This window comes from Chenopodium album, chromosome 17 (genome assembly GCF_948465745.1).
Source record: "Chenopodium album chromosome 17, dcCheAlbu1.1, whole genome shotgun sequence".
Lineage (NCBI taxonomy): Eukaryota > Viridiplantae > Streptophyta > Magnoliopsida > Caryophyllales > Amaranthaceae > Chenopodium > Chenopodium album.
In genome coordinates, this window is record NC_137850.1 from 10,588,883 (window position 1) to 10,660,971 (window position 72,089).

Here is a 72,089-nt window from a genome sequence, read left to right on the forward strand (position 1 = left end):
TAACACCCCAATAATTCTCTCTTTAAACCTGTAAATACCCTGAACAAAATCCAAGAGAATAACAGACGTGCTACCGCCATGTGTTCAAACGTTAAGGCTAATTCAGAATTTAGCAGCGGAAAACTAGTTCAATTAAATTAAAGTTTCAAACCAACAATTAAAAACCAAATTAAATCTTACAACTTGGAACCATTAAGGCCCTTATTCATAACCTAACAAAAGTAGTAAATAAATAAAAACAGAGTTTAAATAAATTCAAACTTCTGTGTTTTGTATTGCTGTAAATTGCTTGCTTCTCAACATGTATACTCAACAAACAGAACTTATACTCGATAATTTCGTATTTGGCCAAAAGTTTACATACTTTAATAGCATGCAAACACAACAATATTGTTCAATAATAAGCAAAGTCATGCAATTTAAGCAATAAGAAATAACATAAATGAGGTAAAAAGCGCAAAGTTACGTCACATTCTACCCATCTTAAAAGAAAAGAGTTACGCCCCCGTAACTCACCTCAATAAATAACATCACCAAGCATTTCATTATAATTTCGTAAAATAGTTCTCATCTCAATCATCTCCCTATCTTCTATGAAACACTCGTAGTCTGATTCACATAGTCACACTTTAATACTTATTAACTAGCGCACCAAGTTCTCTTATAATTTCCCTACAAAGCTTACTCAATTCCTTCATAAGCTTATTCTAAAAATTCCCAAGTAAAACTTTTCACTAAACACTTATTCTAAGTAATAACCTTTCGAAAAACAAGAGTGTCATAACTCAATTCTAAATTCAATATTTCATCATCACCACATTTTCATAGATTCTCCAAGTAAAATAAACTCTCATTCGGTGAAAGGTTTGGAGGAAAGTCAATTAAAATAAAGAAATATCCCCCCTAAAAAGCCAAGCATTGAATAATTAACATCATTCAATAAACACATATTAATAGTCACATAAATATAAGCTTCACATAATGATCACGCAAACCTAACACATTACACAATTTATCATTACATATTATCCTAGATTACATGCTTTATTTCTTAAACATGATACTAAATGGTAACTACAACCAAATGTACACATTTGATAACACATACATAATTTAAATCCCTTGCATAAACAATTCATTCAAAAATAAACAACACAAAAAGAATTAAATACAATGCACATAGAAAGAAATTAGTTATCTTATATGCCCAAATACTCGAGGTGAATAATAAAATAAATACGCAAATTTATTTTATTTCAAAAACAATTAATAACACAATAATTTATATAAATACATATATTTATTTTAATATTGCCAAATCAATTTATTTAAAATAAAATAATTTTCTAAAACTGAAGTTTGATTTTAAATCAAGTAATTAAATCCAAAATCACAACACCTAAAGGCACCTAAAAAAACATTAAATTGTCTTTAGTGATAATTAAAATAGACCTAAGCTCTGAGCTACCACTTTGAAACACCCCAATAATTCTCTCTTTAAACCTGTAAATACCTTTAATAAAATGCAAGAGAATTACTAACGTGCTACCGCCACGTGTTCAAACGTTAAGGCTAATTCAGAATTTAGCAGCGGAAAAACTAACTCAATTATAAATAAGTTTCAAAACCAACGAATAAAACCAAATTAAGTGTTACAAGTTGGAACCATTAAAGGCCCTTATTCAAAACCCAACAAAAGTATAGATAAATAAAACCAGAGTTTAAATAAATTCAAACTTTTGTGTTTTGTATTACTGTAAATTGCTTGCTTCTCAACATGTATACTCAACAAACTGAACTTATACTCGATAATTTCGTATTTGGCCGAAAGTTTACATACTATAATAGCATGAAAACACAACAATATTGTTCAATAATAAGCAAAGTCATGCAATTTAAGCAATAATAAATAACATAAATGAGGTAAAAAGCGCAAAATTACGTTACATTCAATTCAGTTTGTTGAGTATACATGTTGAGAAGCAAGCAATTTACAGCAATACAAAACACAAAAGTTTGAATTTATTTAAACTCTAGTTTTATTTATTTACTACTTTTGTTGGGTTTTGAATAAGGGCCTTAATGGTTCCAAGTTGTAAGATTTAATTTGGTTTTTAATTGTTGGTTTGAAACTTTAATTTAATTAAACTAGTTTTCCGCTGCTAAATTCTGAATTAGTCTTAACGTTTGAACACGTGGCGGTAGCACGTCATTAATTCTCTTGGATTTTGTTCAGGGTAGTTACAGGTTCAAAGAGAGAATTATTGGGGTGTTACATCATGTTCAATCAATGTTCCTCGTTTAGGGAGGATGACGATATCCCACGCACGCAGACATATTAGTTGCTCATGATAAGTGAGAAGACCAATGCTCAAGAGTTGTAAAAGACATCTAAAGTTGACGAGGTTGTCGATATATCAAATTCATTTACTGTATTAACTCGTTTTCTTTCTAGGCAATGTATATAGAACTTGAATCACCTTGGTAATAATAGCCCTATTATTGTTTTTTTTTTAAAGTGATAGTTATCTTATTTTTCTTGGCAAAAGATATGAAAAACATCAAATTTAGTTTGATTCGATTACTTTACTAAAATGGTGTCATCAAGCCAATGGCTATCTGTAGGGAATATTTCAAGTATCCCACACTTGAGCCCCACTGTGATTATACACTTAAGTATGGTGGCGTCCAAAAGGAAGGAAGCTAGAGTAAAAGAGTCGCCAACAAGTTTTAGGAACTTGTAAACCGTTCACAGGGTGAAGGTTACAGCCCTTCACGATCCATGAGAACGCTAACTCCATAGTGGTCCGGAACCATGACCGGATATTTGGGGATGAAGGTACAAATTCAACCTAAAAGAGATTGAACCTGCCCTAATAATAGGCCTCTACTTTATTTTTCTCATATTCATGTACGCTTTCTAACTAACATACAATCAATATATTAATCCTAAACCTGTTCATCTATGTTGGTTGAATACTAATGCACAAACAAATCTATTATTGGCGATCAATTGAATTATAATCATATTAGCCTAAACAAGATTATTAATTATCTTATTAAGCGTGATTACAAGTACAAATTCCCTTTAATCCTGAAGAAAGGGCGTGATCAAGCAACAACAACGATAATATATATCAAGCAACAATAAATATTGATACAACAAATCGTCATCATAATAATATTCTCAATCTCATCAAAGCATAATAATATTAGCAAGATCCTAGGCATGATACTAGCAAGATTAATAACAAATCCTAGCATGTCACTAAACATAAAGATCAAAGCTTTATCCCTAACATGATATAAGAAAGAAATAGGAAGCAACCTAAACATGATATTAGAAAGCAATAAAAACATTAAAAGCATCCTAGCATGATACTAGGAATTAAAATAATTAAAGCATGATTTCTATAGCAAAAGAATAACAAAGTAATTAAATTACTTTCTTCGATGCCTCGTATCTCTTTCTAATAACAAAATACACGCGTTAGTAACTTCAAGGAAAATAATAAATCAAACAATTAAATCAAATAATTGAAATAGAGATTTGGGACCAAACCCTCAGAAATTATCAACCTTTCACGTCTAGGGCGAAAGCAACTTCGAATTTGGCTAGGTGTGTCTAGAACTCGTGAATGGAGAATTTTGTAAAAAGTAAAGGTTTAGAAAAAGGGAGAAAGAACAAGCTTCTAGCTTTTAGAGAGAGAGAATAGAACTAGATGATTGTTGATAATTATGAATGATTGTTGATGATTGAAAACGGGGAAATACGAACCTATTTATAGAGAAAATAGTCCGAAAATGATAGAAAATAGTTAGAATTCGAATCGGAATAGAATTGGCTCCTGTCACAGAGCTGTCGCGCGCGACGGAGTCTGTTGCGAAACGACAGGGATTACGCATGGCGACAGGCTCTGTCGTTTGGTGACAAAGCTGTCGTTTGTCATTGGGACAATTTTTTGCGGATTTTGTTTTTATCATATCTTTTGATCAAGAAGTTCAAATAAGGCATATAATATGTCGTTGGAAAGATCTTGAAGTCTACTTTCCAACCCAATTTGAATTAGATTAAAATCCTTTGTATAATAAAATATATGGCCGAAAGAATGGGACGGTGTCAGTTTTGGATAGAGTTTCGTATTTCTTTCATATCTTTTTCGTTATAGCTCGGAATTAATATTATAATATATCATTGGAAAGATAATTTCAAGGTCTATCTAACCATATAATATTTGGATAAAGATTATGAGGCACGAAAATAATATCTGAACATCTTTGATTTCGCACATAACAAGGACTCTCAAAAAGAGAAGTTTTATTCAATTTCAAATTCTTTGATCTTATCTTTTCAAAAAAGGATAATTAAGATCTTTTAGAAACTTATAGAAGCTTATAATAAATCCTAATTAGTTTAGGAATGGGATTAAACCTTTGGACCCTCCTCATGATCATTGGGCCGTAGGTAAAATCCGGTTTGGGCCCAGTTTAGTATTTTTGCCATAACTTCCTCATTATTCATGGGAATTGGGCTTATAATATATCGTTGGAAAGCTCTTTTCAAGCCCCATCCAACTACACCATTATTGGACCCTATCATGGACCAAACTAAACTGGACCGGACGTTTTTCATAAATAGGGTACGAAAAGCAATATTTTCGAAAACAGAAAGAAGTATTTTTTATTAAAACAACCACATCACAAGACTTTTCACACTTTCACTTCGTTCGATAATCAATGACGTGAAAGATATTCATCACTGGGTTTGGTTTTGGGGAGACACATTTGGGTGTCTACACTATCAAATCATCCAAATCATTTGATTGTTTTTTATATGATTTTGTAATCATTTACTCAACACTTCATGCATTTTATTTATGGGTATAACTACTCAATAGTAGGTCCATTTGTGCACAAGCCTAAGTTGGGCCATATTTTCCTAGAATGATGATTTTGGTGGTCTATGATTATGGTCTACCTCAAGGAGGGCCTTTTTAGGGTTGTAACGTGGCTAGGCTCAAGGTTATGAAAAATGGACAGGCTCAAGTATACTCCCTTAATCCCTTACTTTTGGTGCTTCTCAAATTAAATCCTTTTACTTTGTACAACAACTCCTAAATTGGGTGTCTTTTCCTTTGTCTTCTCTTCTTTTTTTTTTCTTCTTTTTTTTTTCCTTACAAGTTTGGATTTGAGTTTAAAACGATTTTTTCTTTTGCATTGGATTTTCCTTTCTTGGGTTTAGACTAACTTTGTGTCCCCCTCTTATGTTTCGTTCCCCCAATTTTTCATTCGTATCTATTTGTACCATTCCCATCCCAAGGTTTGGAGTAATGTAGGTTGAATAAGGCTCAATTGACGAAGCTCAAAAGGGCTAACAAAAAGATGGATTATTCTAAGGTTATTAACATGGGATATCTACGTGGAGTTTCAAGTTGCCTCTTGTGTTGGTGTAATCATCATATCTCTTTTTAGTGGGCCAAAACATGGGCTTCTTTTCATTCGATACATCTTCTAAGCCAAAGCTCATCAAGATTCTTAAAGTGTTGAGTATGTATTGCTTTTTTGATATTGCCTGTTTGCATGTATATGTTTCATTTAATTCGAGCTAATAACAACAAAGAGATTGAAAAGAGAATAAGACAGACGTACTTGAAAATATAATTTTTATTCATTAATTAATGAGAGTACATAATAAGTAGATTTGACAACATGAATCTCCTATTCCATCATAAAGAAAACAAAAGAAAAAGAAACAAAACAAGACCTAGGGTGCTACATCTTGAATTTTTGACAACTTCTTGAGATTGCATCTTCGAACTTTGTCCATTTCCAACATAGGTAAAACCTTCTCTTAAAATGTAGTACATCTATATGATTCATGGTTTCATTTATCAAGTCCCTTTCAATTAATGTTCCCACAGTATAGATTTTTTGAAATGTGTCTAAACCAAGGTATTGTAAATGGCACTTGTATGGTGGAGACATATTGTCTATGAACTTTGGGACAAGTTCATGATCCGGAGATCTTTGTGAAAGAAGAGCAACATTTGATCGCCACCTGGAAAAGAAGTCAATAAAGTCTTCTTCTTCCCCTTGCTTAAGCGATTCAAGATCACGCAAGATAGTTGTGAGCTCGATGTTGTCTTTTTTTTTTTGGTAAGTAAGCAATTGTATTACTATCAAAAAACTGTACAATGTACAAAAACAAGCCTGAAAACAAAACAGGCTGCCCCACACTACACAAGACCTCACAGACCAACCCACCCACCAAGTTCCTTATTCCCTAAAATGCCACCTTCTAGGAAGGGTTCATTTAGGGAACAGGAACTGCCCTATCAGATGCCTGTGCAACATTCCAGGAAGGATACAGGAAAACAAACCAAACAACCCCAGACTATTTAGGGATATTACTATAAAGGCTATACAACCATTTACACTATTGTCTATTCCACTTACTACCTATAAGCTGTCTAACTCTATCCAAGCTATCCATACCAATCACTGCACACAATTTCCTTGGAAGAATTACAACCTTCTGCCAAAATGCATGGTTTCTAGCACACCAAATATAGTAAACCATTGTTGTTAACACAGCTAGTATAATATGCTTCTTGATGGTGTCCTTTTCTTTCCTTTGCCAATGCTTCCAAGTGTTGTCAATATGTCAATATGAAACTGTTGTTCTGAAATCTGCAGCCACTTACTAATTTTCTACAAGCAATTCCTACTGTAATTACACTTAAAAAACAAGTGCTCCCTGTTTTCCACCTCATCCCCACACAGCAAGCGACTATCATCCTCACAAACTTCAAATTTAGCTAGCTTAATAGCCAGCCAGCAAATAAAAGAATGTTTAGGCACATTGAATTTATTCCATACCCAAGCATACCAGTCAACCTTAGGATTATCACCTTGCAGCCATTTATAGCAGTCAGAGATCCTGAACCTACTATCCATCCACTTATTATGCACAAAACCCAGCTTCAGATCCTCCTTACAAGCACACAGCTTCCTCCAGGCCCAGCCAGCTGATTTCTTTGGCATATAATCCCACCAGTCAACATCTTTAATGTATACTGCATGAACCCACTTAACCCACAAGGAGTCTTCCTTTGCAGCTATTTTCCAGATATATTTGCCCAGAGCAGCTTTGTTCCAAAGACCACAATCTCTAATCCCCAAGCCACCAGCTTTCTTTGCCTTACATACCCAATCCCAAGCCATAGGAGGAGTCTTAGAAAGAACAACATCCCCACACCACAAGAAAGCCCTACACAGCTGAGTAATTCTTTGAATAACAGTCTTTGGCAATAATACACATTGAGCCCAATATGTGTGCAGACTCATCAGAACTGAGTTGACCAGCACAACCCTTGCAGCATATGACAAATTTCTACTAGACCAGCATGTGATCCTGGCAAGCATTTTTCAATTATAGCATCAAAAGCAGTCACCTTCAAGTACTTAGCATTTAAGGGGATGCAAGATACTTAAAAGGGGTAGCACCCAAGATAAAACTAGAATCACTCATAATCTCCTGCTGCACTTTTGATCTCACACTTCCAAAGTAAATAGTAGTTTTATCTGCATTAGCTTGCAGGCTAGAGCAACCAGCAAAAGTCTTGAGAGCCTTAACCAATAAAGCCACAGATCCCTATTTGCATAAGAAAACAACATCAAGTCATTAGCAAATACCAAGTGATCCAACCCAATACTTCCACACCTTTGATGAAACTTGAAGCTTCTTTTCTTCCCTATCTTCTTTAGCAGCCTGGTAAGATATTCCATCACTATCACAAAGATGAGAGGTGACATTGGATCACCCTGTCTAATTCCTCTTTTGCCCTGGAAAAAACCATTCAAACCCCCATTCAGCATGACTGAAAAAGAAGGAGACGTGACACGTTGCATCACCTATTTGATAAACACAGCAGGAAACTCCAAAGCACCAAGCATATCCTGAATGAAAGACCAATGGATAGAATCATAGGCTTTCCTCAAGTCAACCTTAACTGTGTACCTTGGGGCTTTCCTCTTATTATTATACTCCTTTAACATATATCATGGCACACCAAAATGTTATCCAAAATGGATCTCCCTACTACAAATGCTCCTTGGTTCTCACTAATCAAACCAGGCAATACTTCCTTAAACCTTTCACACAACATCTTAGAAATCACTTTGTAGAGCATATTACATCAGGCAATGGGCCTAAATTGAGTCACCTTTGTTGCATTCTCAACTTTAGGCACCATAGTCAAAGTTATAGCATTCACCTGTTTCTTTACAGTATCCCATGAATTCTTAAAAAACTTACTTGAAAAACCATCAGGCCCTAGAGCTTTATCCTCTTCACTGCTCCAAACATCTTTCTTCACATCTTCCTCAGTAAAGCTTCTGCATATCCTATCCCTCTGCTCAGAATTCAACACAGACCCCTCATTGATTACATACTGATGAATGTGTCTAGTTGGATTCTGGTGAGTGCTCAGCATGTCTTTATAAAAGCTCACAAAAGCCTCAGCTATCTTCAGAGGATCCTAGATCACCTCCCTAGATTCTTGAACAATGTTATACACATTATTATGCATCCTTCTCTTCCTAATACAAGCATGAAAGTAGGCAGAATTGAAGTCTCCATCCTTCATTCAGTGCAATTTTACTTTTTGCTTTAGAAACTGTATCTTAGCTTTATGAGCTACAACATACCTATCCCTCACCTCTCTCTCTTTATGCATCAAGTCTTCATCTTGAGGATCAACATTTAAACTGTTCTGAACATCTGCTAACTCCCTTGCAGCAACAATATCAGCACTCTCAACAGCAAAATATTAGTTAGATTTATAGTTTTAAGAGCTTTCTTAACTTCCTGTGGTTTTTTCACCACCACAAACATATCAGTGCCCTGAAACACACTCTCCCAAGCAGTTTTAACAGCATCCTGGTAACCTGGAGCCTCATTCCACATATTAAAAAACCTGAAAGGTTTCTTAGTATTCCTAAAATCCCCAAACATTCTCATAATACATGGACAGTGATCCATAACACCCTCAGGAAGAAAATCAGCCTTGAACTCCTTACACCTATCCAGCTAATCCTCATTCAAAATAACCCTATCTATCTTTGTACACACCCTACTACCTCCATCTTGCTTATTATTCCATGTGTAGAACAGGCCACCCACCTTGAAATCAACTAACAAATTCTGCCTTACACACTGCCTAAAATTTTCAATCTCACCAAAAGTAACAGGAGAACCAACTCTATCTTCTAGATTAAGGACATTATTAAAATCTCCACTTATCATCCAAGGACCAAAAACATTTTGTCTTAATTTACCAATTTGTCTCCAAAGCACCTCCCTACCACCAGCATCATTCACCCCATACACCATAGTATACTAGAACTCAAACTTAGAAGCTCTATGTCTTACTTTCATATGAATAAACTGAACTTCTACCCTCACAACTTCAATTTGAAAAATATCAGGAAGCCAAATTTCCCAATCCTACCACCAAGATGTTTAGCATAGTTAGCAGTAATTGACCAATTCCCACCAAAACCAGTGAACACTACTCCAAATCTAGCAGCCTTCATCTTAGTTTCCAGAAGCCCAAATAAGCTTATCCCTTGATTCTTGATGAACCAAAGCACATTACAAAGTTTATCAAGCTTATTTAGGCCCCTAACATTCCAAAAACCCCAACTATCCACGGAGAGAATATAAGCACTCCCCCCCTCCCATCTGCCATACATCACTCTTTCATCAGCAAATCTTGTCCTACTCTCACTTTCCAAAGCAGAAACTCCTGCATGACCCTCATTCATCTACTGTTCTTCAAATCCTTTCCCCATTTCAAATCTGTTCCTATCAACTCTGATGCCTTGAACTTGCTGCCGAGGCTGCTACAACCCCTGCTGCTGAGCTTGCTCCTTGCCCTGCTGCTAACCATGCTGGCCTAGGAGTTGCCTTCTTGACAGACCTAGACTTCTTCTGAATATTCCGATTCCTCAAATTCCTTACTCTATGATTAGGACAGTCAGCACCCTCATGCCCCATTCCACCACACACCTTACATGTAACTGGCTTCCATTCATAGACCACTTTATGCACAACATCACTCCCTTTATCATCTTGGAATTCAATGATGAACTTAGGGAACTCGCCATTAACCTTCACTTTAACCAAGATTCTTGCATATTCCAACAACTCCTTCATTGCAGTAGCCTTATCAGTTTTGATTGGATCACCAATAAGTCCTGCAAGCTTCATCAAGGATAACTGACTCCAAAACCTCATATCTAACCCAGGCAGTCTGATCCGGGTAGGAACCTTAAACACCCCCTCATCCTTCAGATTCAATCCTGGCTCCCATCTCTTCATAATCACAGGCTTCTTATCAAGCAAAACTGGCCCCCCATTTATAACCTTCTCCCTCCCCTTAACAGTTTTAAATCGCACCAAAAACACCCCATTATTCATTGAGGATACCTTATCAACTCCAAATTTCCCCCACATTCGTCGAATAAAGCCATTCATAGCATAAATCGAGGGCTTAGCACACAACACATAGCAAACAATTGTTGAACTACAAAAAGACACTTTAGATTGCACATCATCTGCAATTAGTTTAACCTTCCCCTTACTACCCATATCCTATACTTCAGCATCATTCCTACCCTTCCTAGACAAATTCAAACCCTCATCTAAAGTATTCAAGAACATATTCTTCCAGCTAATGCTACCCGAATTATTAGGGATTGCAGAAACAAAGGAAGCAAAATCTGGGTTTCGGCATTGGGGGTTTGACAACAAATTATCAGAATTAACATTCAAGTCATTCATATGAATACTAGGACCTTCAATCATCAACAATGGCGTCGGGTTGATCGACCCAGTACTCAACTCAGCAGATTGATCAAGTATTGTTCCATTAAAAATTGCAGAGTTAGGGGTACAAATTACCTTCAACCAGCTATTAAATTCCTCCCTATGAAGTACCTTCTCTTCCTCTGTCACCATTTCCACCAGAATCTCCTCAACCAGCTCCTCATCCAACCAACTCTCCACTGAGATATCATCAATGGCAACCCTCTGTTTTTGCTCCTCAAGATTCCTGGTTCTTCCCCTTCCCTTTCCTCTTCTTTGCCATTAAAATCGAGCTGAAATAACAAAATGAAATGGGTGGGTTAACTTTCTCTCTCTAAATTTCTCTCTCTACTTTCATGTATTTTCATTTGATTCAATTAGCTTTTACAATGTGACTCCAAGTGGAAGTTTGTTTTGCAGCGAGATTATAAAACCATGATCTAGCAGTTGGGTCCAATGAAAGAGGAAAAGTACATGCATATAAGCTATGCTTAACCCCTTCAATGCCATAATTCCAATAAAGCTCATCAAATGAGTCCTAGGATTGTTTGTAACCTTAAAGGTTGGTAAATCCGTAGTCAAGAACTTTTCTTGGAGAGTCTTGTCACTAGGTTGTGGTGCAAGCTCATAATTGAAGAACTTAGTCCCTGAGATAGCTCGAAGGACAAGTTTCTCCAAGGCCTCTACTCTTTCGGCTCTTGTTTTTTCTTGCAGAATATTTTCTTTTTCTTTCTCTGCTTTTATTTTAGCCTTTTTCTACTTTTTATGAGCCTTTATTTGGGCTTCTTCTTCTCGTAGGGCCTTTAGGTTTTGGAGTTCCTCTCTAAGTTTCTCCAATGCTGCTTTGTCACCCATGATTGGACTAGTATGCGAATGTGGAAGATGATCTAGTAATGTGTATCACAAGAAATTGAGCGTGTTCACTTAAACCTTTTCTGCCAAGCATCCAAACAACGATCAAAATTCAAAATGATTATTTTTTTTAGTCATTGTAATACGAATTCACTATAAGCAAGTTCATTGATAAAAATGTCAAAAAATTCACAAACAATCATTAATGGAATGTCATGATTTGTGTTGACTTCAACAAGGTAATCATCTAAGGCTTTTACTTGAAGTGAATTGTTTTCAAAATAAAAGGAGAAGGGAAAGAAAAGGAAAGTTGGATTGACATGCTCATCAAATTTTTAGAAATATTAGTCAACCTTAGTACACTCCTTAAAATGATCAATATACTATGGTACTTGTTGATCATTTAGATTATAATATAGATCTTTATCTGTTATATATATATATATATATATATATATATATATATATATATATATATATATATACGTATATATATATATATATATATACGTATATATATATATATATATATACGTATATATATATATATATATGTATATATATATATATATGTATATATATATATATATATGTATATATATATATATATATGTATATATATATATATATATGTATATATATATATATATATGTATATATATATGTATATATATATATATATATATATATATATATATATCTATATATATATATGTATATATATATGTATATGTATATATATGTATATATATATATATGTATATATATATGTATATATATATGTATATGTATATATATATATATATAATTATGATTCACATATTGCTCATCTTTAAAGGATAATTACTATTTGCTTATAAAGAATGATTGCCTCCAAACGTAAAATCCAAGAAATAAATAAATTATTTTCTCAGTCTTATCATTCATAATTTTCTCTCTCTTTTTTTTCGAATAATAATCTTTTTGTATCACACTCTTTTTTTTTTAAAGAACAATTTCTTGATTTTTTTTTCTATTTCTCTTTATTTTTGTGTGTGAGGCAATCATCCCAAGTAAGGTTCTCGGGATGTTCTTTTTAAACCATAGAAGAGGTAAATTATGCTCTTAAGTCAAGGTTGACTAATTACAACAAAAAGATGACGACCATGAAAATAGGCACGTTTAGAAATGGGAATATTAATGACGTCCTACCAAGGGATGTGAACCTCTAATGACGAACTTTATGAGAACTAATATCATTAGTATGATTATAAAGTACGTAAACGAATCATCATAATTGAAAACAATATCGCGCGCAATTTTCCGTATTGCGCTAAGGTGGGAAGTGTAATTTCGAGAATAGCGCTTGACACACGCGGTTTTTTTAATATGTTTTTTGAAAATAAACGCAAAAAGAACGATAAAAGATTTTCTAAAAAAGAAAGAAAGAAAAGAACGATTAAAAGACATGTTTTTTGGATTATTTTTTTTAACAAAGAACTATTAAAGATTTTTTTTTTTAAAAAAAGAAAGAAAAGAAGAATAATTAAAAAAAAAAAAACATTGTTACCCAAAGAGATATTATTAGCACCTACTTAACGATTAACCTTGAAGCGGTAAAATCGTTTTCTCCGTATAACATTGCTCGTAACAAGTCAAAGTCAACGTTGAACAGTGGGCACTCGCAACTTCTGGACTTGCGCTTGGAGGGTGCGTGCAACTTTAATAGTTGCGCGCGTCACCTAGTAGGTTCGACATTTTGTTTTTTTTTCTTTTTTTTATATATAAATCGAAATGCAGTTTTTTATTTTTTATTTTTTTTATTTTTGGTTGAACTACAATGTTTTTATGATTATATATATATATATATATATATATATATATATATATATATATATATATATATATATATATATATATATATATATATATATACACGTAACAAGTTAGAATTAATAAGATTAGACACGAAGCATATAATTAAACACATATCCATGTAGTCACATAAACACATAAAAGGAACTGTCAAAGCATATAATGACCTTCTATGGTCGAGGCTTAGGTGTCCAAAGATACCACATCTTAAGAAACGATGCACAAATCAATCACTCAACGTGTTGACCCATGACATAGTTTTCCCAACATTTTGTTGGCGATATGGGTGGGATGATTGTTATTGATTTCGGGATAGAAGACTAGTGTTGGTGACCCCTAGTCAATGAGCCAATCCCCAATGGTCTAAAGTGTGCTGTGACTACGCATGATGCAATGTTTCTTGTTTGGTTTTTAGTTTTGTGACAAAGGAAGATATTATGCGTTTAAGTCTCGCTCTCTAACTAGAGATTATCCAAGTTAGTTCTCGTTACAACCCGTAGACAACCTAGTGTTGGAAACCTTGGACCATAACTAAAAACTAATCTTTTAACCTCTAAGTCCCCAGTGGAGTCGCCACTGTAAGGAGGGTGTGCCCATCATAGGGGATCCTTCTCCTTTATGCCCATGGCCCTTTAAAAGCCTAGGACTTTACACTTTTTAGGGTGTTTTAGGATTTGAATTCCTGACTGTTTGGGAGACCTTTAAATTAGAGTTGATCCTATCATCATGCTTTTTTGTAAGAAACTAGTAAGGAGTCGCCAATGAGTTTTAGAAAAACTCATAAACCTTGCTCATGCCTTTCTCCCAAGTGATATTTAGCATGAATCATAAGTTTACCCCATGCTCAAATTTGTCTACTTATACTAGAAATGAATTTGGGAGCGAGGGTACTAAAATAACGTTCCTTTAAGGGAGGAATCGCTATTCTAGCCCTAGTGTGGCCTCTACTAGCTATTCCTTTTACACAATTTCATCACCAAACAATATATGCAATGTGATACCTAAAACTAAGTTAGTTGATTTTTTTACAAGCATTAATCACGTAGGAATTACATTGCAAAAGTCGTTATTCTTTTGTTATTTAAATTCCTGAAAAGAACAAGAAATAAACAGTATTCGCCTTGACTTATGTGATAAAACAATCAATTACTTATTCAATTCTAGTCTTTAATAAAAGCAAGATTCTACGTGAAATTAATTAATTAAAGGTTTTTTTAAAGTGATCAAACAACTAATTAATCAATTAAAGTTATTTAAACAATAAAAGAAAAGTGATTTATCTAAGTGCTCAGGAAACTAACCGTTCTTCTTTTATGCTAAATCTCCGTTTAATGCGTTTATGGACTTTCTTTCTTCGTTGTACCTACAAGGAATTCAATGGATTCAATTAGAGTTGGAAAGTATTTGGGAAGAGAGAAGAAAAGTAGTATGATAATAAGAGAAATTGAAAGATTAGGGATTCAAGAATACTAAGGTTTAGAATTCTGACTTTCTGTCCTCTTTAGGGTTGAACGAAGACCCCTTTTTATAGGCGTAGGAATCTAGGCTTAGGGTTTTAGAGTCGCGGCGTCAGGTGGCTCACGCAACTCTTGGAGTCGCGCTGGGTGCCGCGCACATCTCAATGACTTGCGCGAGCCTGGCGCGCGCAACTCACAGTTTTGCGCTCGGTGTGGTTTGCCTTATATGAAAATGCATTTTTAAAACTTCCATAACTTTTTATTAAGAAGTCAGATTAAGGCGTCTGAGATGTCATTGGAAATATCTGATTGTCTACTTTCCATTCCATTAAAATTAGGTTAAAATCTGTTATGTATCAAAAGATATGGCCGTTGGGGTGCAAGGGTGTCGGTTTTAGGACCGGTTTAGTGTTTTGATCTTAACTTCTTCGTTTTAACTAGGAATTGGGCTTATAATATACCGTTGGAAAGCTCCTTGAAAGGACTATTTATTTGTATAAGATTTACATGAAAATTTGATGGTTATTTTATCTTATTGGATCGTTTTTTAACAATATAAGATCCATTGGATCTGTAGACACCTAAAAATGTCTCCCCAAGACCGAACCCGATGATGAACAAATTTTCACCGCCATTATTGGTCAGGTTGAGTATTTAATATTTGAAGTCCTAAATCCATATTTCCATTCAATACATTTCATAAAACAACCCAATTTTTAGCCCATTTCCCCAAACCATAACTCACTTTCCACTTTTTGTGTACACATCACAAAACCGAGCTGAACTGATTTTTTAGCCCTATAATTTTGATCCAATTATTATTTGGTTGTATAGGCCTTTCAATAATGTTTGCAACGATATTTCATAAGCCCAATTCCGATTTAAAACAAAGAAGATATGAGCAAAATACTAAACTCGGCCCAAAACCAACACCCTTTCACTAAAACGGCCATATCATAAAACCTAGAAATTTTTTTGACCTGATTCTAATTGGGTTGGAAAGTAGACTTGATAATGTTTCCAATGATAAATTATGCCTTATTCTAACTTATGGATCAAAAGTTATTATAGTTTTAAAAACGTGTAAAAAACTGGAATTATTGCGCAACGGCTAAAATGCCGCGTCGCGGCAAAAGCTGACGTGTCGCGGTGCCTTGTACCGTGACACGGTATTCTGCACCATGTTGCGGTACACATACCGTGACACAGTGCTTTCCTGTGTATATTCCGCGCTTTTTCTCACGCGCTTATTAATCTGGACGCATTTTTAGACAAATTATATACCACGACACGGTGTGCTTCACCATGCAATGGTGAACTATACCGTGTCACGGAGCCCAATTAGGGTTTTTTCTGCGGCTCTTATCTCTTCTAGGGTTCCGTGCATCCTCCTGTTCGTCTCCTATATAAATACAAACCTGATTTCTGCAGTTTCGAGGCACCAAATCATTCTCTCTTCCTCTCTTCTACACCAAAAATCATTCTCTTCTCTCGTTCTCATACTCTTAGCCTTAAACCTATATTCCTAATTACATCATTCGTTCCTTAAGCACTCCAAAGAGTGCATACAACACCCAAGGTTCCGTCCTTAAACCAAGGCGTGAAAGGTAGAATTAACTGAGGGTTTGGACCAAATCAACTCTACTTTTTAAAAACAACTCTACTTTTTAATTTAATTGTTTCAATTTGATTTATATTTTTATTAAAGTTACTAACAATTTTTTCATGATGTACCAATTTAAAGGAGCGCACGAAATGTGAGTAATTAATTAATTAATTTAATTACTTATTTTATTTAAATATTGCTAGTATCATGATTAGGTTTATAATTATTTGATTTGACTAACGATATTATGATTAAATTGCTTCCAATATTAATGTTGATTTTATTATATTTTTTATGATCACTATATTGCATGGTTTAAAGGGAATATGTAATTGATAATCACGATTATAAGATAATTTGGACAACCGGTTTAGGTTCCTTTTTAATCTTGTTATTTAATTAAGTGATCACAAATATTTTAGAATTATGTGTGTTCATTAATATTCAACCAATTTAGCATAATTATAGTTTGAGCAAATTGATACTTTGTTTGCATGCCTTTGAGATCGCAGGAATACTTTTCGCTATAAGAATCGAGTAGAGGCCAATATGGGTAAATGTGACTCCATGACTCACTTTGTACCATCATCCCTTATCCTCCTTTCGTGGTTCCGAACTATATGGAGTTAGTAATCTCATGGATTATGAATGGGGTGTAACCTTCACGGGTGAATCGTTGTTGCCTTTCGTTGTCCCTTATCGTGGTTGCCTTAAATGATTCTTGAACGGTTTACAAATTCCTTAAAAACTTGTTGGCGGTTCCCTACTTTCCTTGTCCCTAATCGTTGTCCCTAACCGTATATGTCAATTCCCACTTCCTAAGAGTGCCAAGCATATTCACAACATGCTTAACATAGGTGCACTTCAAACGACGCCTACAAGATCCAATCATTGCATTTGACGCACTCGGGTCCATTATTAATCAAGTTTAAACATGTATGAGCACGTTTTAGGCCTAATTAGTAATCGGACAAGGCTCTATGATAACTTGGTCTCAAATATAGGTTTTAACTTACTTCATAGTGCATTTTGTAGTCCATAAATACTTCAACTTTAATCTAGCATGAAGAATGGGTTTTTGTAGCATCATCGCACTTCTTGTCAGGACAGGAGGCCAAAAGTAGGTGTCTACACCTACCGCAATAGAAACACCGGCTTCCTTCTTTCTTAAAATACTCCTCTGTGTAATTGATCAATAAATCGACAAGCGTGACTGTAGAGCCTTCATCATTATGAATTAGCTTGACGAGATAAAATCCAGCATGGAGTGAAAATAGAATTGTGTCGTGAGCAGACACATCATCAAACGGTCTCCCTAAGATATACATCCAATTGAGTAATTCATTCAGTTCCTTGACATAGGTCTTAACTGACTGACCAAGTATGAGTTTTTTTAGCCGTTATCTTACAATGAATATTATAAGTCTCAAACCTTACACTGTCAGTCCAGGAATAATATACCTTGGGAATCGAATCAACAATTTCCTGGAAATTCTTATAAATGATGCCTCTACTTCCTAATGCCCCTATGCCCCTTCTACAGACAGCATGTAAGCATTCTCGCAGTAATGTTGGCTTATAATCCTTAACCCTTCTTTTCCAACAAGTTGGAATAGAGGCTGACATGAGATTCCTGACTTTCTATGCTGAAACATCTTTCGCATGCTTTTCAGGATTAAAACCTGTTGTGCTTCTGCTTTCAATGGGAATATATAGGTGAGCTTCGAGCCCATGGCTCTTTAGAACACTTCTTAGATCCCTTTCCCAATCCCTAAAGTTAATGAGATTTAGCCCTGTTTTCAATTTGGTTGGCAAGTTAGTGTTGTCGTTAAAGTTATTTATCTACAAACAAAAAAGGGAAAAGTTTAATAATTATGTTTAATAAAATTTAAAGCATCATAAGCGAATTAAATAGGTTACTCTAAAACACTTTATTCAATATTAAATTATCCTAGTTTGAATTAAGTGATTCCGAGATCCTTTATTTGTGCAATAATTGATTGGACTTTGGCCCTACCATCAACCATTACATTTTCAAGGTGAGTAAACTCTTTACTATATACAAACCTTGTAACTCTTGGTTGAATGATTAACCATATCATGTTTAATTTTTACCTTTTGCTTCAAGGTTGTAAACTCTTTAGGTAACCTTGTTGAGCACGACCAATTAAAATTGTAAAACTTGATTTACCCCAAGTCACCTAAGATATAAAAATGACACCTAACTTTGGCACGACCTATCATTAATTATCGAAGGGTTGTTAGGTTTTTAATTGGAAAATTAATCTTAATATTATCGGGACCTAGATTCATTATGTGGTGATTAATTTAGTGAACTCTAGTGCATCATCATCAACATAAATAAAACCTAGCATGCATAATCTACAAATGCATAAATAAAACATGACATAGTATGACCCCTTAATCCTCAAAAACTAATAAAGCAAAAGCTCCCACTTGAACCTTCATGGATCTCATCCATCTTGCTCCTTTAGGCCTTCACTCCATTGGCTTCTTGATTAACTACAACCTGTAATACTATTCTATTCTATTTACTACTCAAATAAAATAAAATAAATTACAAAAAAACTTAACGGTATGCAGACCGTATTTAGATCACAAAAATATATCAAGATACGCAGATTGTATTTAGATTCTATGGGTCATACTAATCTATATATAGCGAAATAATATCATATATTATAAAAATTGTCACATAATAAATCACTCAACATGTTTGCCTAAACTACAACATCGAATATACATAATTAAGGAAACATGGTACCTAAATATCTCATATTTTTAATTGTAATTAGATAATATCATATATTATTCATGACCAATTATAAAATATCATATATTTTAATTAAGGTATGAGATAGAATCAAATCTTGTTTTAATCTTGAAAGAATAAATCATATTTATTCTCCAAGATTATCCTAACTAATTTAGGAAATTCTATCCTAATTACTTAGTCAATCACATAATTTTAAATCAATTATATCCTAAAATAATTATGGGATAATCTCATTATTAAATCAATTATTATCCATAAGAATCTTTGGCTCAAAATATCCTAACAAACTTATCGAAATTAACAACTTAATTTTGAAAACGTATCTTTTAAAAATAAAATCAGACTTTTAAATTTTGAAAAAAACAATAAATTTTTTACAATGAAAAACCGCGCCAGCCACCGTGGTGTGGCCAACCGAAGCCAGCCACGTTAGCCACAAACCGTCAAATGTATGGTGCCCAGCAACGACGCGCAACAACAATAACAGTAGTGTCGTGCAACTGTTGTACAGTTCTTATGTTGCTTTTTTGTTTTCCTGGACTTGTTGCCCCGCCCCTACCCTCCCTCTTAGACCACCACCGTGGCTGTCGCCCCAAAATAATCCCCAAAACAGTTTTTTTTTTATTTTCTTTTTTTTTGGAAAAATTGATGGAAATAATCTCAACCTTTAGCGTTCCGCTCAAAATAATCCGTACTTTGGATTAACTAGATATAATCCCAACTTGCACAATATGCTCAAATTAGTCCTTAACCTTTTAGCAATGGATGGTAACCTGTATGATGGGTTAATTAGATACATGTTCAATTATGATTGATTCTAATTTCAATAATCAAAGTTTTAATATATTTTTATTAGTATAGTATATGATTTTTGGATTTTAGCTTCTAGATTTGGCTTCACCACTACAGACCATGACCACACACCACCAACCCCACCATAAAACCACCACAACCCTACTGCCTCCTCCATAACCAATCGGTCCAACCCACACCACCTCACCACTTTAAATGGGTTGCGCATCAAATTCCTTCTCCACACCCTCCGTCACACCTATATGTTCCTTAGCCTCCTCCTAACCCGAACTCTCGTTGTTTCTCGGAATCACCAACCACAACCCAGCCAAAACTACAACATGAACCATTAAACCCCAACCACGTACAACCAATCAACTCAAGAAAATTTTATTTAAAAAAGAGAATTAAGGAAGAGAAACGGTTATGGTGACGCAGGTGGCGACGAACGTGAAATAGCAACGGCGGTGGCGAGAATTGGATGAGAGTTGGTGATGATGATGAGTGTGATGATAATTGATGATGATAACTGATGAGTGTGAAAATTAGGATAAAAAGGGGGGGGGGGAATTTTAAGATTTCTAACCTATTTGGCCGGTAATTTGTAAATGGGAGTATTTTGAGGATTTTTGGTGAAAGTTGGGATTATACCCGGTTAATTAAAGTAGGGATTATTTTGAGCAGAACGCTCAAAGTTGGGATTATTCCCATTAATATTTCCTTCCTTTTTTTTAAGCTTTTATTTAATTAAACATTACTTGTTAAAATTAAATGAAATTGGTCCAAGTAATTTTAAATTAAATCACATTCAAATTCAAAATTAGGGTTCTTCATGAAAATAATTCCCAATCAATTTAACACTTAAATTAAATTATACATCATGCAAAATTCACAATTTATACATGAAATAGATTAAATTAAATACATGAAATTAGGAACTATCGAAATTATTCAAGAACCCAAACAAAAAATCACAATTTAGGGTTTCGAAATTTTTGAATAAGGTTTGGGGGGTTGAATTTTTGGAACCAAAAGGGGACAAAATTCGGTCCAAATTTTAGGAAATATTGAGCAAATTAAACAATTTTAATGATTCCATATATTAAATCACCATTTAAAATAATAATTGACCCATAACTAAATTATTCTCCCTCTTAATTGAATTTAAAATTTGTCGACATCAAAGAATTATGATCAATATGTGTACATGCATTAGGCTAACTGATACCACTGTAAGACTTTAGATATAAGCGGAATTGTATGAATCATATTCATAAGCATCTAATAAATAAGCACTTTGCATAACACATAAAGAACACATAATTATACCTTTTAATCGTTATTCCATGAGTGATCGAGCAAGAGAAATAAGGAGAACAAGAACCCAAACGTGATTCCTCTACTTGCTCCACGGGCAAGGATTGAACCTCTCTAATGCTAGTTAGTTGTGATTGAACTCTTCAATCAACCTTCTACTTTGAGGAGACAAATGAGCCACAAACCACCACTACCACCATGCGCCGGTGTACCGTGTCTGTATCGTACAGACAGAGAGGGAGGAGGAGAGAGGCGTGCGTGAGAGAAAGGGAGAGGGAGTTTTTGGTTGGTTGCTTCACAATTCACCGCTTGGGTTAATTGTGACTTGTATACATAACCTAGGCAAGCCCTCTATTTATATATCACATATATAATTAGTGTCCATGTGAAGCCCAAACTCCAAAATCAATCCAAACTACTCTAGTCATATTTCTTATGTGGCTTGTCATTACCTCACGAAGCCCATTAACGGGCTTCATACTTTGTTCAATCCATTACTCTTGTGTGTGACCTCATAGGATCCATTCTATTGGGCTTTGGAATATTTAACTAGCTCAAAGATCATTTATCATATCTAGCAACAGACAATGACGACCCAAAAGAATGAATTAATTATCTCCATAATACACTACTAAAATTCGGTTAAATTGCGATCATTTGAAAAACGAGCGCAAAATATAAAAATTACGATCGTTTTTTTTTGCGGTCGCAATATTACGACTGTTTTGATAATGGTCGCAAATTTGCGACCGTTTTGCAATTGTTTTTAGCCTTTTAAACGGTCGCTAGGATGTTTGAATAATAATAAATAATGCTAAATTAAAATAAGTCGTTTGCGACCGTCAAAAACGGTTGTAAATGTCGTAATTTGCGACCGCTTGTGATGGTCGCAAAAGGGATTTTTTTTAATATTAAAAAATAATACGGTATATATAAAAGGAGCCCATTCTCTAAACCCTAAACTTCTCCTCACACACGCCGCTCTCCTCCTCTTTCTTTTCTCTCTCCTCCTCCTCTTTCTTCTTTTTGCTTTCTCACGCTCCTCCATCTCCTTCTCTTCCTGCTTCTCTTTCCTTTCTCCTTCTTCTCCATTTTCGTTCTTCATTTTCACATCTCTTATTTAGTTCCAATTTTCGCATCTCACTCCCCTCCATTTCCGTTCTCTTTTTCTTCTTCATTTACATCTTCCATTTGCATTTCAAAACGAGTCCAATTGTTGTCCTCTTCTCTGGCAGCGTCGGTGGTGTTGCTGGGTTCGGAAACTTCACCTTCACGATCCATATTTGTGTTGGTTCGATGCTTAGCTGATGGTGTTAACTATTTTATGGTTTTTAAGGTCAAATTCAACCATGAAAACTCTAGATCTAGACTTTTCATGTTTGAATTTGGCCTTATTAAACCAAATTCGAGGTGAACTTCAAAGTCAATTCGGGGTTTGAGGTATGTTTTCGTGTTTTTGGTTGATTTTTGGTTTCATTTTTGGTTAATTATCGTTTATTTTGGTTAATTTTTGTTGTTTGTTTTTTTTTTTTTTTTTTTTTTTTTTTGGTTTGATTGGATCTGTTTTTTGGGTTTATTTGATTTGATTTTTGCTGGTTCAATTTTGGTTGTTTTTTATTTGACTTTTGTGGTTCGTTGAATTTCAATGTTGAATTTCATTTTTGTTTGAATTTTTCTTTGATTTTGATCGAATTTTGTTCGAATATTTGTCAATCTTTTTTCCAAATTTTGTTCGATTTGTGTTTAAACAAAGTTTTTTGAATTTTTGGTCGTATGTTAAATTACATGGTTTGTTTTGTATAGGTATTTTTATGAATTTTTGGTAATTTTGTGGATTATTTTTTTGGGTTTAATTTTATTGATAGATTAATGTTTTTTTGGGTTATGGGTAGTTTAGGGTGGGCGGTGGTGGTGGGTAGAGGTGGTTCTTGGTGGGCGGTGGTGGTAGGCTGAATTGGTTTCTAGTGGGATGTGGCGTTGGGGTTGTGTAGGCTGGTTTCATTTTTTTTTTAAAATAATTTTAGCGACCGCTAAAAATCGCCGCTAAACTTAATATTTGCAACCGGTTATTTTTTGGTCGCAATTATTACAAATTACGATCGTTTTTTTGCTGGTCGTTGAAAATCAGGGAAACGGTCACAAAAAAAATTGCGACCGACAAATGGTCGTAATTTTGTCTTTTTGCGACCATGTAAATTACGATTATCAGGTTACGACCGTTGACGGTCGCAATATTTTCAGCGACCGTTTTTCCTATTTTTAGCGACCGTTTGAGATGGTCGCAAAAACCTTCATTTTTAGTAGTGATAATGATCCTTGATATATCTAGTAATTGCACTTGACGAAGACATAAATCCTTCACACCCCTCACTGATGATTGAGATTCTTCTATAATCTTCCATGTTCTTCCATCCTTCTCTTTAAATAGAAGAATCATTTTTTTGATTTTGATACACTTGAAAATACATAAAACACAATAGTTTAAACACATTCTCTATTGGGCATAAGTAACTTGACACCAACCTTCTACCCAAAAGTGTATTTGTATAGAAGTGGTGTGTTAACCTTAGGGAACGTGCCGACAAATACAATTGAGTACCTTGGTTGCGCCGAAATTTCATTTTCAAGTCAGTAATTTGCATCATGACACACTAATCATGTTCCATTGTTATAAGATCAACATTTTGATCTTATTGTTTACTTCTTATTGTAGCCTTGAAATACTTCTTATATTACAACACCCTTTATATACTCCGTGCTTTATTTATTTGCTAGTCTTCAAAAAATGTGATGATTTTCAGTTTTTATACAAAGTATATAATAAACATGATTGAAGAAGCACTCTAGCCCGAAAAATCACATGAGACAAAAGTTAGATGGGACCTTACTTGTGAGGGGAGTGTTATTAGGCGCATAGGCGGTATTTACATGGTGTGTAATTTCACATGGGTTGAGTTAAATAAAGGTGGGCTGACCTTTGTTTGACCCCATTTCATTTTTGAGTTATACGTAACATCAAATAGGTAAATAATACCATTAAATGTTGTAGTGGTATAGATATTTGTCAAATGATACAAATAAGTATGTAAATTGTACATCAAATATTGCACCATTGTGAGATATAATAGTACAACTAAGACAGTGTATAATCTAATGGTATAATATATATGCATAATAGTACACAAAAAGTACCACTGTAACCATAACAAGTACCATTTTGGATATAAAATGTACCATTTCACTTTCCCAGTAGTTCCAAACTAGCCTCGTTACTTTTTTGCCTCCACCTTAACACTTTTTACCCAACTAAACTACCAGATGTACATGGTCCCAATAAATACTTCAACTTATTTATAAATTGCCATCCTATTTACAAACCATGTAAATACCTTCTATGCGCTAGTAGATATCCTTTCTTCCCTCCCCTCCTTTTCTCTTCCTCCCCCTTCACCTCCTTCCCCTTCTATTCTTTCCCATTTCTTTATCCAAACACAACATACAAGTTTAAAGCAACAATAAATCGCATACGGAGTATGTCAAAGAGAATATACTCCAATAGTAGCTCAATCGATCACTTTAGTTCTCAATATACTCCAATAGTAGCTCAATCGATCACTTTTGTTCTTCTTATTATGAATTTTTTTATCTTACAAAAAGATTTTAAATAAGATTTTTTTTATAAAAAAACAAAACAAAACAAAACAAAAAAATAAAATTAAAAAAATAAAAAACCCTAAAATGGAGGTCATACATAATAATTGCTTGACCATATATCTCAACCCCACGAATTTTATTGGGTCCAACATTTGTACAAAGAATATGCACTTGAGAGTAGAGAAAAGGGTAATGGGATACCTACTCAACTTCCAATTACCTTTATTTGATAGGATTTAAAGCCCAAACAATATCAGATAAAAAAACTAAGTAGCTTATCAAGTGGACTAATACTTTATTGCTGGCTTAGCAGTACATTTATAATGGTCTTAACTAGAATATAATATATTCAACAATAGCTGATCGCTATTTGTAGACACCCATTTGTGTCTCCCCAAAACCAAACCCAGTGATGAATGCCTTAGCGTTGTGTTATTATCGAATTAGGTGAAAGTGGTTTGGAAGTCAAGTGTTGCGGTTTAGTTTTAATTAAATTCTTTTCTCTCTGTTTTTGAAAATGACTTTATTTATTTGAAAACGTCCATTTCAGTTTATTTTGGTCCATGATAAGGGTCCAATAATGGTGTAGATGGATGGGGCTCTAAGAGACCTTTCCAACGATATATTATAAGCCCGATTCCGATGAATATTGAGGAAGTTATGGCCAAAATACTAAACTGGGCCCAATATTAATTGTTATTCCTAAAATTATTAAGATTAATTATAGTTTTCTAGAAGTTTCTAGAAAGTTCCTTTTAATTCTAATATTGTTAGATTTAATAATTAATTATTTTTAAAAGATTTTTATTCGGAATAAAATATGGTTTTATTATCTTAAAAATATATTTTATCTTCTGTACGGATTCCGTAGATCAAGTTGATTAAAGATCGGATTCCGCGTGAAGAAAAACGCGCTAATACAGGCTGTCGCCAAAGGACAAGTCTGTCGCCGCGCGACAGACCTTGTCGCGTCGCGACAGAGTTAATTCCTGGCGACAGCGTGGAGTTTTATTCCTTATCAAATTCTATGTTTTTCCGGATTATTTTCATTATAAATAGCGTCCGAATTCCTGTTTTCAATAATCATTCACAATCATCTACAAACAATATTCTCATCAACTCTTTCTCAATTCTCTCTATTCCCTCTCAAGAATTACTTAATTCTTTTCTTTCTCCCTCTTTTTCTAAACTAGCTTTTCAAATACAATATTCCGCATTCACAAGATCTTGAATGTCTTAGCCAAGTTCGAAGTTGCCTTCGCCCTAGACGTGCAAGGTTTGATATTTTCTGAGGGTTTGGTCCAAAACTAGTCAAACTTTATTTAATTTGATTTTAATTTAATTCTTTAATTATTGTTTATTATTTTCATTGAAGTTTACTAACTTGTGTATTTTGTTATTAGAAAGAGGTACGAGGCTTCAAAGTATGTAATCTTATTACTCTCTTTCAATGTAGAAAGCATGTTTATTATTGTTTTATAATTCCTAGTATCATGTTAGGATGTTATTTTATGCTTTCTAGTATCATGTTTAGGATGTCTTTACTCTTTCTAATATCATGTTAGTACCATGTTAGGTTTAAAGCTTTGATCTTTATTGTTTAGTGACATGCTAGGGTTTGTTATTAATCTTGTTAGTATCATGCCTAGGATCTTGCTGTTATATTTAAGCTTTATTTTATCATGTTATTATCATCGTTGTTATTGTTTATTGGTTATTATGCTTATGTTGCTTGTTTTATTTTTTATTGTTATTGCTTGATCACACCTTTTATGATTGTTAAAGGGAATTTGTACTTGAAATCACGCTTAATAAAATAATTATTAATTTGGTTTAGGCTAATGTGATTTTAACTCAAGTGATCGCCAATAATAGTTTTATTTGTGCATTAATATTCAACCAACATAGATTAAACAGGGTAGGATTAATATAATGTTTGTATGTTATTCGAAAAGCGCGCATGAATACGAGCAGAACAAAGTAGAGGCCTATTTTATAGGGCGGGTCCTTTCTTTTGTAGATTGGATTCGTACCCTCATCCCCGGACCCTGTTTGGTTCAAGACCTTATGGAGCAGTTGATGGTCCTTTTGGATTGTCTTTTGGGTTTACAAGTTCCTAAAACTTGTTGGCGACTCTTTTTGCTCTTTGTCTTTCCCTTTGGAACGCCACCGTACTTTAGTGTATGATCACAGTGGGGTTCAAATTTGGGGTTATCGTAATGCTTGAAATATTCCCTACAGTTTTTTGGCGACTCCACTGGGGAGGATTTCTATTTATATTCGTGAAATTTATTTAATTTTGCCAATTATTTAGAATGAGCGGATGAGACTCGAAAAATTCTAAGTATTTCATGTGCGTGATTTGATTAACATTATTGTCATATGCATTAAAAGGTCCTCATGGGAGTACCCCATGAGTCAATCCATAGGAATTTTACACGTAGGAAATTTGGGAAATATCTTTCATGACTAGAATCGAAAAGATAATACGAAATCTGGAAAATTCGAAGAACACAGAAACTTGCCAAGGCATGTAGGAACTAGCGTCTAGAAAACAGGGCTTGTCGCCCGTAAAAAGTTTCTGTCGCCTGGCGACAGAAGCTTTTTTGCGGCGACAGTCCCTGTAGTCTGGCGCCAAGTTCTTCCAATACCGAGCCAGGGGTCTGTCTTCTTGCTTTGACCATTTCTAGTGTTGTTGGCTCGATTTTGCTTATTGATTGAGTCATTTTCTCACTTTTCTGAACCCATATGTGTTCTACATATGGAAATAACCCTCTGGGGGTTCCTGCTTCACCTGCCCAATGGAATATCCCACGATCATGTGCAAAGTTCAGATTTGGGTACGTGTAATGTTTGTGAATCCACCAAACCATGGAGTCGAGTCCGATTTCATCTCGCACTCGCGGAATCCTGTCCATTCGCTCCAACCCTCCCGGTAGGCTTGTGTGCAATGCATATGGATTCTTAACCATGGACCTTTTTGACTTAACCAATATCCTCGAACTTTAGAGAACTAGAGCCATGGTTAGGTTGCAAACTCATCTTGTGACTATGTGAACTACTTGTGCACCCTTGCTTGTATTTATTATATGTGCTAACCGTTTGTTTGACTTGTGTTAAAGACTAAATAAATTGACTAATGACTAAAAGGACTTTGTCTAATTAATTAATTAATTAATTTTGAATTAATTAAAGGCTAATAATTTAATCGATTCGACCTAGTACGACTTTAGGCATGTCCATTTAGAGTAAAATTACTGGAAACAGTCCAGATTGATGTTCCAGCAATGGCGCAGGAATTTGGACTGTGGCGCTGCAGTTTAGCGTCTGTCGCCTGGCGACTGTTTTGTCATCTGGCGACAGGCTCTAAACCGTAGCGACAGTCCTGTTGTTTTTAGCGACAGTCCAGTTCTTTTGCTCGAGTCATCACGATGAGTCCAATTAACAGTCTACTAATCAGTTTATTAATGGCTCAAATCATGTTTAAGTCTTTAATTGAGTTTAGGCACTTAAAGTCCAATGGTCATGCACTAAGAGTCAAAGACCTTGTTTAATTAATTAATTAATTAATTTGAACTAATGAACAAGCCTAAAATCGAGTCATAGTTCCATTAAGTCAACCCGGATTTTTATTCCCGTATACTGCACATGCGTCAACTTGTTTTGGTCATAGCCGGAGTTCTAGGAAGAACCACGAGTCGTATAACCTATGGATCTGTAGCCCCGAGTTTTATCTTTAATTTGACGTTGGTTCCGTTACAATCAGAGTCACAGATTAAAAGTTATGACTAAAATACCACAGCCTGTCCAGTTTAATGCACATACGTGAAGTCTTAACTTAGTCTTTACTTGAGTCTAGTCACATAGTCTAGCCACATGGTCATGACACAAGTCTTAACATGTCACCTAAACTCACTAGCACACACTTTGTATATGTCACCATGACCATGTCTTAGGCTCATGCATGAGTCGCTTTTCCGTCATTTGAATTGGGGGGTTCATTCTATTCCTAGTTCTTCAATATTTCTCCATCTCCATCGTCTTCCCACTCACTACATTCTTTCCCCATGCATATCATACCTCTCACTCTTCCATAATCTTTTCCCATACATTGCATGTTGAATAAAGCTTGAGTCAAAATAATTGGTATGAAACTTATCCTTAATTTCCCTTTCTACAGTACTTGGTCAAGAAGGGAAGGGCGTTTAATCAAGGACAACACCTTTGTTCAAGTTTTACTGTTTGACAAACCAATCGGTAGGAAAAGGAAAGCTAAGAAGGCAATGGCTAGTCAAGAAGAACTCAATGAGGTCAAGGGACAGGTAGCCAACTTGACTGAGATGCTACAAAACTTATCGCTGCAAATAAATAATCCTGAAAAACAGAAACAAATGGACCTAATCCAGGAAAGCTTGGGCAAACTGTCCAACGACTTTAGATTCCAAGAGATTAGCTCCCAAGGGGTCTCGGTGGATAAGGACCTTCTCCCACAAAAGTTCAATCCCAATGACATCCCTAAGTTTAAAGCTATGGACAATCCTTATTTTCATTTAAGAGCTTTTGAAACTGTAATGAATATTAAGGGGATAGATAGAAAAGCATTTCATTCTGTATTTTCATTATCCTTAGAAGCTGTATGTCAACAGTGGTACTTTTCACTTGATAAAGAAAAGACCTCTAGTTGGGAATCTATTGTGAGCGCTTTCATTGAAAGGTATAAATGCAAAATACAAGTTGAAACCGATCATAGAGAGCTAGAAATGCTAAACAAAAAGAAAATGAGGGTTTCACCTCCTTCTTTAATAAATGGAGGGAAACTATTGCGAAAATGGTTGAAGTACCTAGTGAGAAAGAATCTGTCAGGATGTTCATTAAGAACCTCCAAGAAAAATACTCTAAGCACCTTAGGTACCAAAGCAATTTAAACACCTTCAAAGCTGTATATGATATAGGTATTGACATTGAAGATGACCTTCTGAAAGATAATAGTGCGAGAGGAAAGAAGAACGACTATCCCTTTTCTTCCTCTCCCATTAACGAAGTACATGCTACGAACACCTCTAAGCAGCGAATCCAAAGGTCAAAAAGAGTGTTCACTCCACTCGGTATGAGTTATGAAACAGCTTTCGAAAAACTACACCACAAAGGACTGGTCATGCCCATAGGACCTATCAAAGACCCAGTTCCCGAAGCCAGGCCACCTAAGTGGAATCCTAGTAAACACTGCAAATATCATCAAGGAAGAGGTCACGACACTGAGGAGTGTTGGAAACTCAAAGAAGCTATTCAGGACCTGATTGATGAAAATAAAACTTTCGAGATTCTAGCCATCACAGAAGATCAAACATCCTTCGATCCTTCACTCCTTATCACACCTGTAGGTGAGCCCATGATCGATATGACTTGTATAACTTCTATTGATGAAGTAGCCATGATTGAGGAAGACGAAGGGTCTTTCCTAGATAATATCGAGGAAAATTTGTCAAGTCTAAAAGAAGACGTTCGAAAACTACAAGAGGCCATTGCCATGCTCTTGAATATGGTAGAAGGATTAGCAAGTCGGATAATGGTTATCGAACAAAATTCTCACCCAGGATTCAATGAAGAATTCAATGCTCCTAAGCCACGGGCAAAACGGACCATGGAAAACCTCATTAATTAAAATCACATTCATACTCCTCTTAGCAACAAGATGGCCAAAAATAGTACCAATAATAACAGTGGCTGGAAAGGAAAGAAGAACGACAATCTTTCTTCTTCCAAAACTATCCATTCAAATAACGTTAGCACATTTGACTTGGATGAGATCCTTGCCATGAACAAACGAGGACAAATGAGAAACATCACACCTATTGGTATAAGTTATGACACCGCATTTGATCGTTTACATGCAAAAGGTCTTATAACTCCAATTGGACCGTTTGGGGATCCACCTGTCGAAAGGAGGACGACTAGCTGGAATCCCAATGCATATTGCAAGTATCACCAGGGCAGGGGTCATACTACTGAGAGCTGTTGGAAGCTAAAGGAGGCCATCCAATATTTGATCGACAATAACAAGCTTCCTATACCTCCAGTCGGCAAGAAGACCGAGTGATGATAAAGCACAAGACAAGAGGCGAGCTTCAACGACAAGATTTCGTGATCTCTTTCTTCTATTTCTTTTTTTTACTTTCCCCAATAAAGTCTAGCATAGGCACCTTTCATTTTCTCCTAGTTTTTACTTTGTAGGACTTCTATTTACTTTTTTCCTTTTAATAAAATGAGCATTTAATTTCTTGCATATGATCATTGCATTGCATAATTCAAAAAAAAAAAAAAAAAAAAATTAAAAAAAAAAAAAAAAAATCAAGGTCGAATTAAGCACAAGGTATACCAATGATGGGAGGCACCTCTTGTAGCCATATCATATCTCTCACCTTTTAAATATATAATCCTTTTCTTGATAAACCACTTTGAGCCTCGTCTAACGATAGACCTTTCTTTTTTCAACCTACATTTACCTAACCTTGGGATGGGATGGTGTGTAACTTATGCAAGTTCCAAATATGAAAGCTTGAGTGATCTCAAAATAAAAAAAAATGATACAAAAAAAATAATAATAAGTAAAAGTGTACAAAAGGGCAAGTGTTCCAATGTCTATGATATAAAAATATCTTTGATAAGAACATGTCTCAGATTGCGTTTCTTATCGAGTGCTCGGTACCGTGCCTGAGAAACATGAATGCCAAGTGAGTGATAGACCGCATGATCGGATTGCCCACACTTATAAAAATAAAAATGCAAAAGCAAAAAAAAAGAAAAGAGCAAAAAATAATAAAAAAAAGAAAGAAAGCTCATAAGTGAGAAAAAACCTCAAGCATAAAAATGCAAAGATTCAAAAGCAAGGTTGCACACCTTGGGGGCTTATTTAGGGTCTTGAGCCTTTATCCCCTTCTTCTCTAACCTTTAGCCTAACCACGTTACAACCCTTAAAAAGACCTTCTTGAGGTATACACACACTTGTGCGAGGTTCGGCTAGAGCTACGTTTGGCCTGATTCCTAACGGGTACGTAGGCAACCTCATATTGAGGTGCGGCCATAATAAAAATGCATTCATTTCCACATTCACACACTCACATCATGATCATATCAAGGGATTTCCTATGCTCATCCCTATTTACTTAGAGCTAGACTTGGGGGCTTGATCCTTACATCATTAGCCTACCTAGCCTAAGAGTCATCATTATTTGACTCTTATCAAATAGTACTTCTCCATACACTTAGCCTTTGTAGCCTAACTTTAGTGTCACTTTCACACACATCACGGATACATGACCAAATTGACTCCCAATTAGGAACCTTTTGTCATGAAGTCTTAGCATATATAACATTGAAGCAACCTTATCAAAATCATTCATCACTCATCACTTATAATCATCATTGTATCAAAGTATGAAATGCTTAGCCTCCGTGCCTAAGTTACCTAAATACTTTCATAATTGAGTCAACTAAGATAGTTTAGGAGGAATTAATCCTTATACCTTGAGGGATAGTATCAAATGCATATACTTGATTAAGCTCATTCAACATGCACCATCAAACACTTCGATTCTTTTTCGCATCTTTCTTTTTCGGGAGAAAGTCGATACCCTCCACAAAAATGACGGAAAATTTTTTCTTTTTTGCATTTTCGAGTCGCACACCACACACGAGTCATGTACATTGAGTCATGTCGTGTCAATTCACCTTGGGTCAACCTCAAGTCAGTCAGTTACATTGAATTAACCTCAAGTCAATCATTCACCTTAGGTCAACCCTAAGAAACACATCAAGCCTTAGATCAACCCTAAGAAAAACACCAGCAAAGTCTTTTGGCAATTCTTTTGATTTTTACAGGATACAACCATTCATCAAAGCTCTTTTGTTCAGAGACGCGTGGACATATCATCAAAGCTCTTTTGTTCAGAGACGCGTGGACATGTTATTTAAAGCTCTTTTGTTCAGAGACGCGTGGACATATCATCAAAGCTCTTTTGTTCAGAGACGCGTGGACATATCATCAAAGCTCTTTTGTTCAGAGACGCGTGGACATATCATCAAAGCTCTATTGTTCAGAGACGCGTGGACATATCATCAAGCTCCATTGTTCAGAGACGAGTGAACATTCCTCAAGAAAGCTCCATTGTTCAGAGACGAGTGAACAATCCTCAAAAAGACTCCATTGTTCAGAGACGAGTGAACATCAACAACAGCAAGATGGCGTTCTCTAGCTTGTAGAAGGTCGTCAAAATGAAGCAAAATGGTTACCTTCAGAGACGTGTGCTCGACGGTGCAAGATACGCGTTTCTTAACTCTTTTATCTGTTTAACTAATGATTAGTTTACAGGTATCGGCGTTATAAGAATGATTTGGAATCGCAGAACGTTTTGAATCATTCTCCGTCCCTATCGATACTTTGACTTTCGTTTTCGAAACATAAGTTTCTCCAAACTCAGTCAAAGTGGGGGCTTCTGTAGACACCCATTTGTGTCTCCCCAAAACCAAACCCAGTGATGAATGCCTTGCGCGTTGTGTTATTATCGAATTAGGTGAAAGTGGTTTGAAAGTCAAGTGTTGCGGTTTAGTTTTAATTAAATTCTTCTCTCTGTTTTTGAAAATGACTTTATTTATTTGAAAACGTCCATTTCAGTTTATTTTGGTCCATGATAAGGGTCCAATAATGGTGTAGATGGACGGGGCTCTAAGAGCCCTTTCCAACGATATATTATAAGCCCGATTCCGATGAATATTGAGGAAGTTATGGCCAAAATACTAAACTGGGCCCAATATTAATTGTTATTCCTAAAATTATTAGGATTAATTATAGTTTTCTAGAAGTTTCTAGAAAGTTCTTTTTAATTCTAATATTGTTAGATTTAATAATTAATTATTTTTAAAAGATTTTTATTTGGAATAAAATATGGTTTTATTATCTTAAAAATATATTTTATCTTCTGTACGGATTCCGTAGATCAAGTTTATTAAAGATCGGATTCCGCGTGAAGAAAAACGCGCTAATACAGGCTGTCGCCAAACGACAAGTCTGTCGCCGCGCGACAGACCTTGTCGCGTCGCGACAGAGTTAATTCCTGGCGACAGCGTGGAGTTTTATTCCTTATCAAATTCTATGTTTTTCCGGATTATTTTCATTATAAATAGCGTCCGAATTCCTGTTTTCAATAATCATTCACAATCATCTACAAACAATATTCTCATCAACTCTTTCTCAATTCTCTCTATTCCCTCTCAAGAATTACTTAATTCTTTTCTTTCTCCCTCTTTTTCTAAACTAGCTTTTCAAATACAATATTCCGCATTCACAAGATCTTGAATGTCTTAGCCAAGTTCGAAGTTGCCTTCGCCCTAGACGTGCAAGGTTTGATATTTTCTGAGGGTTTGGTCCAAAACTAGTCAAACTTTATTTAATTTGATTTTAATTTAATTCTTTAATTATTGTTTATTATTTTCATTGAAGTTTACTAATTTGTGTATTTTGTTATTAGAAAGAGGTACGAGGCTTCAAAGTATGTAATCTTATTACTCTCTTTCAATGTAGAAAGCATGTTTATTATTGTTTTATAATTCCTAGTATCATGTTAGGATGTTATTTTATGCTTTCTAGTATCATGTTTAGGATGTCTTTACTCTTTCTAATATCATGTTAGTACCATGTTAGGTTTAAAGCTTTGATCTTTATTGTTTAGTGACATGCTAGGGTTTGTTATTAATCTTGTTAGTATCATGCCTAGGATCTTGCTGTTATATTTAAGCTTTATTTTATCATGTTATTATCATCGTTGTTATTGTTTATTGGTTATTATGCTTATGTTGCTTGTTTTATTTTTTATTGTTATTGCTTGATCACACCTTTTATGATTGTTAAAGGGAATTTGTACTTGAAATCACGCTTAATAAGATAATTATTAATTTGGTTTAGGCTAATGTGATTTTAACTCAAGTGATCGCCAATAATAGTTGTATTTGTGCATTAATATTCAACCAACATAGATTAAACAGGGTAGGATTAATATAATGTTTGTATGTTATTCGAAAAGCGCGCATGAATACGAGCAGAACAAAGTAGAGGCCTATTTTATAGGGCGGGTCCTTTCTTTTGTAGATTGGATTCGTACCCTCATCCCCGGACCCTGTTTGGTTCAAGACCTTATGGAGCAGTTGATGGTCCTTTTGGATTGTCTTTTGGGTTTACAAGTTCCTAAAACTTGTTGGCGACTCTTTTTGCTCTTTGTCTTTCCCTTTGGAACGCCACCGTACTTTAGTGTATGATCACAGTGGGGTTCAAGTTTGGGGTTATCGTAATGCTTGAAATATTCCCTACACTATTGTACACTTTTTTTTTCTTTGAATTTCCTAATATTTTTTTTTCTTTTTTTTTTTGGAAAAAAAAATTACATTTGACACTTACCATAAAAAAAATCTTGGAAAATTTGTCAAAAAAACTTTAAAAAGCACCATTTTGCGGAAAAAAATAAAATTTTAAAAGCTTTTTGGTTTAAAAAAAACCCTTTTTTTTTTAACATTTTAGCAAAAGAAAATCCGATTGTGAAATTTTTTTTGTTAAAGAAAATTCCTAGTGCCCTTAATTCACTTAATTAGCTTCTTATTTCTTTTATTAACTTCTAACTCTTACTTAACCATGTAATAATAAATAAATTAATTTATAAATTAAAAAAAAAAACAAAAACAAAAACACACCCCACCACCATCCAGTAACCCCCCTCCCCTGGCAGGCAGCAGCAACCCCCTCTGCCGCCACTTTCTCTCTCCTCCCTTTCACCTTCATCACCCCCTCCACCAAACTCCTCAACCTCAAATTCTGCCCTTCTCAAACCTCCAAACCTTCTTTTCCACTACCATCAAATCCTTCTCTTCTCCCACCCTTTCCCAAGATGAAAGCCAAAACAGTTGCAATTTTCTTCAAAATCACCCTTGCATCACATCCATACATAATCAAAGCCAAAACAAGCATTAATTGCAAGCAAGATGCACAAATTTGAAAACCCCCAAATTAATTTTTCTAGGGTTTTTGGACAAAGTAATCACAAATTTGAGAAAATTATAAGACAAAATGAACGTGGTGGTTCTTTTTAACTAGAAAGCTTTTAAAAGGGTTTTTTTTTCTTTTTTTTTTTTTTTTTTTTTTTGCGAAATAGCGCTTTTGAAAGATTTTTTCTAACAAATTTTCTTAAAATCTTTCTAGAAGTTCACGATTTTTTATTCTGTTCATAGAGAATTAATAAAATTAAGGAATGTATAAACACATTATCGTTCATTGCAAAGACTTTTCAACACACCACTAATTTCTTGCCATTGATTCCCGATGTACCAAAGTCAAGAGAAGTCAATATATCACACTACTTAGTTAGCATCAGCAATTTAGCATTGCATATGATGTCATTTTTAATTAATAATTCACTAACTATTATAATTCCAACAACAATACTTCGTCTGTACAATTTTCACCAATGCTTTACGGCAATAATCCATTAGATTTATTATCCCAGATTAAAATAAGAAAGGTTTTTTCTCGAAAAGAAGAATGTCTTTCGAAAGAGGTCAAAAAAACTTATCTTTTTGAAAAAGATCGAAAAAAAACCTTGCTTTTAGAATAAGACCAAAAACCCTTTGTTTTGTGTGAGAAGTTTTTCGATATGATTAAATTAAATTTACATGAAATATAACAAAATTACGTACATACTTACTCACCTAATTAAATGATTTCTGGTCGTTCACAATAAGTATACAACAAGTTGAAGGTTTTGGAGACCAACATTCCGTCCAAAGATCGGATTTATTGGGTTTTGAATCTATTTTCATGATTTGTATATGTAGGGAATATTTCAAGCATCCCACACTTAAGCCCCACTGTGATCATACACTTAAGCATGGTGGCGTCCAAAGGGAAGGAAGCTAGAGCAAAAGAGTCGCCAACAAGTTTTAGGAACTTGTAAACCATTCATGATCACAAAGACCGCTAACTCCAAGTGGTCCTGAACCATGACAGGATATTCGGGGATGAAGGTACAAACCCAACCTAAAAGAGCTTGAACATGCCCTAAATAGGCCTCCACTTTGTTCTTCTCATATTCATGTGCGCTTTTCGATTAACATACAATTAATATATTAATCCTAAACCTGTTTAATCTATGTTGATTGATATTAATGCACAAACAAATCTATTATTGGCGATCGCTTGAATTAAAGTCATATTAGCCTAAATAAAATTATTAATTATCTTATTAAGCGTGATTTCAATTACAAATTCCTTTTAAACCTACAAGAGAGGGTGTGATCAAGCAATAACAATGATATATCAAGCAACATAACAATATTGATACAACAAATCATCATCATCATCATCATCATAATAATAATCTCAATCTCATCAAAGCATAAGAACGTTAGCAAGATGTTAAGCATGATACTAACATGATTAATAACAAATCCTAGCATGCCACCAAGTAATAAAAATCAAAGCTTTATCCCTAACATGATACTAGAAAGATACATGATATTAGAAATATTAGTTAATTCCCTAAACATGATACTAGAAAGCAATAAAGACATCCTAACATGATACTAGGAATTAATATAACAATCTAAGCATGATAGAGCAATGAAATTACTCACTTTCTTGTACCTCTTTATATCAAAACAATACACACGTTATTAACTTCAATGAAAATATTAAATCAAACAATTAAAATAACAATTGAAATTAGATTTGGGACCAAACCCTCAAAACTATCAACCTTTCACGTTGAGGTCTAAGGCAACTTCAAGCTTGGCTAGATGTATTCAAGTCTCGTGAATGAAGAATGGTGTATTTTGTAAAGAGGTTAGGCTTAGAAAGAGAGAGAAATAAATAATAAGCTTCGAGCTTAGAGAGAGAGAAAGAATAGATGATTGTTGATGATTTGAAAACGGGGGAAAAAAGACCCTATTTATAGAGAAAAATCTACCGTAAACGATAAAAAAGAGTCAAAATCAGACTCGAAGTAAAACTGGCTCCATCGCATGGCAATACGCCCATCGCAGCACGATGGACCTATCGCGGTGCGATGGTTGCTGCTCGATAAAATTCCCGTACAGAGTCCTTCTCCTAATCAAATTAGGTTACTTAGAGTCTGTACTTATCTTTAATCAAACCATATTTAATCTTTTAAAACACTTGTTTTATTCCAATTAGAATTCTTTATCTTTTCAAAATCAAATATAATTATAATTGATAATCCTAATCCCATTAGAGCTCAAAATAACCCTCTAGAAGATTCTAGAAGATCGTAACAAATCTTAATAATTTTAGGAATACAATTAAAATTAATGGACCCTCCACATGATCATTGGGTCGTCCATTAAACTCATTTAGGATCCAGTTTAGTATTTTGGCCATAACTTCCTCGTTATAACTCGGAATTGGGCTTGTAATATATTGTTGAAAAGGTCTTTTCAAGACCCATCCAACTACACAATTATTGGACCCATATCTTGGACCAAACTAAACTGGATTGGACGTTTTTTCATAAATAGGATACGAAATGAATGATTTTCGAAAACAGAAATGAATTATTTTATTAGAAAACAGAAGAATTCACGAGACTCTTTAACATTTCAACTGGTTCGATATTCAATGATGTGAAAAGTACTCATCACTAGGTTTGGTTTTTGGGGAGACACAATCAGGTGTCTACAGTATACAAATTTCGTTTTAGGGTTCGATTGATAATTTTGATTCATGTAAAAATCAAGTTGTTTGATAGTTTTGAGAATGAAAATAGCCTTAAAAGCGTGTATTATGATGATCTAAAACACAAATATTTTAATTTTTATGAACGATCAATGGATAATGGGGGTGTATTTCGCGATTTAGAGTTCGATTTTTTTTTTCGCAAACCTATTTTGATCCAGAATCGAGATCTGCGATTTTTGTAATCTGTTTGTGATTAGGTAAATTATCTATGTTTATTTAGGTCATTACCTAAAAATTTAGTTTTAATTACAAACAAATTATATACATTGCTTTCCTCATGTAATGTCCAAAAATAGTTTAGCTCATTACCTAAGTCACAAACAAGTTCGCAAACAAATCATTACATTTTTACGGATCAAACAGAAGGGGCTTAAAAAGAAAAAAAACCCCCCGAAAGGTTGTCTTCTCCGATTATACAATCAGAAGAACGCCTATAATTCAACCTAAATCACTATGTCGCCGGCCACCATTGTGATGTTGTGCGATTCTTCCTTAACAAATGCTTAAAAATAAGATTTTTTTAATGAACAAAAACCTAAAATCAAAAATTGCAAAAAACGATACAAACACAGTTGATATACGAATTTTAATCCCAAATTAAGGCCGGATTTGAGAATTTAGTAACTATTAACAATGATTTTGGGAACGGTGGCTAATCTATGACATGTATGAAGAACATTGATGAACAAGATGAAAATTTTTAATTTTGGGGTTTCTTTTTATTATGATTATATTTTCGAAAATTAATTTATAATTATGTATTTCTTAAAAAAAAAATACGTGTATTAAAAAGAATACATAAAAACAATACAATTTTAATATATTATGGACACTGATTAAAAAAAATCAAAATAAAAATAAAAATAATAAATATGGGCCACACATCAGCAAAATGTAGTGCCTTTTTTACAGAATGATATTGTACAATTTTTAAAATTGTAGAGTATTAAGCAACAACAACACAAACAACTAAAGGTAGTGTACAAAATAATTTTGTACACAGTTCCATTAGATTCAAGGTGATAAACTTGTACTAGAGAAAGAGGGGAAAGGGAATAGCAAGATAAACATGTTCTAAATTTGAAATTATGTACTGGGACTAATCTTGCAAGATTTACAAGACTATTAATGGAGTGTGGGTTATGTGAGGCCTTTTGTAATAGTTAGTGCTAACACAATTTTATCACGCGTAAACAAAATCAATAATTGCAAACTTTACAAGTAAAGAAGAACAAAAATATAATTTAAACCCAAAAAGTTAGTTTAACACCCCCGATTTACTAACAAATAATAAACAAGAATTAAAGGAAAAATAAACAACATTTGAATAAAAATGTGGAAGCATACACCTAAATCAGAGGTATTACTGCCAACTCGACAACTTATCAAGTGTTAAGGCTTATAAAAATCCCAATAATTACAACCCAATAAATCTAAGTCAGCTATTTATACAACTTTACAAACTCGATATAAAAACACTAATCGATCACTTGAGCACATTTAGCTACGATCACTTGATCAACCTGGTTAAACAATCTTGACTGCTCACCATTAAGGACAAATTCCTAAGTAGATTGTCGCAGGGCCACCAAAAGAAAAAGACATGGCCGCAAACACAAATAGCACAACAAAGTAACAAACACGTAGCAAAATTAAAGCTGAGTAATTACCACATATCAGAATACAAAGATTAATATAATAATTAACATTACTATATCAATTAAACAATGTAGTTCAAAACTACATTACACATTGTAGTCTGAAAATAACCTTTATCAACTCAACCTCGAATAATAATACAATCCTTCACTCAATTAACTCATAACCAATAAGTGTGTCATGCTCTTTGTTCTATACCTAGCCTTGGACATGAGTAATTCGAATAAATAAACCAACAAGTATAAAAACTTGAATACTCTCAATAACCTGAAAACACCTTCAACCAGACCATATACGGGCCAAATCCCACTGTAACGGACCATAGAAAAATATAAATAAAGATTGTATCTCATTCTTAACTCATGATCATTATCTCATTACCAACATGCCAAGGACTAGGTTTATAACGTTGAGCCTCAAACCGATAACAAAATAATAATGTTCACTATTTTGATCTTATATTTTGATCAAATAACCATTCACAAACTAGTAAATAATATCTCAATATTGGCACGGGTTTCCAAATAATATGACATAACTTAACGTACTTGATTAATAAAATATCTCAACTCTTACAGGGCAGTAATACTAGTTCCCAAATATAATTAATTCTCAACCCAATATAATAATATTTTATATGAGTAATCCTAAAACCTCAATAAAATAGTACTCTCTATAGCAACAACATTAAAAACCCCAAAATTAACACAATTAATCAATACAACAATGATAACAAACAATTAAATCAAATGATATCATAAAATTATATGCATCAATCATATATATAAAGTCAAGCATATAAATATCAAATCATGTAATAATAATATAAAACAATAATTATACAAACAATTTCAAAGTAAATCCGTATGATTACATATAATAATAAGAGTAAGCAAGCAACTCCAAAACAACGAGTGTGATTACCTTTCGAGAAACAATTAAGCTAATATTAGAGGTATACCATTGCCTCTCGATTGACTCATGACTTGCAAATCAGGCGGAACTTTAGATAAGTTAGCAAGAGTGTTAGTAATTGATCATGAAAGCACTTTATATATATTTTGTAGAATTTCATTGAAACGACATCATGCCGGCATATTAAACGAGATACGTAAGCTTATCATGATAAAAGTTTGTTGGAAAAATCATGATAATAATCAAAGGCTAAAAGGTTTATGAGGAGAATTCTATTTTTGATTAATAATAGAGCTTAAGGTACGACTTTTCCAATACACAAGAGATGGGGAAGAAGCTAAGAAAACGACAAATAAAGAGGATGAAAGTTAATACTGAAGCTGCAAATAATATAGTAGGGTTTTAAAATATCTCAACAGGTGCTTATAAAAAGAGTTATACAACTAATAGAATAGAATTAAATATAAGAAAACCGTAAAATTATATTTTAATAAATTATAAAATAATCGGATATTACAGAGGGTAACACGAAGCACTAATGATTTTGTCTAATTTTTTTATTTGTTTATGAAGCCTTTATTTCCGAGTCAGCCCTCGTTTATATCCTATATAACAAAGTTGTGTTTATATATTCACAGATCTGACATGGAGTAAATGTGACATGAAATTTCATTGTCATTTTCACTCTGTCAAATAACGGTTGTATATGCACTAAAGAAAAACCCACCTTCTTTCTTTGACAATGGAGGAAAGAAACCAGAAGACCCACCTCTTTCCCTTTGACAATGGAGGAAAGAAATCAAAAGATCCACCTCTCTCCCTTTGACCTAGAACCATTTGACATTGGAGGAACGAGGCCGAAATAGAAGACCCACCTCTCTCCTTCATAAGCATTCTCTTTCCTCTACCTCATTAATTTCCACCGTCACTCCTAATCGCTCATCAACCTGATCCGCCCCCATACTCAAACTACAAGGTGGTAGTCTCAGCTCAAACACTACCATTTCTGGCGGCTTCGCCGCTAAATTAAACTAAAATCATAAGGAAAATGAAGAAATTAAGGATATAATTAATCCTAAAGGGTAGGTGTTTCACTCCTCCATTTTTCCTCCATTAAAGATGAGCTTTTACTTCTCCTTGGAAGATGAGCTTTTCATTCTCCATTGAATAGCAGCCATAAGAGTAAACTCCGTCGTATCTCCAAATTATTCAACCGTTTACAAGTTTTACTGAAGTTATAGTGATACCCTTAGTTTACAACTGAAATACCGAAGATACCCTTACATTAACAAAACTTGTTAATATATAGGATATAAACTTGTATTTTCTCTTTATTTCCATCCTACTAATACAAACAAAAAATCAATTATTGCCTTAATATCCTAAGTTGAATAATTTGTCTTAACTTCCCAAATTTATAAACTTTAATTCCTTGCATTGATGAACCTGATTTTGCAAATTGATAAACCATAGTTCCCTTAATTTCAAAAATTTGTATTAACCCAATTGATTAAAGAACACTAAACGCTTAAATTTCTCAACACACCCAAATTAAAAGCCTAATTTTTCAAATTATATACATTAACCCTGTTCATTTATAAAAGTCAATTTCCCCCAGATTTGATAAACCCAAAATTTTCAAGTTTACAAACTATAATTTCCTGTATTTTGTAAATTTAAAGTTCCAATTGCAAATCAATGAAATTTTTTCTAATTAAATATTGTTTTGAATCACCAAGGATCAACAATTGCCGAAACGAAAATAAACAACAAATTGGAGGAAAATAATAATAATATCCACAAATGCTGTTGAAAATTTAAGGTTGGCAAGTAGTGTTTTTTTTTTTTTAGATAGTTATTTTCAAAAGTGACTTTTAATGGTTAGTGTTTAAAAAAAAAAAAAAAAAAAAAAAAAAAAAAAAAAAAAAAAAAAAAAAAACTATATTTAAATTGAACAGCCAAATTTTCAACTTTTAATAGCACTCCAAATCTTGAATGGAGCAATTTTAGGCACTTCAATTTTTAAAAATATAAAACGATTTAACATGTTAAAATTTTCTCTTTTTTTCAAATTGAATAAACCCTATACGTAAACTCGTGTTCACTCTAGTTAACGAAAAGAAAAACTTGGTTTATTAGCTATCGTGGAGAACTGGAGACTATGGTATAGATTATTTTCCCTTAAAAAAAGGTTGAAATTCTTTCTAAAAGAAGAATAATTGATGAATTTTGAGTCTTTTTTATTCTTTAAGCATTTTCAATAGAAATCATTCGGTCCCGCTTGGTTTGATGTAAACCATTTTCAAAGAAAAAAGAGTTTAGTTGGAAAACATATTTTCAAAGAAAAAAGAGTTTTTATGGAAAATATATTTTCAAAGAAAACTATAATTGCAAATTTGTTTTCATTTGATTGGTTCCATACAAGGTTAGAGAGAAATTAATAATAGGATTGGAAATGTTCGGATGGATGAAAGAAAAGTAAAAAGGAGGCATGGAAAAGGGAAGAAGATGTGGCTTCCCTTATTTTGTAAGAGAAAATATTTTCCATCATTGGGAATTTTTTTTTCCGCCTTTTCACAAACCGAACAAAGCAAAATGGAAAGAAAAAAAAAAGTCATTTTCCATTAAACATCTATACTTATCTATTAAAAGGTGTTCCTAAGAACATCAATGTGCCATGTAATCTCTTTTCTTTATTGTGCCACATTATCTTCCTAACATCTCAGGACTACACATCATCACTCAAACAGTGTCACATCACCCAAGCAACCAACATTACTCCATATATATAGGGATAAGGAGATTCAAACCCTTAACCTCTTTTATAACAAAGATGACTATTTAACCATCTAAACCAATTATTAACTATGTTATCAATATATATGTAGAAAACAGAAGTGAAACCAGAAGGGTTCATTAAAAAAAAAAAGTTACTTACAGAATAACTCATTTTTTATTTGACAAAGACAATTGCAGTTTAGAAAAGCCTTTAAAAGATTCATCGACTGCACATCTACAACAATAGCAACCCGAGACAACGCCGGGGTTACTCACTAATTTTACATCAAACCATATGAGGCCTTAATGCAAGTGCTTGCAAGTAACAAGCCTAATATAGATTGGCTTTCCTCAAAGTCGGCACCTTTTTAGTTATTTGAAAGTTGGGATCATTTAATGTAGGATGTCGATAGTTGATACTCCCTCCAATTCAATTTAATAGTCCTATTTTTGAATTTGCATGGTCTCTAAAACACCTTTGACCATGAATAAATTTATTATATATTAATAAAAATTATAAAATTATTATTATATATATATATATATTTTATAAATAACATTTGACTAATAAATGGTCAACAAGGAACCATCAAACACTTTCTCCATTTTTTTTATTAACACATTTTGACTATATCATTATTCGCACATTTGCCTTTGAGCATGATTTATACGTAATGAAAAATATAGTCATGTGATAAATTTGTCGCAATATGTATTTTCAATATATCAACTTTTTAAATTTTTGCTTAGTAATTAAAGATATTACTTCCTCCGTTTCTTTTTAGTTGCTACACTTTCCTATTTTGGAAATTGTTAATTAGTTGCAACACTTTCCATTTATGACATTTCTTTTTCTCTATCTCTCTCCTACCTACACGGATCCCTCTTATTTGTCTCTCTCTATCTACTTAAAAAATTGTCTACAAAACCGTGAAAATAAAAGTGTAACAACTAAAAATAAATGGAGAAAGTATAATGGTTGGAGACATAAGGCTAGAGTAGTTGGCTAATTCTCTGACTTAGGCGTGAGGCCAGGGGTTGAATCTCGCCAAATACATTTTAGGAGGGATTCCCTTACATCCTCTTTTTTCTAGTTTTTTTAACTTTTAAGGCAATTTCATTTACTTTATGACTAATTTCATTTACTTTTACTAACTTTACATTTACATTTTAGAAATGAAACTTGAAATCACTTTGTAAAGTTGAAATATTACGAAAGTGCCATTAATGACACGGAAAGCATGTTGACCGTCCGATTAACATGGTCTAAGAGCATAGATTAGTTCCTATTTCTTAGTATAGTCTTAGTTCTCATTATAACTTGGTTATATATATATATATATATATATATATATATATACACCTCCGATTTTTTTTAGCAACTAAAAAAAATCGGGGGAAGTATATATATTTGGAGTCAAATGAGAAGTTTATTAAGAAGAATTTTTGTGCATATTTTTTGAACTAAATGTGCACAAAAAAAAAAAAAAAAAAAAAGACCCAAATTCAATGTGCATAAATTGTGTTCATAATGTGCACATTTTCTAGTTTTCCTAAAAAAATCAAAATCTTTATTAGTTCGAAAATCAATTTTGAACATTTAGTGAATAAAATATGCACCTTTAGTAAAAAATTTATGCACATTTCATCCTTCTCATTTTAAAAAACTTCTCATTGGATCCCAACCATATATATATATATATATATATATATATGGTTGAATTTGTACATTGAAAAATAGACTAAAAAAAACGTGTCAACTAAAAAGAAACAAAGAAAGTGGAAAGAGTACTATAAAAGTCTCTTTCTCTTTGGTTTTTCAACCATTAAATGAAAGTAGTTTCTGGGTAGGATAACATATACGAACATGGACTGAACCAACTAATAGTACCCAAATTGATCGACTACTCCGTATGTCTGAGACATCCAAAATCACAACAGCAAATTATAGTTAAAAATATTCTGTACATCTTATGCATGATTACAAAGTGGATTAATTAAGAAAGGCTGGAGAGATCAGATTTATAGTCAGGTAAGTGCTTCAAATTACCCATTTACTGATCAAAGGGCATTGTTCTGAGCAAAAGAATTCGACTAACACGTATCACCGCAATAGATAATGTCGCTGTGACCTGAAAACATTGACATGGTTCAGAGATAATGCCCAAGCAGTCTAGGACACATACGTTAGAGATAATGAGGAATTCTCAAGACATGCATGAAGTAAATCATAAGCTGTTCTACGACACCAAATTGCCAGTAAGCAGTAACATATCAAAAAGAAAATTATTAATGGAGAGCGTAATATGTTCACTAAAGCCTTGAAACCAGTAGTTGTGACGCCATTGTCTAAACAACAATAACTGACCATGAGAGTGTATTGCATTAATTTGTGGCCCTGAGACTTCGACACCATCATCACTTAAGAAGGAAATTCCGGAAGCACTTATCTCGAAACAAAATTGCAGAGGTGGAGACATTGGAGATTTTGCAATCTTCATGTATCTTTGACCTGCATTTTAAGATAAAAGATAATTAGACATAAGAATATAAGACCTGCAATAAGTTTCCAAAGCAAGCCAAAGAGAGGGAGGGAGGCAGGGAAGAGCACATAACTCCTCACCTGAAGAAACAAATATTTGAACAGTTATTGGTCAAAATCTGGCAAATCACAGGCCTAAAACTTCCGCAAATCATGTTCATGATTTGGCAAATTAAAGATCTACCATTACTTCCTTTCTCTCGCTTGTTCGGATTAGAGATACAAAGTTGGGGCTTGGGAGTTATAGTGGCCAGTAGGGCTGTTCATTGGTTCAAGGCCGAACCGGACCGGACTGATCTGGACTAGAATGAATACCGAAAATTAAATTTTCAAGAATTAAAGACCGGACCGATTAAGCTGAGACCGAACCCGGACTAGACCGAAAGAATTGGTCCACAACCTGGACAAACCTCTTTAAGAACTTTTTTAAAAAAATTCTCAACTTTTAATAATTTTATGGAAAACGTGAAAAAAATAAAGGCTAAACTATAATTTAACGTCTTTTTTTATGTTTAGTACAAAAAATCTCATACAATTAAAGTTTTCAAAGCTTTTTAAAGATAATTTTAACCATTATTTAAGGTTTCACGCATAATTTTAAGCAAAAACTCAGCCCGGTCCAAAATCAGTTTTTATAGGGTTTTGGACCAATTTCTAGACCCGAAGACCGGACCGATTAATTCGGTGAACACCCCTAATGTTGGGTAATGGTTGAGGACAGGGTGGTGCACTGCTGGTGCCCCTTTGTGAGTTTGGTGTTGATTGCCATAGGAGGGATGAGGTTGGTTCAGGCTTTTCCACTCTCCTTGTACTAGGTTTGATTTGTTAATTTATATTAAGCATGGTTGACATTACCTCTCATGTCATTAACAAAACCATTTCTAAAAATAGTTCACCATGCTATTTCTTTTTCTTTTTTTTTTTAAGGCAAATAAAAGGAATATAATAATAAAATCAAAGGGGTACAAGCACAAATAAAAAATAACGTAAAAAAACCCTGCAAAAATAGGCTTATTGCAATGGTATTAATATAATTTAAGCTCATTCCTTCTACGCAGGGCCAAGCAAAATCACTTCTTCATCTGCAGCCCTAAAGTCATAGACCCTACTAAAGCTCAATAACAACAGACTTAACAAAAATTTTGAGCAATAAACATTGCTGACTAGTTCTACAAGAAACTTCAAAACAATATATCTTTAAACATAGCCACAGGACTCCTACAGTTACCTCTGAAAGACTGAAAGTCATCTTATTTCTTTGAAGCTAGATGTGATAGATAGCTTTTGTAAGAGCATCACAAGCGAAGTTTGTGCTTATCCCCTGAATTCTTTCAAAACTTTTTTAGCTTCAAAAGGAATACAACTATACAGGACTTACATTGATAAAGATACTGTAGGAAGTAGTGACACAACCAAAAAATTAGTCAACAAACAACTTTCGGAAATCAAGCCCCAACATAACGTCATGCAAAAAATTTCCTTCTAGAGAGTAGTATGCTTTCTTAAGATTATCTTACTGTGCCTCCCTGAAGAAACCAGCTTGATGAACTATTAGAAAATCCCCAATAATCCTTTATGTTCTAAAGGCCAAGATTTAAAAAAACAATATTAGTAACCACTATACCACATTACAGCAAGTATTGGTTTAAAATCCTTAAATCTACACAGGTTATGGCCATCGAGAAACAAAATACTGAGCACAGTCCGTGTACTTGAGCATAGTTTTGGAATGAAAAATTTTCATCTACATTATGATACACATCGGACTTAATAAGAGAGAAACTTTTTTTGAAACACAGAGGATTCAAAAGAATCAAAACCTCTAATCCAGGGGATTTATAAACTCCAATACCCATCATAGCCAAATAAATTTTACTTTGTATGACAATCTATCAGAGTTTTCCTCTAGCTTCAAAGCTGAACCTAGGTCCACTTCAAATTGTAGGTGTAAGAACCAATGGTAAGCTATTACCTTGAAGTTTTCTTAAACCTGTTACTTCATCTTGAGTCCATCAATGTTTGACCAATGTCATTATAGAGATTTTTATTACATTCACTCTGTGCCTTTTCCTAACAGCAGAAAAGAACCTATGATCAGATTCACCAATATTGAAATTATAGCCTTCTGCCTATGGGAAATTTCTTCAATTTCTACAACTCTCCACCATTTTTTTCAGTTGATTACAGCAACAATGCTCTTTTACGTTAAAAATTACTATCAACATACTCTAGCTGAGCCTGAACTTCCTCCAAATCACATCATGCCTTTCAATTCTCTGAATAGTGCTAGCAAAACCCTTAGAATGCAAGGTCTTCAAATAGACTTTGGTTTTGTCTAATTTGAGCCATAATTTCAGGTATGGCTTCATTTGACAGTGACATCACTCAAAGGAGCACAAATAATTTCACCAAATCTACTATGAAAGATTAAGTAATTCAAGAATTTAAAAAGGCGTTGCTCCACCAATAGAAGTATCTAAAAAAAAAAGGGGAGGGGAGCCCTGGGGGCGGAGAGGAGTGGGGAATGATCAGAAATAGAGAGATTGAGGTACTATAATACAACATCGGTAAAATTCTGCATCTAACCTGAGCAAATTCTACTAGCTAATTTCCCATCACTATTGCCCTTTACACCAAGAGTTATAGTATCCTAAACTTTTAATAGGACTTAAACTTAAATCAATACTATCAATACACTCATTAAAAATCTTTCATTTATGTACAACTCCATTCTCTGTCCTCAACGATGAAATGAAGTTGAAATCACCTCCAAGCTCCATCTAGCTAGAGGATTCCACTGATTTAATTTACATAATATCAGAACCAAAATCCTGAAGAATGCTCCACAAGGGCTTGATTAACCACATATAGCAGTAAAACAGAAAGCAACACGCTGATGTCTATTCCTTACTTCAAAATGCATGAATATAGAGGAGCTAGAGATCAAATGCATATCCACTGCTGCCATCCCAGCCAAATCATTCCTCTATTAAAGCAATTATAATTATCTTCTCATGTCCAATGTCAAACAAACTTCAGTTGTGCCTTTTCTTTCTTCTTTTAACACCACCAGTCCACCACCTTGGCCCAGTTTTTACTACTTAGTATGTTAAAGCTAGTTTTTAGCAATAAATAACTATCGCAGCTAGTCATCAGATTTCTTGTAAAAGAGAGTGAGCTCTAAAATATTGTCAAGTGGCCAAGCCATTATTCTTAATGTTAAGCTCCCTATTCTTTTCTTAAAAATACAGGCTACGTTATGCGGCTTAAGATTTTATTAATGCTACTTTATCGACATCCTTTATTTGCTCCAGTAATGAATTTCACTAAGATCTACTTTCATTAAAAGAGATTCACACTTCTTTATTTGCTCCAGTAATGAATTTCACTAAGATCTACTTTCATTAAAAGAGATTCACACTTCTAACGGGGTTATTCCCTGCATGTCAAATCTTAACCTTACTAGAAATCTCTTTAATGTATACGTATCTGATATCAGAAATAACTCATTTGAAATATTAAATTTGATCATTGAGTGAAACACAATAATTTATGCTGTATCAATTCTTCATCAATTTCCCAGTCCCAACCATTAAAATTGTCAAAAACTCAATAACACATGGTTGTCCCAACTCCCAAGTTGCAAACACAACATTTTGGGATTAAATTTTATTATAAATGGCCATAAATAATTCTCATTCATCCCATGAAAGCCTAATAAATCATTTTTTTTTTCAAGTCCTTCCCATTTTATACAATCAACTACAGGTGTACAGCTCCCTCCCTCTGATAATATAAGTTTTTTTAGGAAGTCCTTCATAAGCCAATCTAACTTTTCTAACAACCCAGACCAACACCTTCAAAACGATTCTCTTAGGGGCTCTAACAATTAGAAAAATGACGTAGTTTTTTTTTTACTAGATAGAGTAACTGATAATGAAATTATTCTAAAGTCCTAAAAAGTAAATCTGTTACAAACAGATACGTTAAACTAAATAAATCACTAGTTATATATAAATTTTTTAACACATCTTACATAAATTCTAAAATCTGGGTTTCCATCACTGAAACTAACACTCTATACCCACTTAATGACATGCGTACCAGATCTCGAGTCAAGGATAAGCCTTATGCTTACAGCATGTGCCCAGTGAATCCCTAAAGCAGCAATCAGATGAGTGTCAAATCTTGTAAGATTGTCTGGTCTAGTCTGCATCTGCACTGCACATAAAAAAAATGGCTATGAATATCTAACCGAGCAGCAGGCAATGGGATGGATAGATTATGATGACAGGTGATTTTCCAGTTGACTAGTGAGCAATTCATGAAACCAACAGGTGCGAGAGAGTAGACTCACTATGTGCAGAAAAGATTTTACAAAACTGTAAATTGGAAAAAAAAAAAAAAAAAAAAAAAAAATGGTTTGGTGTCTTATATGGAAACACCCTCTTTTTTCGTCAGAATAGTTACTGTACAGTTTACCAGTTATTAAGTTTAGTGATTGCAAATCTGTAAAGGGGCAATATAACTAATTATGGTTTTAATTTTAAATTGGATACATACATCTATTGCTTTTTCTTTACTTTGAAAAACCGAAGGAAAATACATTCATTATATACAATGTTAAGTCAGAAACTTGCAGTTGCTGAACCTGCATTAAAGGCTTCAAGGGAGCTTAATATTAGAACGCCGGAAGTTGTTAAACGACGCCCGCATTTTACAAGGTAACGCCTACATTTTATGGACTAACATACCCTCACGTGTATTCCATGCTTTTCACCCCTCTAACTCAAACTAACATTCTTAAATCCCAAAAAACCACCAACGACCACAACCGGCCAAGGGCAAAGTCATTGCCGGAGTTAAAGTCGCTTTTTTTTTTTTTTTTTTTTTTTTTTAAGTATTTGGGTGGAAGCCAAACAAAACGAAAATTCCAAGCGTTTCTCACCTAGAGTTTCGAAAATTTCAGGCGATTCTTTTCCAGTTTTTTGCGGTTCTAGTTTTAACATCAGCTTCGATTTTGAACTTAGATTAAGACAAATAATATATCGTTGGAAAGCTTTGAAAGTCTATTTTCCAACCCAATTGGAATTAGGTCAATATCAATCATAGATCTTAAGATATGGCCATATTAGTGCAAGGATATCAGTTTTTGACCGAGTTTAGTATTTTGATCAGTTCTTCGTTTTAAATTGAAATTGGGATTATGATATATGATTGAAAAACTTGTTTCAAGGGCTATCTATTCATGTAAGATTTGCATAAAAATTATGAAGCACAGAAACCAGATTTGCTCTATTTCTGGCTGCGGTATGAGAATAGAAAATTGAATTAAGATATGTGGATATCGCAATTATTGTTATGTTTCATAATAACGTTGAATTTCAAATGAGATTTTTATCAATGACCTCGCATAATAATTACCTAAAAATGACAATGTTTAGTTATAAAACATGACATTATATCATTATTAACCTTAAAAGGTATAATGGGGACTTCAAAATGTTAAACAGCAAAAACTTACAATTGGTACCATCAGTCTGTTGGAAAGAAAACAAAGAGTCATCATGTGATTGTGATCTAACTTGGTTTGTCACAACAATAGGTATCCGTGAGAGCTCAGCTAGTGATCTGTATATCAAATGGTAAATCTTAATTTCAGCAATTCAGAGTAAAAAATAATATAGAAGAGGGGTTCAGAAATAGGTAATAGGCAAGGAAATTTTACTTGATGAATGAAATGTGCCATGCAAGTGCATGCTGTCTAGGATTTGTCTGCTCATATTCCCTACACAACAATATATTATATGAGCACTTGAACTAATAAAAATCACGCACCAACAAACAAGTAATTAACTGGGACAGGTGCCCGACCCCTGATTTTAAATAAATTGATCATGAATGTTTCAACCTGACAGTTAAGGCAACTTCTAAGATGTGGCATTACAATATAACTTGAGGGTAACACAAGTCATTTACTCATCCTCAAAATTTGGTCTCAGTGGTTTGAATAAAACCACCTAAATCCTTATCGTTAACTGAATAAGTAGTTTAGCTAAATCACATGAATGGTTCTTACTCCTTCCTAGTATGGACAAACCTAGAGTATCTATCTTTTGTAAAGAGAGAGAAGGGCTTTTTGCATTGAGACATGCTTCCTCTAATTTGAGTTTACCTCAATCACAACATTTATTATCCAAATGAGTATTATGCATGTATCCATGATTCAGTAAACACAAATCCAATAAATATGCATCATGCACGATACATACGTACAATCATACATACCATACATGGGCCTATAGTCTGTGCGTATGTGCTTTACCATCTTAGTTAGGCATGACTGTAAAGAGTATAGAGCATATCACCTTCGTGGGTAAGAACTATAAGCGAAGATATACTAGATGACTAAAATAGTGGAAGCATAGCACTTTTTCAGGAAGAATAATACATATAGAATCCTTCCAGGTTATACATGTTGGAAATAAATCACTGCTTTTAAAAATCAGCAGTCTCTTTCTAGACTAGTAGACTGCAACGGATATATAAAGGAATTTAGACAGACCAACTTTTAAATTGTCTCCAATTATCAAGAAATCATTCAAGAATCGATTTTTCTTTCAAACAGAGTGGATTTCTGCAAGACGTAACTACAGGGTCATTAGAATCCATATGTGAAATAAGAAATTTCATCTTGATTAGTCTTTAATCTCTTAATATATAACCATCATTAACTGTCGATAGCATGTCTAATTTTCCAGAGCTTAGAAGTTTTGCTTTGAAAGTTCATCATTTTTCTCAGAGCGTACTCTGCCTTATGCTGGATCTTCCAAATGTTTCTTTATTCACAATTATATGTTCATCGACTGTGTAAATGAAGTAGATATAAACAACTATTTCATCAGACACAAGTTAGAACATCTCACAGAATATTTCTCTACCAAAACAAGACAGAAATTGGCTCACCAGTAGTGAGCACTAATTGAACAAGGCTCCTAACAGTCCTAAGCAGCACATACTTGGCAGCCCTTTCTATTTCTGTGGGATGTGGGCAAATGGGAAATGCCTGAAGATGAAATGAAACTTTTGCAATTTGAAGGGTTGTTACTCAAAGACCCCCCCCCCCCCCTGTAGAACTCTTATAAAAAAGAAAAGACTAAGCTGATTGTTAGATGTTCTCAAGTCCCTTTTTCCAATTTCTAGCACGCCTAGCAAAAAAGTGACTTGCGTCAATAGCTTACTATTTTGGTAAAAAGATAAAGTGTCAGTAAGCCACTGAAGGATTTTATACAACTATTCCCATTACAATAACACAATCAAATCAGATTTTTAACCAAAATTTGACAAATACTAATCAATAAATTGGAGTTTAAAATTCTTGTACTGACCAATTTTATAAACTTCAAGGGAGTGCAAAAAACTCTTGATTGTTTACCATGTATGGGAGTAGTTACTTGAGTTTGGGCTATGAGTCAGAGTGGTTATCCTCACTCCCTTGAGACTCATTGTTGGACTAAAGACCATAACTTGGCTCACAAGCAACTCATCTTTTTTTTAAAACATTTTTGTAAAGATCTGCAACTTGTTTACAAAATATGTCTGGTTTCTTTGCAAATAAAGTTCCTTGGGAAAGTAGCCATAAAGTGGGCAGTAAATTCATTGGATGCACATAGGGCGCTTATGTGCCAAGAATCAACTACTCACTGTATAGTAAATTCAATAATGTATTAGACCATAATTGCTAAAATAAAGTAACCCTTTAGCTCATGCTTAACTTGCCGCCTTTATTCAGATGGTAGAAGTCACCAAATTTCTCCATCTCAACTTTTCTTACCTCACTAATGACTGTTCTTTTCAGAACAACTTGCTCTTATGACCTCGTAAGGAGCAGGGAAGACATAACCATCTATTGCTTAAAAGGCCTCATTATCAATACATATAGTTTCTAAATATTGGTACACACTACATTACAACACCCACTGCTAGTGTATAAGTATCCATGAGTTGTCTCCTAAAATTTATAGGGCTATCAAAATTCACAACCTCACCATACCCAACCTTTTCCTTTTTCATCAATCATCATTACAAATACTTAAATCTTTTTTTTTTTTTTTTTAAACTTTCAACATTTGTTTATTCCTTTTTGTTTTTTACACTTTTGCTTTCTTCCATTTTACATTAGGACATCTTACGTTTTTTTCCCCTCCTTATCCCACACAAAAGTTCAGGCCCGGCTAAGGCCATGTGCAAACAGGCCCTTGGCACAGGGCCCCGAAATTTTAAAGGCCTTTATTTTCGGAGCCCAACCCAGCCTTAAGGAAAAAAAAAAAAAAAATCTGAACTACTCAAGCAATGAAAGGCTGAAAGTCAGCCATATTCCTCCATTTACTCCCACAATGAATCAAATGTCTAGATTCATGTACCATATACTTCGTAAATTGCTCCAACTTCCAAATTTCTGAAATTTTTTCCTAATCTTCTCTCTTCCCTTCTCATCCTTCCTATTTTCTCATTTAATTTTATTGTTTTACCCCCCAAATTATTCAATTTTCCATATTCAACGTTTTGCCTTCAACTACAACAGGAATGAAAAATATTTTCTCAAATCTTGAATTACTTTCAATGGAAAGATTGATTTTGTGTTTTGCACAATTAAACCCTTAATTTTCGTTTATCAAATGGCTAAATTTTCTAACCCCTATAAATTTCTTTTCAACCTCCTATCTTTTTCATTAACCTTTATTATCATACTCAAATTATATTTGAGAAATTAAAAAAAATAAATAAATAAAAAATAAAAAATAAAAAAAAATTAAGATTCATAGTAAATTGGGTATAAGCTAAGTGGTTAACAAGAAGTCAAGAAGATAAATGCCATGGAATTTACTGAACTGATTTAGTGAAGTGGCGAAGTGGGTTGCAACAAGCCGGCAATTAAAGTTGCAAAAAAAAATTATCAATTTACCCGGTTGTTTCAGTCCTTTTTACATTTTCAACTATTAGAATAATTGTAGAATTTGTTGTTTTTTTTTTTTGTTGAATTGTTTGGTTGTTTGTTATACTATTGCAATTTTATTTTATTTTTAATTTTCAATCATGCCTCCCAAAAGAAAGTATGTTTCTAGTCATGATAAACGTATGAAAAAGAAAAAAAATTAAAGAGTTAACTCAATCTTAAATAGGAGCTCTTGACAAATTTATAATAAAACAACCACAAATTTTTGTTGAATATCCAAATGTTGATGATGTTAATGCTGAAATTGTTGAAAATGTGATTGTTAATTGATAAGTTGTTTATTACCACTTATTGTGGTGAATTTAACCCGGTTTTACTATCCTTTCCCCCCTTTCTAACCCGTTTTTAATATAAAAGTTGTGTCTTGATCATGCCCCCTCTTTGTTTGTGTTTGTCCATGTTTTGCAGGTTTTATGACTAAATTTGACGAGCATTCAAAGCATGGAATGTGAAGGCAAGGAAACTGAGAAAGGAGAGCCCGCTCATGCACCTCTCCAGGAGCGGGCGCTCCATCGAATTGAAGACATTCTGCAAAGACCCCCCTCCTTTGAGCAGCGGGCGTGCTCCATAGCTGGAGCGAGCGCTCCTAGCATCTCCAAAACTTTCTGCCTCAAGGTGAAGCAGGGAGGAGCGGGCATGCACCCTCCTTGGAGCGTGCGCTCCTCCCCTTGAAAATTGAATCTGCCACGAGCTGAAAAGTGCAGAGCCTCTGGAGCGGGCGCTCCTCCCCGAATATTTGAATCTGCCTTCTTCTGAAGCCAGCAAGAACGGGCATGCAATAACCAGGAGCGGGCGCTCCTCGTTGGAAATCCGTTTTATTTTGACGGATTAACCTATGTAATTCGGGGAGTATAAATACTTCCCCTTTAGTTCATTTAGAAGACAAGAGAGCAGTAGCATAGTAATTAGCATCTCCTCTTAGTTTGAAACAATCCACTTTGATAATCTAGTTTAGTTTTTATCAATTCAATCATTGTAATAGTGAGTTTTAAGGATTATTCTCAAGATTTGGCACTTTGTATTCAACATTTGAAGTTTCAATTAGTAATTTCTTCCACCTTCATCTATTTAATTTCTGATTTTATTTGGTATTTGCATGTTACTTGAATCTCTTTAATTCTTGATAATTTGTTGTTGGATGATAGTTTATTCATTAGTTAATCACTTTTCCTCAATTATTGAAGTAATTAGAACCCTAACCTTTGTTTGCATGTCACCTAAGATGAGTTGTGAGTAGTCCTCTTTGCTAGGGGTTGGGTGAAGCTCAACCTATTGGTTAGTTATGTAAATGTGGGAGAAGTATTAATGTTTGTATTGCAATTAAATTGATTGTATGAGATTGCTTGTTAGTTCTTCATGATAGGATTAGCTACCCTTGATTTAGGAGCTTGATAGCATGGTATGCTTAGTTTGACATGGAAATGTGAATTGAGTATGTCATTACTTATTGCAATTTGATTATGTATCTTCTATTGCTAAACTAATGAGGAATCTAAGTTTAGTAGTATGAGTTGTTTCCTAATTGCATGAGATTGATTTTACATATAGTCCTTGCTATATCTTATCTATTTTACTCCCTATTTGCCTAATTACCTTGGTTGAGTGGATCCCATTCCCTAGTGTCTTTAATCCATTAAATTAGAACTATAGTTTGTTTGTCTGTCTACTTGACGAACCCCAAATCACTAAAGACTTCAAATTAGCTTAAGTGTTAAGATCTTTAGCAACCATATCCCGTTCCTTTTAGACCGAACTCTTACTTATCATCGTGCTTGGTTTGTAGGATGTTTGTTTATAAATGGGTTTGATTGAATGTGGAATGTGCGCCGTTCTAACTCCCATCATTAATGAGAATATTAATTTGGATAATCAAAGTCTTGATCCTGAAAATTGTGTTAATGTTGATAAGCCCACTGAAAATGATAATGTGGATGAACAAGATGTTTCTAATAATGGTGATGGTGAGAATCTGAATAACCTGTTTGATAATGATGAAGATAATAATGTTTAATGCAGAGCAACCAAACTGATTTTGAAAATTCTTTTGATATATTTGTTCCAAGAAATTGGGATGCTCTTGAATCGAAAATGATTGATTTAGTAGTGCAAAAGGCCCTAAACAATGGTCCTAAAGATAAATGTTCTAGATGCTTTACAACTAATTTATATATTAGAGTTTTATCTAATGGAGAGAAATGTGATAAAGATTGGCTTGTTTATTCGAAAGAACTTGATAGAGTATTTTGTTTTTGTTTTAAAATTTTCAAAAGAGGAATTGGTAGAGAACAATTAACTATTGATGGTTTTAGTGATTGGGCACATATTGGTGAGAGACTTAAAGAGCATGAGATGAGTATTGAACATGTTAAGAATATGACCACTTAGTATGGTTGCGTCTTAGGCTCCAAAATAATGAAACTATTGATAAAACGTCTTAGGCTCCAAGTGGTTAGAGCTTCTCTCTCTGTTCCAGAATTCTTTTTAAAACATTTTTCAGTGATCCTTTTCTTTCTCAATTAGTCTTTGAGCCATTTTATCAATAGTTTCATTATTTTGGAGCCTAAGACGCAACCATGCCAAGTTGTCATATTCTTAACATGTTCAATACTCGTCTCATGCTCTTTAAGTCTCTCACCAATATGTGCCCAGCCACTAAAACCATCAATAGTTAATTGTTCTCTACTAATTCCTTTTATGAAAATTTTACAACAAAAACAAAATACTCTATCAAGTTCTTTCATATAAACAAGCCAATCTCTATCACATTTTTCTCCATTTGATAAAACTCTAGTATATAAATTAGCCGTAAAGCATCTAGAAAATTTATCTTTAGGACCCTTAACAATGGAATAATCTCTTTTAGGGCCTTTTGTCACTACTAAATCAATCATTTTCGATTCAAGAGCATCCCAATTTCTTGGATCCAATATATCAAAAGAATATTCAAAATCGGTTTGGTTGCTCTGCATTAATATTGCCATTTCCCTATGTAACATAATTTTCATCATTATCAAACAAATTATTCAGATTCTCACCATCACCATTACTGGAAACATCTTGTTCATCCACATTATCATTTTCAGTGGGCACATCAACATTAACACAACTTTCAGGGACAAGACTTTGATTATCCAAATTAATATTCTCATTAACAATCACATTTTCAAAAATTTCAGCATTAACATCATCAACATTTGAACATTTGGATATTCAACAGAGTTTTGTGGTTCCTTTATTACAAATTTGTCGAGAGCTCCTCTTTGAGATTCAGTTAACTCTTCCATTTTTTTTCTTCTTCATACGTTTATCATGACTAGTAACATACTTTCTTTTGGGAGGCATGATTAAAAATTAAAAATAAAATAAACAATTTAACAAAAAAACAACAAATTCTACAATTAACTATAATTGAAAATGTAAAAAGGATTGAAACAAGCGGGTAAATTGACAGTTTTTTTTGTAACTTTAATTGCCGATTTGACAGCTTGCCGCAACCCACTTCGCCACTTCACTAAATCAGTTCAGCAATTCAATGGCATTCATCTTCTTGACTTCTTGTTAACCACTTAGCTTATATCTAATTTACTATGAATTTCATTTTTTTTTTTCAAATATAATTTGAGTATGATAATAAAGCTTAATGAAAAAAATAGGAGATTGAAAAGAAATTTACAGGGGGTAAAAAATTTAGCCGTTTGATAAACGAAAATTAAGGGGTTTAATTATGCAAAACACGAAATTAATCTTTCCATTGAAAGCAATTTAAGATTTGAGAAAATATTTTTCATTCCCGTTATAGTTGAAGAACAAGCATTGAAAATGGAAAATTGAATGATTTGGGGGTAAAACAATGAAACTAAATGAGAAAATAGGAAGGATGAGAAAGGGAGAGAGAAGATTAAGGAAAAAAATTTCATAAATTTGGAGGTTTGAGCAATTTACGAAGTATATAGTAGATGAATCTACACATTTGATTAATTGTGGGAGTAAATGGAGGAATATGGCCTTTCATTGATCGAGTAGTTCAGAATTTTTTTTTCTTAAGGCTGGGTTGGGCTCCAAAAATAGGGGCCCTAAAAATTTCGGTGCCCTATGCTAATGTTTCTATCAATTTTTGTTAGTGTTGATGAATCTTTTTCAGGATTCTTAAATGTGAATGATACAACCGGTGAGGGACTTTTTGATGTTTTACAAAAAGAATTGAAATCTATCAATTCTGTTAGTGTTGCTGAATCTTTTTCAGGATTCTTAAATGTCAATGATAACATGTTTTACAAAAAGAATTGAAAAATCTTGGTCTTGATATTTTTGATGTACGGATAACAAGGATATGACAATGGGTCATATATGAAACGAAAACATCAAGATGTGCAAAAGAAATTTTTAGATGTATATCCGAGAGCCTTTTATACTCCTTGTGGTTGTCATAGTCTTAATTTGACATTGTGTGATATGGCTCTCTTGCAGTAAAGCTACGGATTTTTTTGGAGTCATACAACGCATATATACAATTTTTGCTAATTCTACTAAGAGATGGCAAATTTTAAAAGATAATGTAAAAGTGTTCACGCCAAAATCATTGTCATCCACTCATTGGAACAGTCGTATAGATAGTGTCAAAGCTATAAAATGTCGAGAAGATTTACGTATTGATGTTGGTATGGAAAAAATAAAGGAGTTGATTTCATATTTTGAAAAGTACTGGATTTAATATTGCTTTGAATAATGCTAAAGAAATTGTTATTGAATTGAATATTGATCCAATATTTAATCCAAAAGCGTGTTATTCGAAGAAAAAAACAATTTGATGAGAATTTGATATTCCTTAGTTGAGTTATGAGGGGAAGAATCTTTTAGAGGAAATAAAGATTTGAGCAATATCAAGAGTATGAAAATATATTTGGTTTCATGTTTAATTCTGAAAAGTTAGAATCATTGGATGATGCGACCTTAAAGTCATGTTATAGTTATTTTGAGCAAGCATTAAAGCATAAGGGGCAATCTGATGTTGATGGACAAGAACTATATGTGAAGTTAAAGTTATTAAGAGATACATTTCCTACAATGCCTGCAAAAAAACTAGGAGCTATTGATATATTAAAAATTTTGAGAGGACCTTGTTGACTATTCTTGTGACAGTTGCTTCTGCATAAACAAGTTTTACAAAATTGAAGTTGTTGAAATCTTACTTGCGGTCTACGATGTTATAAGAAAGGCTTAATGGATTAACGTTGATAGCAATTGAAATTAATTTTTTGGAGAAGGTGGAATATGAAGACATTGTTGATAAATTTGCTTCAAAAAATGCTAGATGAATAGCTCCGTTTAAATAATTTGATGTTTTAATAATTTGAGATTGTATTTTGATAATATTTACAATTTAAATAAAGTAGTTTGCGTTTTTTGGTTTCTCTTAAAAATATTGTTATATGATATTTTCGTTAAAAAAAATTATTAGGGCTCAATTTCTAAGTTTAGAACAGGGCTCCAAAATGATTAAGACGACCCTGCACAAAAGTAACCACTTACAGCCCAAACACTTAGTTTAGTTTTGCGCAGACACTTGGTGTGTGTGTAAATGATAAACGTAACAATCACCAAATCTTTTTAATACACATGTCATCTCTTTATGCATTCTCAACTATTTCTTTTTTTTAAAAAAAATAAAAACATATCTTCAATTATTATATAGTTTCAAATGAATCTTCTTATTCTTCTTGTAAAAAAAAAAAAATTTCTCCTTTATCTTAAAATCAATGAATTTTTTCTCCCTTTTTTGTATATCCAACCACTTCATCAATCTTTAAAACATGACATTTAAAAATTTCTTAAAACAATAGGCAAGATAGATATTATATCTTCTCTCTTGTTACTATTTTATTTTTCTATTTACATCTTCCAAGAGACTTCCATAGTTTAAAACCTTAAAATTAACATTGCCCAAACTAGTTTCAATACCCGAGTCAGGAAAAGGCCGTACACATAAGTAAATTGAAAATTATACGTCATACAAACCGCATAGCTTACAAAACCACTTTGAACTTTATACCATGAATATAACATAGGTGCAACTGCAACTCACATTCAATAAATGACAACAAAAGCATTGATAAATAGTGGATAACCAAAATAATTCTTATGCAACGCACAAAAGGTGCTAGTTCCCTCTCTTTCCTTAAAGTCATAATTATACCTGCTCCTTGACCAAAAAGTATGCAAATTGGCAAGTTTTACCACTAACAATATTCAACAGCCCCATAAACATATGTAAAAGGATTTTAAGACGAGTTATCTTTATTAATTTCATCTTATATATGGCTTTAACAATGAACTTCAACTTACTATATGACTCAACCTACAAGAAAGATCGTCAACTTTTCACATTGATTTACTAAACATAGGAGTACAAAGACACAATAAAGTAAAAGAGGAATTACCCAGAAAAAAGAGCAGCCATACTGTCAATGATAAGCAACTTTGCTTTATTCTGGAGCAATAAAACCTTTATTTGCTGCAAGCTGGGAAACAGATACATAGCCCATTAGTATATCATTGTAGTATATTCATTAATGTAAAATTAAGTAGATAACCTAAACTGGGTAAAATGACACATATGACGGTTGCTCTTTTGTATAGCAGAAGAAAGCATGAAATTGAAAGTCAAAAGCTGTGCAAAAGAAATGAAAAAAAAAATATCTATTGTTTTAATTACGTTGAGAGCCACACACAAAACTCCCCCCCCACCCCCCCAATTCTACAAAAAAACTTCTTGTTTCTTTTGAGGACGTAGTTTTAGGAGTGTTAGTGGTGGGGTTTTGTTAAGTACTTCCACTGTTTCTTAATAGTTGCATCATTTTGACAAAACACATTACACACCCCCTTCACCATTATTAACTATGCTTTTATAAAAATTTAAAACAATAATATTTTGAAAATATATGTTGAGATTAAATCAACCACAATAAAAAAGAATAAAATTTATTATTATATGTTTAGAGATCGGAAGACACAGGATATTGGAAAGGATGAGTTTGTGAAGGATATTGACCAAAAAGTTCTAGTTGGAGACAAGGAAATAAAGGATACACAGAGGTCTTACTTTGATAACCTATTCAATGGCAATCGAACCTAAGATATTGGTGATATAAGTGCCCCTCGTGATAGGGTTCATCGGAAGTTTATGTGAAGGATTCAAAAGGGGGAGGTCAAAATGGCATTAAAAAAGATGGAATTTAAAGAAAGAGGTTAGGCCTTATGGCATTCCTATTGAGGTTTGAAGATGTTTAGGAGAAAGAGGAATTGACAACTTTTTTCAAAAGGATTTGGGGATGTAATAAGATGTCTTAAGAGTGGAGGAAAAGTAATTTAATACCTTTATATAAAGATCAAAGACGATGTCCAAAATTGTGTTAACTATGGAGGGATCAAACTAATAAGTCATACTATGAAACTTTGGGAGCAAGTGATAGAACAAAGGTTAAGGAGAAGTGTAAGGATCTCGAAAACCCAATTTGGATTTATGCTTGGAAGATTGATTGTGGTGGCACTCCATTTTATGAGACAACTAAAGGAGATTTATGGGGATAAAAAGGATTTACACATGGTTTATTTTATTGATTTAGAGAAGACTTACAATAAGATACCAAGGGAGATTCTTCGGTGGGCTTTAACAAGAAAAGACAATTCGCGAAATTAATGACATGTATAAGGGAGCTAGTATGTATAAGGGAGCTAGTTCAACTTTGAAAACCACTATCAGGAAGACGAAAGAGTTCATTATTACCATTGGAGTTCATCAAGGTTCTACACTTAGCCTTTTTCTTTCGCTATACCCATTACATCATGTGAACCTACGTAAAAGGAGAAATGGGTAATTCTTGTGGCACAAGCAATAAGAGAGAAATGGGAAGTATTTTATGGGACATAGGGAGCATCTAAATTATTGATTTTTACTCTAGTGCATTGAAAGCACCACACAACTAAAACCTATTGTTATAGCTCACCGTGGAATTTTAGCATCTAATAAATAATATGAAATCGATACATCAAAAAATATATAATAAAAATTATACGTTACCCTTGTGTTTTGGATATAACAAACAACAACAATATGAAAAAAATGTAACTTAAGGGGAAAAAAACAAACAAACAAACAAATTCTTGAATAATAATATGTCCTAAAGTTTTCTGATGTGATTTTTAATTTTCTACATTACACTTCTACAATTATATAAGGACTTACAAGCTAATAAAAAATTACTTCACACTTTTTCAAGGAAAAAATAGAAATAATATTCCCAACTTTAGATTATTCTGGAATAATCCGAATTTTAGGGCTGTTGATTTTCTTCGATCTCTAATCGGTCAACAAAAGTCAATGACCTATTATATCAGGTCACTTAACACGTGTCAAGTCCTGATTGGTCCAAATTTTTAAAAAATAAATAACCAAAAACAAAAAAACAAAAAAACCCAAAAATCACAAAACCACCACTCAACCTCCCCTTCACCCACCGGCCCACCCTAACCTCCACCGCACTGCCAACCTGCCACCCTTCTCTCGCCGGCCCGCCGCACTCCCCCCCAACCCCTTGCGTCGTCCTTTTCCTCTCTCCTCAAAACACCCTCCCATTCCCCCACTAAACCACCAATGAAACCCCTCCCCACTGCCAAAAACCCCAAATCCTTCCTCCCACCACCCCGAAACCGCAAGGGTTTTAGATGGTGGGGGAGGAGCTTTTGGGGGTTCGGTAGTGGGGGAGGTGGTTTTAAGGGATTTTCAAGTGGTTTGGGAGGTGGTTTAAAGGGAGTTTCGAGTGGTGTTGGTGGCTGGAGCACGGTTGATGAGTTAGATGGATGGACCAGACTTAGTGCTGGAGCTCCTTCTGTTACGCCTGGTTACATGCAGTGGTTGTACAGGTTTTCTCACCCTCGGGTATCTCCAGGTCCAGTAGTTACAAGCAATCTACCAGAGCGGACTAACACTGATTATGTAAGTTTTTTCGTTTATTTTACTATTTAGAATGACTTATAATAATTGTTGTTCATATAATATGTTATTGTGTTATTTTACTATTCTCTTCATACCGTTTCCTCTATTTTTTCACTCTCCTCTACTACCTTCATCTTCACTTTCCATTTTCTCTCTCCTCCAATAAAATCTAATTTTTCAAAATCATGATTTTCCGAAGTTTATCGGCGTCGATTTTGTGATTTTTCGATTGATTTTTGACTGATTGATTCTTGATCAGATGAAGTTTGGGAAGAGTTTGAGCAATCAGATCGAGGAAACGTTGCCAGAATGGCGAGATGAGTTTTTGTCGTATAAATGGGGAGGGGGCAGTTTCGTGGTTTTTTGTAGGGAGCGAGGGGATTCCGTTGTTGGTGGTTCGGGGGAGGGGAGGACGACGGCGAGGTAGGGTTAGCAAGGTGGCTGGGTTGGTGTCGTCGGGTTTGGGGAGATAAAGGGCTGCTGGTGGTGACTTGCTGAGGGAGGAGGGGTTGCTGGTGGTGATGGGATGGGTTTATTTTTAATTATTTTTTTTGAATGGTTTTTAAAAATATTTTAATTGTTAATTAACTGGTTAAAGTTTTAATTAGCAATTAATTAATTTCTTAAATGATTTTATCAAAAAAAAAAAAAAACCGGCTATTTAGGTTGTAGGTAAAATATCTCATTTAAAGCGGATGCACCTTAAAGTTTGTATTATTTTGAAAAAAACGAAAGTTCGACTTGTTTTTAGCATATGGGTGAAAGTTTGTATTATTTTTGAAAGTTCGATTTGTTTTTAGCGGATAGGTGAAAGTTTGTATTTTTTTGACAATTTTTCCTTCTTTTATTTGTTACATGAACATAAATTATAGGAATCAACATGTTGTCATTGAAAAAAGGAAAAATTAAAAATAATAATCTCAACTTTCATGTACTTTGTGACAATAATTTCAACTTTGGATTATTCTGGAATAACCCGTTGCTCGGTTGAATGAGTTAATTTATTTTTTTAAAAGTGACATGTGTCACCAATTAAATGGTTAAAAAATCTTTTTTTAAAAAAAAACAAAAAACAAAACCAGCCAAACCCTTGACGCCTGCCACCAGCCACGAAACTCGACCAACCACGAAACTCGACCAGCCACGAAACTTGTGAGGGCACCTAAAACTACACTCTGAGATACCCCAGGGACAAACCTCCTCCACATCACATCTGTCATCTCGGTCGGGAAGTCTACCCGGTACATCTTCAAGTTAGTCGGCCTCTTGGCCTTCTCTGACCTGATAATGTCACGTGGAATGCCTTGCACGAAACCAAGCTGTCGAACCACTTTATCAGGCATGTACGACTCTATGATATTACGGTACTGGATGCAACCAATGAATAAAGTGGGGGGGGGGCACTCCAAGTCCAGGATCAACTCCGTATGGTAGCCAGTTCATCTCACGGTCAGTCAGCGCATCAATTCTAGTACGAAAAGATATAAGGCACTCCAAGTTCTTGCTAGGACATCCCGCTCCAACATCCCAAGCAGACGCACGAGGGATATTAAGGTCCCTCGTCAAGGTACCCTGCTGAGGCCGAAAGCACGGAAAGTACTTGTAAATACACGCTTGCAGAAGCGTGAGACAACCCGCGATCGAATCAGCACCTTTCCGTGATGTCGTGCCCAATTTCCTAAACAAGTAAGCCAGTGCAGCTGTGCCCCAAGCGTACTCATTAATAGGGACATCCATATAACATAGCTCGTGGAGGAAAGAAGGATGTGTACGCTTACCATTCTTGTCTATAAACAGTGAACCTCCAAGCACTAACCACAAGTATACAGTATACTGAGCACTAAACTGCCACTCAACCTCCAATGTTGACTCAAAAATCTTATCAGTCAACACCCCACTACCCTGCCAAATCGTCTTTGTGCCGCAAATCTCAGACAAATCATCCGGAGTCATATCCATGGTAATCGAGCACGCGTCCCGTAAGTAGTCCGTGCTAGGTGTAGTGGTGACCATCTTTCCATGTACACGTAGCCCAAGAATGTTGTACACATCGTGCAACATGATCGTGATCTCCCCAAATGGCATATGAAAAGTGTTTGTATCTGGTTGCCATCTCTCAACAAAAGCAGAAATCAACGGCCAATCAAGTTTTTTAAACATCAGCCCGGGCAAGTGAGACAACCAACTACCATCAATCAACTGGAGGTTCTCCGCTGATTGATGACCTCGCCACGTAACCAAGTCAGAACACATCTTTGACCTACTCAAACACCGCAAAACACCTCGCTCCTGCTCGATCCATATATATCGTGCCACGTGACCTCCAAAACTAGGGATAACAGTCCCATCCTCAGGACCACCCGGCATCGGCTCCTGCACTAACATGCCTCTGCAGAGCTGGTAGTAGGCTGACTCGATCCACTACCAACAAATCTCCCATACTGACCCCTATATACCATATGATAATCCTGAGGGGGGCTCGATTCTTCATCCTGGTCACCAGCATGACTAGCCGAGACTTCCTCCTCGTCAAATGTAGGTACTCCACCTGGCGAATACATAGGCCGACTACTTCCTGACTGTTGGTCTCCCGACCAACCACTAGTAGACCCATATTGCTGCCCGGGCTAAAACGGTGCTGAACGAGATGATTGTCTCCTAACAGACGCATTCAAACGTCGTGATATTGCATGTCGAGCACCAGAACCCTCGATCTACATAAAATAAGTATAAAATCCAATTTCAGTAATAATTACAAAAAAATACTACTTGTTTAAAGTTGGACTACAAAAAATACTATTCAAATTAATTAATTTCATACCAACACACCATTAACAACAATAACAACAATAACAACAACAACAACAATAATAATAATAATAATGATCACGGAGATCACGATCATGTTGCACGGAGATGAGATGAGTGCTGATGTGTCTCCACCTTTGTTGGACGCCGATGAGGACCATGATTTGTCCGAGCATAATATTAAGCAGTGTAAGAGAAAGATTTCAGACGGGCATTACACTGCTGCGGTTAGGGTTCTTTCGTCTTCTGGTCTTGCCCCTTACAATGATGCTACTCTTGCCGATTTGCTAGCTAAGCACCCTTCCTTTCCGGCTCCTATCTTACCGGATATTCCAGTTGATCAGCACCTTATTGCTACTCCTACTGTTGTTTTGGATCAGATTAGGGGTTTTCCACGAGGTACGTCATGCGGTAGAGACGGCCTGCGTGCTCAACACCTTATGGATTGTTTGAGTGGTGCTGCACTTGCTATTTCAGATGAGTTGGTGGACTCTATTACGCAGGTGGTTAATCTTTTTCTCGCCGGGAAATGTCCTGCTGAGTTGGGAGAGTATATTGCTAGTGCTCCTCTCACCCCGCTTGTTAAGCCTGGAGGTGGTATTCGACCTATTGCTGTAGGTACAGTTTGGAGGCGTCTAGTTTCAAAGGTTGGGGCTGCTTTAATTGGTCCGCGTCTGGGAAGCTATCTAGGAGGTCTTCAGTTTGGTGTTGGGGTGCCGGCGGGTGGTGAGGCTATTCTTCATGCTGTTAATCGTTTGGTTGAGGCGCGTGGTGGTGATGTTGGTCTCTCTATGTTTTTGGTGGATTTTAAGAATGCTTTTAATTTGGTAGACCGTTCGGCTATGTTGCGTGAGGTTCGTCTCCGTTGTCCAGCTCTCTCGCGATGGGTTGAGTTTTGTTACTCTACTCCAGCCAGGCTGTTTTATGGGGAGCATACCTTATGGTCATGTCAGGGAGTGCAACAGGGTGATCCTCTAGGCCCTTTGCTTTTTGCTTTGGTTCTTCATCCTTTAGTGTGCCGAATCAGGGATTCTTTTGACTTATGTTTGCAAGCTTGGTATTTAGATGATGACACTATTATTGGTGACACCTTAGTGGTAGGAAAGGTTTTGGAGTTGATTTTGGCAGAAGGACCTCGTCTCGGACTCCATGTCAACGTTGAGAAAACAGAAGTATTCTGGCCCTCGGAGGACCCTCGTAGTCGTCTCGTTGGTGTCTTTCCTCCGGATATTGGTCGTCCTGTGCATGGTGTTAACTTACTGGATGGCCCTGTCAGTGCTGATTCCTCTTTCTGTGGTGAGATTGTTTCACAAAGAGTGTCGAAGACCGTTGTGCTAATGGATGCTGTTGCTAAGCTCGATGATCCCCAATGCGAGTTGTTGCTTCTTCGTGCGTGTGCTGGGGTTTCAAAACTCTACTTTGCTATGCGCACTTGTCCTCCTCGTCTTTTTGAAACAACACAGGTTTCTTTTGACTTGGCCCTTTGGGCTTCTTTGGAGCGCATTGTAACAGCTTCGGGGCCTGGTTTTGGTGATTGGCAATGGCGACTTGCCACCTTACCTTTTTCTTATGGTGGTTTGGGTGTCTATTCGGCGGGTGATGTTCGGCTTTATGCTTTCCTTGCATCACGTCTGCAGTCTTCCGGTCTTCAGGCTACGCTTCTTCGCCATTCTGGTATTGTTGGTCCGGAACCGGCCTTCGATGGTGCTCTTAGTCTTTTTAACAGCGCTGTGGAGACCGACCTTATGAGTAACCCTAGTGAGATCGCTGCCCCCAAACTCATGAAAAAGTTGGCAGATATATATTTCACGAAGGTCACTGCATCTGCGGATTCCACTTTCTCCTTAACACCACGTCAGGTAGCCTTATGGAAGTCCCAGCAGGGGGATCACTCTTCGGCCTGGTTGCGGACGGTCCCGATATCGGGTTTGGGTCAGACTATGAATGGTAAGACTTACCATAGTGTTCTTTGCTACCGGTTAGGTGTTCCTTGTTCTTCGTTTCAACTCCGTGTTCTGCTTGCTCAAGGGTTTTTGACGGGGATATTTATGGGGATCATGCAGTGTCTTGAGCTGGGATGGTGGGTATTAAACATCGGCACAATGTTGTTCGTGACACCCTTGTTGATATTTGTTTTCGGTCTGGAATCTCTGCTCGAAAGGAGGTTAACATTGGGTTGATTGGAGGAAATGACGGGGCTCTACGACCAGCAGATGTGCTGCTTTATTCCTGGGATAAAGGCCTTGATGTGTGTGTTGATTTGACGGGGTCTTCACCTTTGACGCAATCGGGGTTGTCTGACTTCGTTCCTGGTCGTGTTGTGTCGGCGGCGGCTCAGCGGAAGCGGGACAAGTATGGGACGCGTTGCAGGGCTATTTGCTATGGTTTTCTTCCTTTCTCCTTTTCTTCGTTGGGGGAATTAGGGAATGATGATGTTGCGTTGCTAAAGCGGGTTCAGGCTTTCGCTAAGACTCAGGATATTGGTGCTCGTGCAGCTGCTCACATCTTCAGCAGGATAGTGTTCGCTATAGCTAGAGGGGTGGGGGCCCACATTGTATCTCGGCTCCCCACCAATTTCTTGTAAATTGATTGACTCTGTAAGTTTTGATTTTTGATATAATAATAATAATAATAATAATAATAATATAATAATAATAATAATAATAATAATAATCATAATCATACTCAAAAAAATAATCATACCAACCACAAATTTTAAAATATAATCATAATCATAATAATCACAATAGCAAAAACAATAATCATAATCACAAAAACAAACTAACAATAACATACTACTACTACTAATAATAAGAATAATAAGGTTTCAACCAAAAAAAAAAAAAAAAAAGAATAATAATAATATAAATAATCATAATAACAAAAATAAGAATAATAATCATAATAATCATAATAAAAATCATAAAAATAACAACAATCATAATAATAACAATAATAATAATACTATTACTAAATATAACAATAACATTACAAATAATGTACTAATAACATAATAATCACAATAACAACAACAACAATCATAATCACAACAACAATAATCACAATCACAAAAATCATGCTAACAATAACATATTACTACTACTACTACTACTACTACTACTACTACTACTACTAATAATAATAATAATAATAATAATAATAACAATAATCATAATAAAAATCATAAAAATAAAAATAACAATAATCATAATAATAATAATAATAATAAGATTTATTCACGAAAAAAAAGGAAATTGGGACTTCCGCCCAGAAATTCCAGAACTCCCTTGGAGGATCCGCCTGAAATTTCCGGATCCTCCAAGGTTTTTCCGGAAATTTCAAGCGGATCTTGACTTCCGCCCAGAAATTTCGGAAAAACCTTGGAGGATTCGGAATTTCAGGCGGATCCTCCAAGGGAGTTCCGGAATTTCTGGTCGGAAGTCCCCATTTCCGTTTTTTTTTTTAAAAAAAAAACTTTTACCTGTTCGTCGCCGCCACCGCCTAACCCACGACCACCGTAAGTCACCCTAATTCGCCTCGGATCAGCTATCCCTTTGCCTCGTTCTTCAAGTGGTGGTTGTAAGGTGGTTGTTGGTGATGGTTGTTTGTTTTTTTTTTTGTGTTTTTTTTTTTTAGGATTTAAATTTCAGATTTAAATTTTTAGAAAGAGAAAATGAGAGTGAATGAGGCTAGAGAATGAAATATGTGACTCGTTGAGTAGAAACTCCGTAATTATATGCTAGGGGTAGAAAAGGAAATTTCTTATAAAAATGGGAGCGTTAGTATGTAATTTGCGAGCGACGTTTAACAACACCCTTAATACTATCTCTGTTTCTTATTACTCTAAGAAGGTGTTTATTTGAAGGGATAGAAAGAGGAGGATAAAAGGAAAGGGATTCAAATATTCTCTTATTTGTTTAGGGGGATAAGGATAACACAAGAGAGGAGGATAGGGACAAAAATACAAGTTATCCCTCCAAAATAATATCTAGAGGGAGATGGTATAAGGGTTGAGGACAAAATAAATGAGGTAAAATACATTTTTACCCTTAATAAAAGAAAGAATGAAGAAAGAGGAGAAATTTGAATAAGGGTAGTTAAGTAACTTTCTTACTTATCCCAATATAATTCTCAATTCTTACCAAACAAAAGACAACCTCTTTTTTATCCTTATCCCACTTATTAATCCTCAAAACTTATCCCATCCTTTTATCCTCCTTATCCCTATCCCTCATACCAAACACCCCATAATCTTTAAAGGGTTACACCACTTAGGCCTTATTCTTTTGAGCTTTTGGGCAGGGCAGAGCAGAGTTCGACACTACTACTACTATTATCATCATCATCATCATCATCATCATCATCATCATCATCATCATCATCATTAT

The 72,089-nt window shown here is 34.6% G+C and overlaps 3 protein-coding genes across 3 annotated transcripts; all 3 read right to left on the bottom strand.

Annotated features, from left to right (window-relative positions):
- Nucleotides 1-6,335: 6,335 nt before the first annotated feature.
- Nucleotides 6,336-9,394, bottom strand: LOC145588643 (uncharacterized). Its single transcript, XM_081645258.1, has 11 exons — nt 9,185-9,394; nt 8,895-9,091; nt 8,710-8,793; nt 8,550-8,601; nt 8,226-8,414; nt 7,930-8,049; nt 7,696-7,845; nt 7,491-7,654; nt 6,749-7,414; nt 6,460-6,554; nt 6,336-6,343 (listed from the first exon to the last, which is right to left on the bottom strand). The coding sequence occupies exons 1-11, from the start codon at nt 9,392-9,394 to the stop codon at nt 6,336-6,338; spliced, it is 1,935 nt and encodes a 644-aa protein (XP_081501384.1).
- A 477-nt stretch (nt 9,395-9,871) lies between these two features.
- LOC145588644 (uncharacterized) lies at nt 9,872-10,654 on the bottom strand. Its single transcript, XM_081645259.1, has one exon. The coding sequence runs from the start codon at nt 10,652-10,654 to the stop codon at nt 9,872-9,874; it is 783 nt and encodes a 260-aa protein (XP_081501385.1).
- A 35,755-nt stretch (nt 10,655-46,409) lies between these two features.
- On the bottom strand, nt 46,410-52,655 carry LOC145587745 (DNA repair protein RAD51 homolog 2-like). The gene is made up of 5 exons (XM_081644435.1): nt 52,614-52,655; nt 52,410-52,516; nt 50,990-51,106; nt 46,712-46,855; nt 46,410-46,475 (listed from the first exon to the last, which is right to left on the bottom strand). Exons 3-5 carry the CDS (start codon nt 51,099-51,101, stop codon nt 46,438-46,440), a joined length of 294 nt encoding a protein of 97 aa, XP_081500561.1. The 5' UTR covers nt 51,102-51,106; nt 52,410-52,516; nt 52,614-52,655; the 3' UTR covers nt 46,410-46,437.
- Between the last annotated feature and the right edge of the window lie 19,434 nt (nt 52,656-72,089).

Coding starts and splice junctions, on each gene's coding strand:
- LOC145588643 (XM_081645258.1), bottom strand. CDS start 9,394: ATGGTGTATGGGGTGAATGATGCTGGTGGTAGGGAGGTGCTTTGGAGA. Junction 8,415..8,549: donor TTGTTCAAGAATCTAGGGAG/GTGATCTAGGAT, acceptor AATTCTGAGCAG/AGGGATAGGATATGCAGAAG. Junction 7,655..7,695: donor GTATTGGGTTGGATCACTTG/GTATTTGCTAAT, acceptor TTATGCAAATAG/GGATCTGTGGCTTTATTGGT.
- LOC145588644 (XM_081645259.1), bottom strand. CDS start 10,654: ATGGGTAGTAAGGGGAAGGTTAAACTAATTGCAGATGATGTGCAATCT.
- LOC145587745 (XM_081644435.1), bottom strand. CDS start 51,101: ATGCAGACTAGACCAGACAATCTTACAAGATTTGACACTCATCTGATT. Junction 46,856..50,989: donor TATCCTTGACTCGAGATCTG/GTACGCATGTCA, acceptor CTTAAAATGCAG/GTCAAAGATACATGAAGATT. Junction 46,476..46,711: donor TAATGCAATACACTCTCATG/GTCAGTTATTGT, acceptor CAATGTTTTCAG/GTCACAGCGACATTATCTAT.